The following is a 62,115-nucleotide window of genomic DNA, read 5'->3' as shown; positions in this document are numbered from 1 at the left end:
TGCAGTTCAGCTCAACTTTGGCGAGCCAAATCCTCTGAGCAACGCAGCGGCAGTGACTGAGGAGCCTGAAGTGGGCCTGGTACGTTAGAGATAGCAACGGAGTTTAAAAGATGCCTTGAAACAGATCTGCCAGATGTGAAATGCTTATTGACACACAACAGCCTTAAATTACTTCTTTAGCCTTTAAATTGTTCCCCAACCAAAAGTACATTTTAATTTTAAAATGTGGTCTCTAATCATCATTATTTTCCATATCATAAAGTGGAGTGAATAGAAAAGTGAAACCATGTGAAGCCGCCTTTTTATGGGTGATGCTGGGCAGGGTTCAAGAGGCAGTTGTGGTTCTGAAAGCGACATTGCTCTGTGCCCGTCTGGAGAATTTGGCCACACTTCTTTACTCACCATCAACACAAACTCAGCTTCACTCTAAAACACTACGTATCTGAACTGCAGAGCTAACGTCAGACTCTACCTGGTGTCCATGTCCCAATAGAGCAAAACCTTGAATCTTGCTTGTTTAGAGTATCCTGTGTTTGTTGTACGTCCAGAAGAAAATGGGCTACATTACAAATGTTTAAAGGATATTATATATTTTTCAAATTGTCAACACTTCCAAAAAGACCAAAACTAACAATGTGCTAGTCTACATCTTAATACTTTCCAACCTCCTCAGCATGTCTATGGCACTCAGCCCTAAGACAATTTGTTCTGACTGACAATGTAAATCTTTTAAAACTGGCCAAGAATATACACTTTAATTTCTAAAAAAAAAAGGCTAAATAATTTTCTGAAACAGCTGGGCGCTGTCATTTTTAGCAAACACAACTCAAATAAAAGTAAATGGTGCATTTGTTGGGGACTACTTTCAGCCTTTCATTTGGTGCAGTAATGAGCATTTAAGGCTGCAGGACTGTGTATGTGGGTTTGACTCAAAATAAACCACAGTGCCCATGTTAATCACAATGAAGGAACATGTCAGCGGGTGCAATGGTGTGTCTCATCTATGTGATTTCAATAGTTTTTTGACAACAACGGAGCTCTATGGCACAGATGAATCAGCTATGCGAGGCTCTGGATGATATTCATTGTTAGTTTTGGTCTTTTTATGGGATTTTTTACATAAGAAAATTATTAAATATCACCAAACTGTTCCTTAAGGATGCAGTTGTGCATTCTCTTAATATTGTTTTAATCTTAGACACCATACAGTATCTGCTATAAATTACACCCCAGTCTAAACACTGGGAGAAGTAGAAACATGATCTATGAAACTTCAATGTATTAATTATCAGTGTAGTTATATTATGAGTTCTTCTCACATATATATTAATATGAAGAGTGAGACTGTAATGATGGAAAACAGATAGTTAACACTCTACCTTTTGCTTCTATAGTCTCCGTGTGAATATTGATACATATGGCTTACAGTATATGCACTTTATGCACAGCAGGGAGGAGGGCTGTCAGAACCTGTCACTGTGCTCTAGGGCATCACTGACATGAGTGTCACCTTCATGAAGGAGCGTGAAAGCTGTTCCCTCTGCAGAGGCTTCCTCAGACCGTCGCTCTGATTCCAGCAGCAGAACAGAGGAGTTAACGTGAACGCTCGTAGAGGGTTGTCATCTGTTGTATGCTTCATTTAACACCTGTGAATACCAAAAGTCATTAGGAGTTTCAGTTAGGGGAGGAAAAAAAAAGATACCTGCACTGTTAGCAGAATCAATAAGTTCACAAACTTAGCAGGAGGAGAGTGTAATTAACAACAGAGACATTAATCCATTAATGAGTTTCTAATACTAATTACACCTGTGAAAATGTGTAAATGGATTCTGACAATTTAATTAGTAGCAAAGACAGGAATGAGAAGATAGTGATGTTTTGGTATCTAAGTGTAAATTCTGCTTCTAAATCTATTAGTAAAGTGGTGTTGTTTAATTTGTTAAAGGGAAAAAAAGCACTTTTTATTGTTCTTTGGAAATTCAGAATTATGTTTACTGAATATAAAAATACAGAGTTCATTCAACCTATGATGCAACAACAACTTCTAACTGGAAACTGATTAGGAGAGTGAATATAAAGACTCATACAGTTTGAAAAAACCTTTACATTATAATGAAAGGCATATTATAGAGGCAATTTCCCAGTGAGTTATGCTCCATAAACTATACACCCCTCCACACAAAAAAATAAACCAAACTCACTTTGCACAGGGCTGTAAGAAAAGTAACATATATCAAGGCTGAAACTTTCTTCTAGTTAAATTCTGTTATTTAAGACCTGACTCAGTAGAGGAGTCACTTCTGATGTGGGTGGGCGTCTGGGGTAAAGGCTCCCGAGTCTCAGAGCTCTGCCTGTTCATGCTGCACGCTGCTCATGAAGAACTTTGTGATGGAAAGATGCTTCTGCTGGAAAACGCACATCACAGGCCTGTTTGTGTGTGATGAGGCTGCCTCCGTGTTCCCTGTTGTCCCCGACTGCTACTCACAGAGGAGCTAAATGAGAATCACTGTGAACATAACTCTGAGTTTATCTGTTTTAAGTTAGTAATTAGATTTATTTTGGGCGTAAGCAAGATAGGAGCAAACCCACATTTAAAAAAGTCACTTCCAGGATAAAAAAGTAATTACATTTCTTAAAACAAAAAGTATTGAATCATTAACACACAATTTATATGTAAAATCATTTCTTCTGGTTTAAAATAATATACAGCTGCTGTTAATGTCATTAGTCCATTATTAAGTTTCTTCTGTCCATCAGCAGTGTTTTTTTCCTTTCAGGTCCGTCAACTTGTGGCAGCTGGGAGGGAAGTTACACAGCAATGCTTCGCTCTGTGCTGAAGTTGTATTGAAACTACATGAGAAGAAGAAAAAGAAGGAGAAGACAGAAGAGGAAGCAAGCATTAATGAATAAAAGCATATTATCAAAAAAAACCCATCACAAATATGTATTAGCTTAATAATGAATACAAAGCAACCAAAGTTGTACATTTATACCAAATACTGCAATGAAATGAAGACTCACTTACACAGCTGATGTAACAGACCTACATTAACAGAATTATAGATTAAAAACGTATTAATGTAATGTTCTCCCTCTTCGAAACTTCAGCTATTCAATTAACCCTTTAGCAGAGATTAGGTGATCATGTATGAGCGAGGGGGATGACAGAATCTAAACAGACATCGCCCCCTCCTGGCATGGCATGGACATGACTTTTCATCAAGCAAGGAGGACTTCAAACATTCTTGCCATTCTCATGTGCCATTAAAAGGCAGAAAAGCGTGTAATTTCTGTTCATTATCACTCATTTAAAATCATTATCTTAAGCCCCCTCTACTTGAAGTACGCTAATTACTAGGCATTTCAGGTTTTGGTGCTTGACACTTAGCCAAATACAAGACACAGAAGTAACACGACTTCTGTGAGGGTGTCTGTGGTACTGAGATAAGACCTTTCATGTAGGAAAAATCCTATGTAGGGAAAACCCATTTTCATGCATTCTATTTAATAAATCCAAATGATTAAGAACAGATTGAAAGAAAGAAAAACAAGATCTTGAAGAATCAATCACAAGAATACAGTGCTGCTAAGTAATAAGACAACAAAATATTGAAACATTAACATTTGTCAAACTGAGGTTCAAACTTTTTAAGATATTCTTAATTTTGTTATGAGGTAGCTGAAATAACAGAAAAATCAAATGTCATGGCACAAAATACTGGAGAGCTCACTTCACCAAGTTAGTCAGTTGTATTACTGCAACAGAGCACTAGGTGATGCTGTATGATCACTGAAATAAGTTCCCAAATCTCCAACAGAAGCCGCTGTGCCACAATGGCTGAAACCGGGTTCCCTCGATCAAAATACCACCTACCCTGATTTTCATTTACTTGAGGGAAGCTGCAAGTTACCCAAAACCTGTCACGTATCACAAGCCTGTTAGTTGGGAAAAGAAATTCAGCCCCCCCATCACACAAAAATTCAGTCTCAACATCTGGCACAGTAAATAAATAATCCTGTGTACGGGTATGTGTATGTGTGTGTGTGTGTGTGTGTGTGTGTGTGTGTGTGTGTGTGGATGATGGATGGGGGAATGGGGTGTTATCTGGGAGAGCATGTATCACTGTCTGCCAGTTTTACACACAGGCTGACAGGACAGTGACACACTAGAACATGGGCGGCAGTCACCCAGACGAGCCGAGCTTCATTTCCTGTCCCTGCTCCACTGCCAAAAATATGTGACATGTTGTCTTCATTAATTCCACCTCTATTTGGAGCTCTCCCTCTCACACCTCTCACCTACCTCTGTACACTACTGTCCTTCCATACATTCACACGGAAACACACACACACACACACACACACACACCAACACAAGTATATGCAGGCACACACACACACACACACACAAATAACTCCCTACAAATACTGGAAACCCATCATACATAGGTGCTAATGAAAATCTTGTCATGTGTGCATACACACTTCTTTCCACCCTAGCATACTCCCTCTGAAAATCATTAGCCAGCCGCCAACAACATTTTTCAGCAGAGCAAACTACATAAAGATGTCACTTTAAATCGCTTACTAATTAACACTTAAAAAGACACAAATTAGATATGCGTGGCTAAAAGCAATTATAATATCCGCAAGTTTTGCGAGTCATTTGGGAAATGAAAAGAATGCCTAATTGCTGGAACCAACATCATCTGAGACATGGCTTAAGTGATGCCTGTTAGGAAATGGTCTTATCTACAACTGTGGCTGTGATTACAACAGTTTTCCTCAATTACATGTGCATACTGTATGTATAATTCTAGGAAGTACATCTCTTTCATGAATCTATATTTTTTAATGGGTTTAGAAACGAGGCAATTAGAGTCTGTGCTAAAAGCGCCTCTAGTTTCTGAAGAGGGGCAAGAGAGAGAGAGAGAGAGAGGGAGAGAGAGAGAAAAAGCCTGTCCACAAATTTTTAAGCACAGACAGTGACCTCTTCTGGATGAGAGAAGGAGAAGATGCTCAACAATGAAAAAAAAAAAAAAAACTGGGATCAAAGGTCCAAACTGGGTGTGTTTTCATACTACGAACTGTTTTTTTCTAAACCTCAATCTTCCAACTTTTTTTTAATATAACACCTAGATTGAGCCCCCACATTTACAGAAACTCTGAGGCAGAAAACATAGTGGAGATTCAATTTAAAGAATAATATCGATAGAGAAAAAAAACAACCAAACCTAGACAAAGAAAAGAACACAATACTGTAGACGTGCACCGTTTTCTGTAAAAAGCACTTCTTGTCCGGCTTTAGTTTGTGAGAATATCACTAACTACATTTCCCTCCCTTGTTCTGCAGATATCATTGTGAGATAATAATAAGAGGAGAGAAGTAAAAATAACACAATGGTGAGGGATGTTTCCACTTGGAAACTAATTATCAAGCTAAGCTGTGACTTCATCCTCATCAGCCTGGCCCCACCATTAATCTTGTGCTGTCGTCCACTTCACTAAATCCTGTGTGTTACACTATCTCACATTTACTTCATCAGCTCCAGCGCGGCTGTAATTAATGATTTCTCATGCCCTTCCCTTCCCTTCCCCAGCTCCGCTCACCATGTGTCCTCCTGCTAATCACACTCTCGGAGAAGAAAAGGAAGGAGGAGAGGAGAGGAAGAAGAAGGAGAAGAAGAAAAAAAAAACATGAGAACATATAGGATGAGCAGCCAGGCTGTCTCTACCCTGGACACACACACACACACACACACACACACACACACACACACCTACACACCTACACACACACACATACACCTACACGCCATTAATACCTGCGCTGACAATGAGCTTCATTCAGATGACCATATGACAAGATGGCGACTCTGTGTGATTTGGATAGTATGTGACAGAAGACAGAGGCAGAGTGCAGAACAGACACCCAGTTTGATGAGGGAGTGTTTGCTCTGTAACACATTTCAAACCCAACAGCACCTGTTCTTTTACAGTGGTCTGTCACTTCCTGGCAGTTCTGATACCAAGATACCGTGCTAATGAGAGAGAAGGGGGGTTGTCACTCTCTTTAAAGCGCACACACAAACACAACACACACCCACACACACACACACAGACTCTCCTTTTTCTCTTGCTCTCACAAACACACAGGCTCTTAAGAAGGAGCTGCACATGATGCTTCTCTTCCTGTGAATGCCTGCAGGCTACAGTGTTTCATCAGAAATGGGGAGGCATTTGTAGTGCCTTTACTTGCTCTGTGCGAACTCTAACTTTTTTTCACTGAAGCTGATTAGGAACTTAAAAAAGTTAAACATGCGGAGTCTGGTCATAATTTTGAGCAGATAGCCTCCAGAATCTACAGCACTCGGAGAGATGCTAGATTGAGCTGTTCAAGAGAAGAATTGGGGGAATAAAAGTCAAGTGTTTTGGAGCAGGAGACGAAGCTTTTAAGGGAGAATGGCTGCCTAGCTTGGCCATGCTTTTATTCAATTGGGGCTTAGTGGAGCCAACAGGGCCTCGCTGTCTCAGACACTTAATTACAACCCCAACACCGTTTGCTTTGCATTCTGGCCCAGCGGCGTCAGCGGCAGCCGAGCGTTGCAGCCTCTACTCACTTCCTCCTCGATCTCTGCCAGGGATTTGATCGTAATGCCCATTAAATTGACTTGCTGCATCTGAAATCAAAAGCAGGGAGAGGAGGGAGAAGAGAAGAGGAGGAAAAAAAAAAAGCACACAAGAAACATGGTGGTTAGGCTCATGGCTAAGTAAGCATGCTTAAAATCTTTAATCCTCTCCCTCTCTGTGTCAATACAAACGGGGCTATAGTGACAACCGCCGCCAGCCAGCCAAATGCACTGCATTGAGCCAGCTCTGCCTGACTGCACGCATTCATCACTCAGTCTGGAGGAGAGGAGAGGAGAGGAGAGGAGAGGAGAGGAGAGGAGAGGAGAGGAAAGGAGAGGAAAGGAAAGGAAAGGAAAGGAAAGGAAAGGAAAGGAAAGGAAAGGAAAGGAAAGGAAAGGAAAGGAAAGGAAAGGAAAGGAGAGGAAATGAAAGGAAAGGAAAGGAAAGGAAAGGAAAGGAAGTGATGAAGAAAGGACTAAAGGGTACATATGATTAGAAAGGACCAAATTACTGTAATGTGGCTTATATTACTACTACTACTATGATTGTTGACTTGATCAATCTAATTTGCATGCACATTTCACAATCACATCAATATATTTTACCTCTGGGGGTTTTTCATGGAACTTCTCAGAGATCATAAAGGGCACATCATGAAGGGCTGCAAAAAAGTAAGCAAAAACAATCTTGAAGTTTGACTTTTATGCAAAAAATAAAATTATATATATCTATATATATATCTATATATATATATATATATATATATATATATATCTATATATATATATATATATATATATATATATATATATATATATATATATATATTTATATTTCCCCCTTTTCTTCATCCTGAGTTTTTCAACGAGACTAAATGTGGGATTATAAAACAGCAAAGCTATCAACATCCCCAGTCACCCCGGCGCCTCTCCTCCTTCCGTCTATGGAGAGAAGATGAAAGGCTTTTTTTTTTTTTTATTCTCCGCTGTATTTGAGCACCTCCACTCTCTCTCCTCCAACACCGGCCCTTCCCAACCCTCTTCCAGTTTAATTACTCTTGATTATTCCCGATTCCGTCTTGTCTGAGAGATGTTCACCTCCGAAACAAAGACGTGCTCACACTAGGCACAGAAAAGCAGAAAGAAGAGAGACAAAACATTCACCAGATATCAAATTTGCATGAAAATAAGCCGCACTGTTCAGCCGGCAAAAAAGTGGATTGAAATGAGGACTTGCCAAGAGCATGGTGGTATAATTAGCATTTGACCAAACAAACGAGCTTCAACAGAGCTATAATTAAGCAGGCCTGTAATTAAGTGTATGCCCTTTATCATAATGATCGTGGTTAAAATGGTGTGATGGCTGCCAGTTGATTATTAATGGTGTAACCCCATACTGCATGCATCCTGCACTGGAATCAAGGTGTCACGACTGTCAGGCTAGAGAGCAGCCCTTTGTTTATAAAATACATTAGGGCCCAAATTAACACAGGGTGACAAGGGACACAAAGCCCCTCGTTTCCAGACTTGAAGGGAAAACTGCAGCTGCTCAGCTTCATTATAAAACTCCAAAATCTGGAGGCGCAAAAACTTGCTGCCGCTGGCTGCAGCAGGAGCCTCAAATATCAAGAGGCCAACCACTGTTCTTTTACCCACAGTCCATCAGGCCGCTGGCACAGGAACAGGAACTCATAAATGTAAGCCAAAGCTGTTCATGAGTCATCGTTTTGAAGCAGACACTCCTTTTTGGTCTTTCTTGTTCGCAGCAATATTTAAAAGTATGTAATTCTATAATATGCCTCACTTTGACACTTATGTGACATGCTTTCCTTTCTCGGTTATTACACAGAGCTACGGTTTGGCACTTTCCATGTTAAGTGTAGTACAATGTGATCTTTGTAATCAAAGCATGACCCTCACCCTCATGACCGCAGGGAAGCTTATTTAGTTTCCTGGCTTCTCATCATCTCCCACAGTAAAAAAAAAAAGTACAAGGAGAGAAAAGGTTTAGCCCTCGCTCCCCCACTTTTTCACTCACCCAAAAGGTTGTTCGCTGCCCTGGCTTTGACACCCACCTCGCTGTAGCGGATTTGGATGTGCGGCTAGTCGGAGCAGCAAACCGAGGCAATTGGATGGGCATGATGGCTTGTTTAAGCTCATAAAAACAAGTGAATACACACACGTGTGTCGCTGGGAGCACCAACAACCAGGCATAAGTAGGCACGGAGAATACATTTGAATCAATAGTCGGCGACGGGAAGCAGAAGATTGTAGCCGCTGATGGATCTGTGTGGCGCGGACAGATGAACGCACGGAGCTGAAGGCCAGAGACTTTCTTTATTGCTCAAGGATTACATTTAAAACCAGATCTCACTTTGTATTCCTCCACCATCTATACTAGAGAGGCTATCTTACACCAAGACAAATGGAGAGGTGCTGAAGATGACTTGGTGGTAAGAAATGGATACTGTGCCATGGAGAAATCCGGAGGTGCAGAGGGCAAAAATAATGTAAATCCAATCTTCTGACCAGGAATCCCGCTATGAAGCATGTTCCAGCAGCTCAAATGGCCAAGCTACAGTCCATTAACTCATGGCTGTATTGCAATATGGGGAATTGGGTAGTTACTTGGGCATTTGGAGTATGTGAGAGCAGTCAATATGAAAACATCTGGCAGGAATTCTGGTACAATGACTGAGATGATGGTGATGGTGATGATGGTGATGATGATGGTGATGATGATGATGATGATGGTGGTGGTGGCAGCGGTGAACACAGAGGTGGCGTTAAGTAAGGAGGACCCTGTGGCTTGAGTGATTGTAGTGTAAAGAACGGAGTCAGCACAGGCCCCGTGTGGATCATTGCCTTATTAATGGCTCCGTCAGGTGCGATGAGCAATGGCTGCATTGTCATCTCCAGCCCCTGGGCACAGATGAATGGCTGTTTCAGGGCGGGAAGGGCTCCCTCGTACGCTGGGCTGAGCACTAATCCCTCACTCTTCCATTGTTGGATGCACTGTCACCCAGGACTTCAGTGGCGCCATACATTGCATTTCCAGGGATTCTAACAGACATGGCCGTGCACGCGGTCGTGAGCGCAGACACACCTACACACACACATAAACCACACCGAGTTGCGCTCAGACACTGACTGATGGAAAAATATGCGTGGGTGATCGAGCATACCCCATATTACCTGAACCACAACTCAAGAGTAACACTTTAGGAATGTTGATGAACTTTTATTTTACACTCCACTAATTCAGCAGAATTGCATTGATCTCTGTCTAGTATGATTACTTGGCTGAAGCTGTTTCGCACCTGAATTAGGTGAGAAAGTCACAGACAGGGCAATGAGCGTCGAGTACAATTTTCTACTTGTGATTAAAGCGATCTATTGTTAAGTATCCTAAAATAAGAAGAAATAATAAGCTGCTCAAAAACAGGTTAGAGCTTCATCTGGAACCTGTTATATTTCATATTCCAAACAATTGTATGCTGCCTTTCCTCCATGTGTAGCCAGGCTAGACATTGCAATAACTTTCCTGTCGGTGTGACTCTCAATTTGAGGCGAATTCTTGATGCAGACCATGGAAATGCTATTCTGGTTGCAGACCCGGCTCTCTGTCACCTCTGCAGATAATGGTGAGTAGATGAACAGAGAGCTGGAGGAGGACCCCCTATGCCCACTCACAGCCCTTAGCCCCACTCTGACATGAGAAATAGTGCCCAGGCCTGACAGCATCTCGGAGACATATTGTAGTTTATTTTGTCGCCCGGGCATGCCATCTGTGCCATTCCAATAGAGGGTGTGTGTTCAGGCTGCTGCAAGAGAGAGGGCGCGAGGCTCCGGGTCCCTCAGTAGCTCTGCAGCCACGGCAGGTCATTAGTCAAATTGCCTAATGAGAGAGAATACAAATGGCCCCCTACCCTGACAGGAGGAATTTTGGAGGTGTCAGAGCTCCTGACCCGTGCTATGAGAACAGATGATAGCGAGTTGCTATTTTCAGATTCTTTTAATGACTATGGCTCTATGAAACCCATTCTTTTTCTTTTATCTTTTTCCCGCTTTTTCAAGCCCTCTAGACAGAAGAGTGGGGGGAAAAACACACAACTCTTCGATATATTAAAAATCTCACTTACAAAAGTGGAAATGTAACTTTTGAATTATTTAGGTGTTTACCGGGAAGTCAATTAACATTTTAAAAAGATACTAAAATAGATCACACACTGAAATGATGTTGAGGGTTTCTGATATCTATTTTTATTTGTTTCTGCTTGCTGTTTGCAGCGCGTTTCCCCGAGTCTCACTGTAGTATATGCAAGCTTCTGGTGCAACTCTCCTGACAGCAAGTCAGTTACTTTATACTAAAATATTAATCTCGTCTCATCCAAGTGCTAGAAAATGTAGACTTATTTAAATGTTTCTTAATGCTAAGAGTAGTATGCCGGGTGTCTGGTGCAAAAATGCAGTTTTATAGTTTATGGAGAGAAAGTGAAGAGGGAGAGGAGAAGCACCAAATCATTCTACACAAGCTTCCTGTTTGCACATTTTGACAAATATTTTTTAGAAAGAAACTATTCTACCATGTTGGCTTGACAAGTGGCAATATTTTTGTAATAATATTTGAGAATGCATTGAATACAAAAAAAAACCAATTTAGTTTACTAACATACGTACAGCTAAATGCAATGATTATATGTAATGGTTTTTATTCCAATTCAACTACAATTATGCAGTGCTGAACAGTTAAATATTCAGTGATAGATTTAACAAAAAAAATATCCCAATGCCATCTAACTGCTTTATTTGCAGATTCACAGATATTAAAATTCAACTTTTTTGTTACCAGAGGGATGCAAAATGGCAAGCTTATGTAGAATGACCCACTTACTTTTCCATCTGTGACAAGCAGTCCTTGAAATCTGGTTTTGGGTAGGGAGCCAGGAGGCAGTCCCAGTCGGGCGCTGGTCCATCAGTCTTCCAGAAAGTGGGCAGAGCCAGTAACACCTACAGTGAGTTGGCCACAAACACCACTGCATAACATAGAATGCTCTGAGGAGGTGTGTAAAGTGTGATCACTTCTCCAATACAGACACTGCTAGTTGAATCATTTTGAGCTTATATGTAAAAAAATGTCTTAAATGTCAAGTAAGGACCAAAATTCTTTGCTCATTTGGTATAATTACTAAACCAGTTTTAACTGATTTCTTAAGCAGTACTGGGGAAGACAGAGAGAGCCCTTCTCTCTGGCTAGCTATTGAGAAATCTCATGAAACTAAATGGACAATCAGACTTTAATCAGCGGCACAGTGTCTTTTAGGACACTGCCATGGCACTGGAGTTGATCCCCAGCTGTGGCTGCTGGTAAATGTGCAGCAGAATGTGTGTATAAATGGGGTACGCCTCTCTGGACAAGTGTAAAAGCTGGCAGAGGGCTGACAGTAAATTGCATGTGCCGGATGGGACACAGCAGAAGGCACAATTACACAAATCCCCTCTTAATTAGCAGTTCTGTGGGCAAACTAACCAGTAATGATGCGAGGGATGTGGCGAGCCCCAGAAATCCTAACAAGAAACACTCACCAGCACTGGAGACTGGGTCATATGGCCCCGGTTCCCCTGAAGTAGTGACTGACGCATGATTTGTTTTGATCAGTGCAGCTGCAGGAGATGATTCCCATGTTGCCCTGCTCCCCACAACCCCTAGCCCTTGCTGAGCTACTTGCCCTCTGGACTGTGGGTAAAGCAGCAGGCCCTGCATGGTTGTGGGTGGCATTATTAAGTTCTCCATGCTCACAGTACCAGGCAATGTAAAGTGGCATCTCACACGGTGAGTAATGAACTGTGCCAGAGCGGAAGCAGGAGGGATGACAGCCAAAGAGGCCTCCTTGGCAGCCACTAACCTGGGCATCCACCAATTTATCATCCCCTAGAACCAATCCACCAATGCTGCGCTGCCATTTGTCATTAATTATGCTAATAAGGACACCATTACTCTCCTGATGAAACAGGCGACTGTTATTAGTATAATGCATTTACAGTTTGATACACATGCATTTGCTTATTAGTTTCACTGTGTGGATTAGTAGACTTTAAAAAAAGATACTTTCCATTGCTTAAATTAAACTGTTAAACAATGCACTTTGAAAACTGCAAACACCCACTAACGGAGGAGCCCAGGACTTTTCTGTACACTCTAATTGACCATTATAAAATGACAAAGGGACTATTTCTTAACCACGCGCTATTCTTTGCACCCTCACACAGAAATGGCCTCATCTATGTAAAGAAGCTGATGTGTTTGAACTTTTTCACAGCAGACTTCGTGGCTCTAAGCAAACCAGTCTGAGCAGAACTATTTAATATAGCTTCTGGGAGCCCCAGATGCCCTTTTCCAAAACGACTTCATTCCCAGAATCTCATTGTGCTTTCTAAATCACACCACAGTATGTATTAGAAGATCATTAATTACAAACTTAACAAGTCAGCAGAGCCATTAAAAGATCTTTAAGGCATATTTGACCATAAATCTCCTTAAACTATATTTAATGACTGGATTTTTGTGAAATATTTTTTATCAAGTTCTAATTAGATGTGTGATAACAAACCCTGCTGTACATGGGGCAAATGAGGGAGCCGTGACAGGCCCATCCATTGAGGCTGTCCACGTCTGGACACTGAAACTAATGGAGCACTGCTTCTATCTCAGGGATGGATAGAAAGCAATGAGGGATGAGACTCCAGAGTCCAGTCTGGCCTGCAAATGCAAAGCAATTTAAAGTCTCTTATTTGACTGTAATATGGGTCCAAAAATGCCCGAGGGCCTCAAGGCTCCAGTCAAAAATTCCATTACGATTCATACAGGATTGATCCCAAAATACTTAATGGCACCGTCCCTCTGGGATCAATCATGTTATGCTATTGAACCAATAGGATTTTTTGACATATCACTAGTATAAACACTTGGAGAGAGAAAAGTCTGTTTTATCTGTTTGAATCTAAAAGAGCTTTATGACTGACCATACAAAATAAAAACGTGTGTTCCTATATTGTATTTCACTCTGATCACAATTGAATCATTTAAAGGTACTTTTGTTAAACACTGAGCTACAGTTCAGATAGATGTTTCAGATATGTATCAATGTTTTTCATTTAGACTAGATATTTTACATAAAAAACATGGGAGTGGGTGTGTTAGGATCCTTGTTTAAATTTAGTTTTCTGGAAAATATACTAATAATTTCCAGAATCACACACACACACACACACACACACACACACACACACACACACACACACACACACACACACACACACACACACACTTCTCCTGTTATCTCCATTTTTCTCAGTAATTTCATAACTGCTTAACTTTTTGTTTGTATCTTTCTTGTTATCTTGAACATAAATTTTGTGTAATGCATGCTGGTGTGATTTTTTGGCAAATAGTTTAATTCATTTCTGCAATATTAAATCCCAAAGCACTCAAACTACATGCTGCTTTTTCAATATGAGAAATGCAGGAACAGCTCAAACCAAAATCTGAATTAAGGCAAATTTAATTGTGTGATTTCCAAAGCTTCAAATTATAAAGAAGAAATTCAGCATTCGTATATCATTAGTAGTGGGGGAGTAGAAAACAGTTTGTGGACATGAGTACTATACTCCTTGCTGAACTTCTCTCTCTCTCTCTCTGTTTCGCCTTTTGCTGACCAGGGGAATTAAGAAGCAAAACGTGGGTTTTAAGAGCGTTCCTTTCATGTCTTGATGTAAGCTTTGGCATTACTTCAGACATCAAGATCGGTTTCATAGAAATCCCATTCCATCTAAAGTAAAAGCTCGGCAGTAAATCTGCCCATACCTCCCCCATAACACTTCCATAAATGATTCATTCAGTTCAGTTTAGCTGATGCAAAACAGAATGTTAGTGAGTTGTGGATGGAGCCAGAGCTGCAAGTGGAGGACCAACCCTGCTGCTTAGTAATTTCATCAATCTCTGGGAAAGAAAGAGAAGAGAAAAGAGGAAGAAGAGAACAGCATACACTAATAATAACTTTTGTGTCACTATCCAGAGGTCGTGTTTTTTAATCCCTCAGCCTAAAGAATTGTGTTATTCTAAAATATAACCCCAGCGGTGCAGAAGCAGTTCAGATCCATCATGGTTTGAGATAAGAGTCGGCTGATCTCCTCCCTCTGCACGGCCTCGCCCAGAACTACACAGGGAGATAAGATGGAACTTTTGTTTGAAACCTGATGAGAACCCTCTTAATGAAAGTGCTGCGCCAAAAATAATCTTTTTTCTCCATGTTAGTCAATCAAGAAATGGTGTAGTTGGGGGAAAAAGAGGAGAAAGAAAGTAATTTTGCATAATCAGTGAGCACCATCTGGAACAATTAACCAAATTCCACAGAACTCAGAGGATCAGTCATATTGGCTTATTAAAGATCCAGAATTATACAAGTAATAAATCCTTGGAAAAACGAAGCGTACCCCTGCCTGTCACGACTATTTTAACTTCAAATACAGTGGAATACTTGATAAGGCTGAAAAGAGGAGATTAATATATGCAAATTATGTCGAGCATTTAAAAGCCCCCCAACAACTGTCTCGTTTTTTTTTTTTTTTCTTTTTCCCCCTGTCTCTTATTACAGGGCTTTATGTTTTATTCATACACCAACTCACCTGTCATTTCATAAGCTATAATATTATGAGGGTATTATTAAACAGCATAAAGTGGAGCTTTAATTGGAAAGCTCCATTGCATTTTCCAATTATTTGCAGCAAATTAAAAGCAGATGCACATAGTTTAATAAGAATTCTAATATTGTTTCCTGAAAATCAAAAATCACTGTCATCCTGCCAAGATATTTTGCAAACCCAAGTTAATTTTGAGCCTCCTATTTTTTCACCTCCTCCTCCTCCTCCTCCTCCTCCTCCTCCTAAAGGATGAACTGTCTCGTGTCTGTTAATTGAAGTTCCTCTAATGGATAGGGAAATAATTGCTCTCCATATTACGTTAGATCAGGGCCAATGTCAGGATTTATTTTTGATTAATGCGATAGATATGTAAATGTATTACTTTTTATTACGTTTACCTTTTTATCAGGTGGAGGTCTGCTGAATACTATATGCAACAGCCTGAACCCCACACAAAAGGTTTATTTTCAGAGTTTTCACCCCCTTTACATTTATTTCTTCTATCAAACATATGCTTTTTAGACACATTTCAAGAATGCAAGTTTAATTACCTTTAAAATATCCCACTTTTCTGTCAGTGCATGAATAACAGACCTAATTGGCAAAGGGACTTGGCATGGATCAAAGCAACGCTGGTGTAGAAAAAGCAAAAGGTTGGAGCGGCTCTGAAAACTTGATAACTTTTCAAATGAGCTTGAACTGTCAAGTGAAAGAGGGCTGCAAAATAAATGTGAATTAGTTTTTAATATTCGGGTAATAAATGTCAAAGCGCCTGCATATCACATCAGTACATGATGTGACTGCAGATGACAGATTTCCCAGACATGTTACCTCTCCTCCCTTCAACTCGCTCTCTTTTTTTTTTTTTGTGTGTTGGGGTTTTTTTGTTTTGTTGGGAAGTGACGGAGGGTTTAATCAAGAAAGCAGGCAATTCATCAATCCTAAAGAAGGCGCCTGTACAACCCTGACAGAGCGCACATGGTTTTAGACCAACTCGAACCTGGCCAGCTGTCAGCCCACACACACACACGCACACACACACACGCGCGCACAGTCACCCACGCGCCCACACACACAGCCGAGGTACCACCACGCTAACAATTAACACAAATAGGCTGTCGGCTACGACCTCACACTTGGTCTGCAGGCTATCACATTGTTAATGAAGGGAAGTTGCGTTCTCTCACATTCACAGTGTGATGCTGTAAGGCTGACGAGTACACAGTCTCAGGCAATAAAGCAAGAATCGTCTCAGGCTAACTCAATTATCTTCTTTTCTTTTAAAATCTCACCAACTCATGAAGGGACACATAAAGGCAGCAGAAACGGGGGTTCTGTGTGTGTTTGCAGAGGACATTTTTCTGGAGGTAAATGATGAGTGCTGGCACGGCGCTGTACAGTATGTGCATGTTCTTCACTGTCACTCAAAGCCCGTCCCAGTGGAGGAATCGCACACCAAATGCCACAAACCATTCAGCTGTGTGTTAATGTCTGCTCCTTCAGGGCCACACTTTGTACACTTGTCTTGACTAACTTATAATGTGACTGTCATATCTACACAATGATGTATTAATCATTTTTAAAGTCGGTTGCTCACTGTTTTCTGTTTTGAAAAAAAAAAAACCCCCGAAAGTAAACAAAAAACATTTGGCATACAAAAAAAGAGCAAAACTACATTAAATTTACATACTTTAAAAATTCAATTTATGTATTTAAACATTTTCTTTTATGTTCTAAATCATCATTTGTTCGATAACTAGATGGCTGATTAAAAAAAAAAAAAAAAAAAAAAGCAGGGTGTAACATGTCCAAAGCTTGGGTGTGCCACTGCTGGAGCAGCAGGAGGAATCCTCACCACATGGTGTCTCTCTCCAGCTGGATAAAAAACCTGCCTGCCTCATTCACCATGTGTGGATCACACGCTCTTTAAGGATAGAGCGTCTCAGCCGACTCTGACTCTGTGGCTCTGAGGCTGTCATAGCTAAGCTCTGCTTCCAAACAAATTAGCCTCTCTTCTGTTTCAGTCATGGAGCATTGTACTGTAGTTGAATTTCTCCTTGACAAAGAGAAGGGAATTCGTCCAGTGCATGCTTGGTACATATGTAAGTATGGCATGTGATGGATCATCTATGACAGCTGTTAAATGTTCTCTTGAGTGTAATGCGGAGCTCCTCTGGGAAGTCACGTTTGCTCAGATAAGGAAAATCTGTGCAGTATCCATCAGTGAGGAGATCTATAAGTAGATTGTTATAGATCAAGTACCAGAGGAACTGGCTTCATGGGCGTGCAGGTGGAGAATAAACTGTTTGTAAAGACATGCAGTGCAACATAGTGTTGAACCTGTTCTCCAAAAACACTGCTTTTTAAACAGTAAACTTTGAACTTAACCCATCTTAAATTCCTCTCAGTGTTTATGGTGATTGTCATGAATGGTACTGACTTGCATACATTTAAAGTGTGACACCATCTACCTGTCATGGTATAGATCCCACTGCTCTGGTACACAGAATCCGGCCTGCTCGTGGTCTTCTGGCTGGCAGAAAGAAAGCAAAAATGCTCTGTCATTCATCAACATATAAAAAACATCAAAAATGCATGGAAACTTATATGAGACATTCCAAGAGCATTTATTTAGCATGGAAACTCCCTACTCATACAAAGGCTTTTTTTCATCTGTCTTCAGGCGAAACAGAGCTCTGAAATCACAGGCTGAATCTAAAGGGGAAGAATATGGTAAAAGTTAAACCATGCATCAGCTGCCCAGGGGCTTGGACAGACCTTTAACGGGGGTTTTGAGCAGGATCTTGTTAATTCTGGAGGAACTGGGAGATTCCATTATTCAAGGGAAGTCTGTTTTTTAACGTTTCATGGCCTTGTATTACAGAAAACAGCACAGAATGCACTTTGTGGGCAGTTGAAGTTAACAAACCATATAAGATTGAAATCCTCATCAATCAAGCTATCATGAATTACACCCTGTGACTCACCCCACGGATCGATAAATCCGCAGTAAGCAAGGGTGGAAAAAAAAAAAAAATCACAGCTTCAAGAGTGCTGCATAACATGACATGCTTTGAAGGTAGAATGAGCTCCAGAATGGCATTATAAAACAAATGATCCTATAATGATAATGCAAAGCAGTTGGCAATATCATTAAAAAGGGAATTGCTTTGATTAGAGGACACACAGGCGTGAGGCAATGTAGTAAGGATCCTGCAGAATAAGCCACTGCTGAACTATAAAAGGCGAGACAGGTTTTTAGAAGTGAGCAGGTGTGAAGTTGCAAATAATGAAGTGTGTTTTGTGTATCCATGTTCTGTATATAATCTGTTTATGGATAACATAATCAATCTTTTCTGGAAGGAGGAGGTGCAAAATCTAAATTCTTAAAATTTAAGACAAAAGGCAGATCTGCATATTCTGAGGGTGACGGCGCTGCTCATGAGTTGTGGCTTTCAAAGCCTTATCTCTTCGGATGAGATAAATAAATGCAATAATTTCCATCAAGAGCAATAAAACAAGACTTCTGACAGGCTGTGGTATTTATGAGCTGAAGCCTGCAACTCAGATTTATTTGCAATGAAAGGGTCGACTTTTCTCCTCCTCATTTACATTAGCATTTGGCCATGTTAAATCCAGGCCAATGGTGAATTTTTAAAAGGTTGGCATCAATCTTGTGGGAACGATTGCCATATTCAATGCAGACTTCTTTTACCTTGCAAAGGTTGATTTCCACTGCTGAGAGAGAAAGGTACACATCTTTCAAAGCACAGAGACATCCAGCGGACTGATGAAGTGGAAGGAAATGCTTCAAATGTGTTTGTATTAATGTTGTTCAAATAATACAAAAAGGAACCATAGACAAAGAAAAACAGTACTAAATCTGGTTATCTATCCATTGGAGAAAGTGAATTCAACTCCCAAAGAGTCGCTGTGGAAGCAGGGAAATGTGCTCATGAAGTGCTTTTCTAAAAGGCAACCTCCAGGGTTGCTTTTCCCATCTGTTGGAAACACAAAACTGTCTCAATCCAAATTGGTGATTTCTAAATACAATTTTATGTGCATTGGAGAAGGTAACATATGGCAAATCAATTAGACAACTAATTCTTAAAACAAAAACATGGCAAGTGCATTCACTAATCAACAGCAGTGTTGGGGCTCGTATTATGTCGGCCACTGGAGTTTTGACAACAATTAATCTTCATTCCACGCAAGGAGAGCCATATTGACACATATTCCTAATTTGAATATTCAATTATAGTGTAGTTCCTCATCAAATTATAGTAAAACTGGGAACACGGCCTGAAAGATTTACGCAATTACAACGCAGATCAAGAGTCTTATGTTCCCATGAAATCTGCCCGAGTTAAAATCATATTAGTGCAGCAAAGCAAAACCACAGCAGCACTAAGGATTACTTGACAACGTGAATTAGAGTTCAGAGCTTTTTGTATGGTGTTCTTTATGTTGTTCCACGTGGAATAAGGAAAAGAGCTGTCTGTGTAAAAAAAAAAAAAAAAAAGAGAGGGAAAGAGAGAGAGAAGGAGAAGGAGAAGAGAAACTGGGAGAGACAGTAGGGACAGACGAGGGGTAGTCAGTGGAGAGGTAAGATGAGGATGAGAGTAATATCACTGAAGAGCCAGAGCTGCGATACAGAGAGCTGGAAGCTCTTGTTTTGACACACATCCAGCCTTTCCCGTGACAACATCTCCACACCTTCCTCTATGTGCCGACAGTGCTGCTTTGTGGGAGCTGCTTTCTCACCCATCATTATCCTCCTTTAAGCTCGGTGTCAGGTGTTGAAAAGAGGATCTCTCTGAATTTGGTGGCAAATCACTGAACAGTCTGAGCCCATCAGATCTTGGCTGATCATTCGATCATTCCTGACACCATTCTCAATCCCGTCCCTTGATCTCAGCTACTTTTTTTGCAACTTTTTCTGAACACAACAAAGTAATGAGTGAGATTGAGCTGGAAACGATTGTTTTTCGACACTTCAGATGGGAGATCTGTCAGGCGACACACTGACAGTCACGTTGTCTTTTTTCCTCTCGAGAGTCGTGTGCAGTGGGGAAGTCTTGGTTAACCAGCAAGCAATGAAAGCTTATACAATACTCCTGCAGAGCTGCAGCAACGTGTGGAGTGTCACAGGCAGGAGACAGCGCGATCCAAAACGTATTGATATGCATGCCAATTCTGACACTGATGACTCTCTAGGTGTTAAAGAAAACGCCGGCTATGCAACGAGAGAGAAAAAAGAAGATATTTGGCCTTGACATTTTTATCACTGTACAGTTTGATTTAAAAAGTGTCCGTGTGTACAATAACCTATTATTCTAAGAGAAATGTCAAAAACCTTGATTCTGAGTGAAGCGAGAGAAATTGCAATATTAGTACAAGGCTAATTTATGCTAGCAGTCACTGTAGAGGTCAGATATCAGCCTCAGCAATGACAGTTTTATCAGGAGAACAAATGGCAGCGTTGGCCAGGAGAAGGAAGGAGGGGGATACTTTACTGGACACATTTAGAGGCTGACCGGACGGTGCAGGTTTTTCACATTACAAAGTCAGGGAGTGGCTGATACGGTCTGTCTTGACAGAGAACAAGCCAAAGTGGTTGACATCAGGCTGCGGCCATGAATCAAAAACAGAGAAACCAAGTACTGTCGCTGGTTGAAATGCTTCAGACAAACTTGTTAAAGAGACGTTAAACACATGAAGTTCCAGCGTATTTGCACAGCAGACTGCTCAACAGGCCTGTACCCTAACAGTTTTAGTGGCACAATATGGTGTGACAGCCTGAGCCAATAAGAAATAACTATTTCAATTTTGCCGTTTCTCCTTAATCGTTATTTGTACTCCCTTTACTAATTTCTCAGAACCTAAAACAACACTTTAAACCTGTTTGATTTTCTGATGATAAAACAATACAAAACCATTTAAACAGAACACCCTTGATGAAATGACTGTGTGCAGCGCATCATGATGCAACACCCTGCAGTTACTGTGTACTGCAGCTCGGCACTGCTGAAAAACCTGATTTGCGGTTTACGTTGGTACACAACTAACAAGCTCTCGCTGCCTGAGGCAACGTAACATTTGAGAGGGATCACTGCAGCTTTCAAAATTATAAGGGTCATTAAAAATGTACACATTATTGACTGTATTTAAAACATCTTTTCCACTGACTGTAAAGAGCACTTAAATTTAAGAGGTGCTATTCTCCAAAGGCCATAAAGTTGTTATAGATAGCCCGAAGGAGGAATGGAGGAGAGAAAATCCTCCTGCTGAATATGAATAAAGTATAGTGGGATGATACTATTCAGACAGTTACACTGTAGTACTGTACTTACTTGAGCAATCAGTGAGTGTTGAAGAGCTGTTTATAAATCACTGTGTCAAACCATCTAATCTGCACCTTTTAAATGACTATAGAAATATTCATAGCTGTATATGTGGTTGTCTAAAGTGCATGTAACAACACAGAAAGGATGCCAGATAAATAGCCAAAGACCTGCCACTGTCTAAATTGCCCACAGTACCGTCCTTATGTGTCAGTGCATTATGGATGGAAATACTCTCAAAAGAAGACTCTTTGACTGTGGAATGAATTTTAATGTTAATACAAAAACAGCAGCCTGTGATCTCAGCAGGCATCAGGAGGGGGTGTGAGTAGCTTGGAGGTACAATTTATTCCAACCTCTGGGCCTCACCAACTTGAAAGTGGGCTTCAAAAGAATTGAGGATTACCGGTAAGAGTTGCGAAGGCGCACACGGGTTTGAGCTCTCGCATCACTTCAACACATCAAAGATTATTGACCATCGACATCCAAAACGCGGGCAATACACAAAAACTCTATTGAGTTTGAACTTTGGTTTTTGAATTCACGACCGTCCATGTTATTGTTTTCGTCCCGCTGAGTTTGAATGTGCCTGCTGGCATCCATAACTCTGGCCGGTTGTGGCTTTTAAATGGCTTTTACTCAGCCCAGCACAGGATGGCAAAGCATGGCACTTTAAGCTGGCAAACCCATCAGTGCCCAGTGCCAAGCCTCCCCTCTCCACAGCCCTGCCACACCGAAGGAGTCTCAATTGTTTATTTACAATTTGCTGTGGAAATCCCCAGTTCTTCATTCTGATAAATAATTGAGCTGTTTGATCTGGACACAGTACAAAGGGTTGCTCCGTTCTCTGCGAGGCCTGAGGCGGAGGATGCCTGAGCAGCATGAGCAGAGGGGGGACACACACACGCTCGCTCCAGCATGGCGGAGATCTTGGAGCTCTCCTCCCTTCCTCTGCAGCTGTCGCTCCCTCTCCGGGCTACATCTCCTCCTCTTTGTCTGCACAGTACAACGCTCCTGTCACCGCAGTCAGAGAGCAACCTGCCTCTGCCTCCCGGGACACACCACAAATAGCTGGAATTTAGCCCTCATTGAACTCATGTTCTTGTTCAGGGGATCCTGTCTAGTTAGCCTGTCGCTCCGGTTCGCTCTCGCTACCTCGTTGTCCAGCTACAACCTTTACGGCGGATTGCTTGGGAGTGATCAACTGCATGTGTGTTCATTGTTGTACATGTGGTGCAGAGACACAACAGTACACTGAGCGTGGAATTACACAAAAAAAACACACACAAAAAAAACAAAACAAAACAAAACAAAACAAAGAGGATAGTTTAACTTAAAGAGTTGCGGCTAAGTATTTCAGCATGACATTACCTTGCTGTGTAGGATGGGGCGTCAGTGGTAGTTTGGCTGGACTCTTCCTGAGATGACTGACACTTATGAACATCTCCTGTGCGATACCACACCCCCATGTTGTTCATCTCACTGTGTAAAGAAGTTGCATACAGAGGATGTGTCACTCTAAGTTTTCAGCTCAATGCAAATCAGAACATGTTTCATACTTTAGAAAAAGTGCTGTGATTGATAGAAGATAGGAAACATGAATTCATTTATTTACAGCGCCACAAAGCTCACCCTATACAGGTGTAGTTAACAAGATGATACTTGGACTTCGCTATGATCTGGATGTCAAACACAGCCGTCTGTGCAGCAGCACGAGGGATGATTTTCACACAGAGTCTTCTCTTCCTCATTGCAGTTTCCTCTGATGAGTCAGGTACACATGAGGGTGTTAGGCAAGAATATTCAGCTCTGTCTTCTCTCAGCTCAAACTAAAAAGAAAAAAATTTACAGACATTTTAAACCTCTAGGAGAATTCTGTATTCACAAATTCCACTTATACTCTTGCTATTTAGTCATTACCAGTCACAGAATAAGTGATGAGCTAATATCAGTTACCCAGTGACTTGCTGTGCTCAAAGGGAAATGACTGGACAGTGGAAAGCCACAAAATCCACATGCGTTATTATCATTTTTATCATTTTAGTAGGTAAAATGACAGAAGCAAGTGAATCCTCCATCAGCTTTAGTGCACAACAGGGATTTAAACTGGATATTGTAGATGGAAGCTCATACATAATGTCACATGTATACATTAAACATGGATTCACATAAAGTAATAAAACATTAAATTACACCGTAGCCAAACAAAATATAATCTCTTTTCTTCATTCTGGCAAAAAAAAAAAAAAAGCACTACCATGCTTTCCTATATTGCATCTGTGCCTCGCTCATTTATTTCCCCAGCACCACTAGAAAGTACAGTGTAAATGCAATGATAATAAAAATAATAAACAAGCTGTCCTCACTCCCCACACCAAAATATTATTACATTTCCAAGGAATGGATAGTGAAGGGGAAATACATAGCACTCAAAAAGCACTAAAGCATCGGGGAATGCATTTCATTAATATTAGATAACCCCCATCCACTCGTCCTCTCCCCAAATAAATACATAAATAAATAAGCCCCTCATAAAGAAAAGCACAGCTCCAGCTGAGATAAACAATGACTCATGATTCTCTTCTCTTGTACCTCCAGGGCAAATGTTTATTTTATTCCCACAGTCTACCATAAATTAAGCTAACCTGCACCCATAAAACATTCACTATCTCCAGCAAAGCTGCCCCTGAGGACCTCCGCATAAGCTGGTCGGAGAGTGAAAACAAGAAGAGGGGGAGCGAGCCTGTGGTCGCTATTGACTGTTTACTTACTTGTGTCCATTGTTTCTTGCACAGGTGTGAAGCCCTCTGGCAACGTGTCCTTAATGTCAGTCAGCTTCACATCCACAACAACGTCGGGCCCCTAAAAGAGGCAGGCAGGATATTTAAAGTCATGTATGCAAATTCAACTTTTAAAAAGGACAGAGAGCAAGATAAAGAAAAGGTTAGTCATTTTTTGGTGGGCTCGGGAAAGAAAATGTAGAGATAATAGAGTCAATGATTTACTAAAAGCTCGGGAGGTCTCTAAAGGGAAGGGTTGACAAAATAGCTGAAGTAATTACTCTCTAATAGCTTTTTTTTTTTCAATGAGAGAATGCAACTGTGAACTTGTAATCATTCTCAACCTTTTGGCGAGAAGCTGCGGGATGATGGGAGACAGAGGAGGCAGTCTGATCAACAGAATGGGACTGGTTAAAAACAATCAGGGACTGTGTAGTTGACATTTTCAAGCATGACTCTTCCCTGCCTCCCATTACATTTTCATTTTTTGCCATAATAAATTGCAATAATACACGGCGGCAGTAGAGAGTGGGGCGAGCCAGGCGTGACTTGATGCGTCCGAAAGGCTGGATTCCACTGCTACAGTTGCCCGACAGTCATTACCATTAAAGACATTTTTTATTCATAGTTTTTATACTGACTTAAGGAAGAATATGGATGAATGTTATTACTATGCATGGAACCTTTTTTTGTGTTTTCCCCTTTTTTGCTGGGGAGATTTTTTCCATCAGGACCTGACAAAAGGGGCTTTCTACCTCCAACCTAGAGTATGATAAATCACAAACTATTTACTTCCCCCCACATAATTCAGGGGCTAATTTTACAGAATCTGTTTTTGTCATAGACAATTACAGTGGGAGCTCCATTGACTGGCAGACAAAATAGCCTTTGTTGATGGCTCTGTCATGTTTTATTTGTGTCAAAGTCGTTAAAACAATGTGGACACACATTTTAAGATAATATACAGGAACTAGTGGGAGGCTATTTGTATGCTACTGTATATACTAAACTAAGGACCAGATTGAGCTCAGGCTTGAGGCTGCCAAGTTGCCTGGCTTTTAGAGGACATACAGTAAAGAGGAGGCTTGATTAAGTCTTAAAATTGAGCTGATGCAAAATAAGAACAAAAATGCGGGTTTTGTTTACAATGCTGTCCACATTATATTCCTGCAGCGGAGAATAACTCATTCATAGACAGCCAATAGTAACCTGTATGAGCTAAGGTTATACAGCAGGTGTATTTATGGCCATAGAGCAGCTGACAGCAATGCAGCCACACATCAACTGTATGGGCTACAGGCAGCAGGCACAGTCCAAAATGACCCAACAGCAATATGTGAAACAATCAAAGATCATTTCACTCACATGAGAGCCACTGCTGTTCAAATTGAGAATTCTATATATAGCTAAGTAGTACTCAAAGTGTCTGCTGTAGTGGCATTTCTTACATGCATTAAAATTAGCACTTTCATATTCACAATTATCCGCGTATCACCTTTCAAGAATCATTATATAGTAACGGGGACACTGTTGATTGAGGAATAGTTAAAATACAGCTCATTGTTATTTCATGAATAACCATAAATAATATCCTCAGGAGGACCTACAACATGAAAAAAATAAATCACTGAGGTATTATTCATCTGGAATATGCATGCCATTATATGTAAAAGTTCAAAACTGCACTGCCAACGCTGGCCTTTTTAAATGTGACTTTCACTGATCAAAGTGCAAAGTGCATAAATAAATTCCGGCAGCAGGAAACCGAGCTAATAACCGCTTACCAACAAAAAGGGGAGCTGTGGATGAGGATTTTAGTTGAGAATGCATGGGGGGGGGGGGGAGAGAAGTTTACATTTGCACTTACAGGTTTTCTGGTGAAACAGAGGTAGCGGGTGACCTTGGATTTGAATAAGCCGTCCTTCCACAGGTCGGCGTCAAAGCCATCTGTTGTTTGTGCAACCTACGTGAAAAAAAAAACAAAAAAAAAAACAAGGAGAGAAAAAAAAATGCAGGAGGTGGGATAAAGTTAATGTATGTATGCCATGAGCGTGTTGCTTTTGCCTCTTCCTTTGCATACTAGCCTTAATTAACGCTTGCCTACACTAGTGCTCCATCTCATTAGTGCTCTGTGTGGGTAAAGGAGTCTTAGCCTCCAAAAAAGGTGGCTAAAAATATCATCCCTCGGGACCAGGCTGATTAAAGATGCCCTGACAACGATCTGCTCTAATAAGGAAACCAAACTTCACTGTGCTTCTATGGGAAAGCAGGGATTATATTTCGGGTAAATGTGAAATGTATCTTTTTTTTTTAAAACCATCTGCGGTATCCCCTGAGTGAGGCACAGGTACACTGAGAACAATGCACATGTACCTTGAATAGTTTCCCTGCTCCACATCATTCTATTATTTAACGAGACAGGTCTTCTTAGAATAAATTACTGTAGATTTAAAGCAATTTCAATGTGCGTGTGCCTAAATAAGTCTAAACCCAAATACCTAAGCAGCTTGTCCTTGTACAATAGGCCTGTTCATAGTTGTAAATGATCAGTGGAGTCAGTAAAAAAAAAAAAAAAGAAAAAAGAAAAGACTGCATCAAATTGACAGCATTTGGGCACCACAAGTCAAGCTCAAGGTCCTACACTGTATTGCTATGTAAATGTAGGTGTGCAGGGCAGAATGATAAAGCAAAATATAACCTGCAGACTGCATCACAGAGACTCCTCCATCGTTCGAGCAAATATGCTTGGCTGAAACGTCATGTTCCATTGGCTATCATGTGAGAATCACCTAAATAACTGCCAGAGTTATTTTCTAAAGGGATCCTTTACAAAGAAGAGTCAATCTAATGAGGTTCATTCAAATGAAGAAGTCATAGATCTCTGCACCCACCCACACACATTACCCCCTTGACAATAATGATGAATGACCCCCGTGGCTGGGTGGGGGGAAACATGGCATGGGGAGATTCATGCAAAACCACCACTGACTAGATGGGATGAGAGCAGAGACTAGAGTGGGGAGCAGAGATAGATAGTGGGATGAGAGAGAGAGAAAGAGAGGGAGAGAGAGAAAGAGCACAAGATGAGCAGAGAGAGGGATTGCGGGGCGTCTCCAACAGCAGTTCCATGAAAAGGTCCCAGAAGGAGCCAATACATCACCAGCCTCCCCTCTTCCTTACAAGACAACCCGTCTTGGCCACTTTTTCCAGGTCAGTAGCCAGCGCATCCTGTCAGCGTAAACAAAGGGCTCGCTTTGTGAAACCCAAAGTCAAGTTGAGGAGTAACGAGGGCACGGTCCTCCTAGGAGGCACCTCAGGCATCATCCTGCCACAGCCGCCGGCAGCAAGGATGCGACGCAGCTTGAATGTGAAACGCCAACTGCTGAGCCCCAGCAAAAAAGGCATGTGTTAAGTAGCAGCAGCTCCTCTCTAATGCTTTCGAATCTGCCACTGTATGGCTTCATTATTACATAGATCTCAATCAATGAAGAACTACGTGTCTGATAAGAGATGTCACAGCTCTGATATTGAAATCATTTCATTTAAAGCGTAGTGACAGATTTAACTGCCACTTCCTAAAATCTTACCCTTACAGTGATCTGAAAGCCCACCTAGGAGACACTTTGGGGGGGTGCAGGGGGGTACTGAATATTCCTATGAAGGATCTCCGGAGACAGACAGCGACAGCAAGTTAGTATGAAGCACTGAGAAGCACAGCTGTAAATAAAAGGATATAAAGGCATACAATCCAGAATCTCTGGAGAGTGAAAGCACCTGGGGAATACATAAGAGAGGAAACCAGTCTGTTCAAAGAAAAAGAAAAACTGAAAGGAAGAAAACTGTTTTGGATCTTATCGCTCAAGTGAAAATAGATAAACTGACTACTATTAAAAACTGCAGCTGTAGTACTTAGAGAACCTTTCTTTGACTTTAAGTCATGGTTCTACCTTTTGAGAAATAAGCTTGTTGGGGTTTTTTTTTTTTTTGTGGATATAAAACTCTCATCTCAGATTAGCATTAAAACCTGAAAGTGGGGTGAAACAGATTTTTTCGATGAGAGCCAAACAAGATACCAAATACTCTAAAGCTCAATCATCACACTGTATTTCTAGTTTTATTTGCTATTTACAATAAATTTACATTAAGCTACTCCTCATAATACCAAACATTGTATTTTTAACATTTCTTTTGTGTATGAATTCATAATACATACAAGTTAATAAGGGCACTTTAGAGGTGCTCCCTCTAGGATAGCTAGCTCTGTCTAGCTAGCCTAGCTTTGTCTAGCTAGCATCCCCTTGCCCCCAGTATTATGCTAAGCTAGGTATTGTATTTTTCACATTTCTGTTTGTGTACAAATTAGGAAAACACCACAAAAATTAACTAGGGAGCTTTAGAGATGCTGGTATCTGTATTTTTTTAATTTTAAACAGAGCTAAGCTAGCTAGCGTTCCACTGCCTCCAGTATTCACACTAAGCTAAGCTAATCACCATTTGGCCCTAGCCTCATACTTACATTATTGCACACACACACACACACACACACACACACACACACACACACACACACACACACACACACACACACACACACACACTACTGTCTATCTTCTCTTCAAACTCTTTTAACCATTCACAAAAGAGAGTGAATAGTTGAAAGCACAAATGCCTCCTCATAACTGAAAAAAGGGCAGCTGGATTTCTAATACCAAGCCAATCTGAAGCTTGTTCTACATTTCTTTAATAAACTTAGATTTCTGTAATGAGTTCGTGAGGGTAACGTGTCAAATGCTCAGGTGCATTTGAAATACGCACACACATCCCCTTTGCAACCCTTGCACAGAGTGTGAGTGTACGTGAGCGTGCTCATGGTGTTTGATATTGGGTGGCTGCTGGTGCTTCGGCAAAGCTCCTGATCCCAGTGGAACAGTGTTTGATCTGGGCCTGTGCTCTCTTGTGTTGGAACAACCTGCTCAAGTTCAGAGATGTGAGCGCGCCGTATCACAGAGCAAAAGAGTTAATCAGCCCTTTGATCTGCTGTATGAAAAGTATGGTAAGTATGGTAAGCAGTCAGTATTAAGGAGGAATTTGAAAAGAAGTCTAGTATGAAGGGGGGGGGGGGGGGGATCAATACAGTGTAATATCCTGAGACTTCCCTCTTCTCAGTACTGCATTAGTACACTGATGTGAAGTGTTGATATTTTTGTTTGTTTTTCAAGTGTACAGATAAAAGACCACATACTGATGTTCAAAAGATGTTCTTGAAGATGGGACAAACGCATTTGATATAGAGCTTCACAGTCTGAAAGGCCTTGAATTTTATCTTGGAGGCTGACTTGTACTTGACTTTTTTTATTCATGGGTATGATTTTGATATTTTATTGCCTTGAAGAATATGCTTTTTTATTCTATCTATTTGTTTTTTTACAAAAGAAAACTAACACAGACTGAAATATATCACTAAAAGTGACACTATGTAAGATTCAAGCTATCTGGAGTGTAACCCTGGTTTCCTATGAATATATTCCAGCATATCTTAACAAGTAAAAACATGACAGACGGGAAGCAATGTTACATTCACATCATACAAGAGCAAAACTAACAGTCTACAGCCATGCTAGCGGCTTTGTGAGGCTGTATTTAGGCACTGGTAGCATGAGGCAGAGTGCTCTAAGCTAAACACTAACGTTAACATGCCGTTGGATTTAAATAATGTTGATTGCATCTAAAATTGTCCAATACTGTGTACCAAGAAAATACCATCAGAACATTGTTAAGTGTTTTCAAATCAAGTTCTGTGTTCTTCAAACATCATTAGTTAATTATCTTTTACAGAAACTGAAGTTAGCTCTGTGAACAAAATGTATGCTTGCTAATACACGAGACGCACAAACTGGGGCTGGTTTACACTCTGTTCTGGTCAGCTTGTTTTCGTGGCGACCGAAGCTCATAAACCAAACAATGATCCAAAAACATACATAAGGCAGCATATGTAGTGGCATCAGGTGATATAAAATTAATGTTTTCATTCTTGCACAAATTTCCAGCAGAGGGATGATATTCAAGAAAGCGGTTTTAACAAACTCTGAATTGATGAACTCTGGGATGGGAGACTCTGAGTTTTGTACCAGAACAGCTGATCAGAAGCAACTGAAGCTTTAAAATATAAAGATTGTTTTTAAATATACAGGTCATAGACATAGAGAAATGATTGCAAGATCACAATCTGATCCAATAATACTAGAGGCGTTGAGGTTAAAATACAGTTGATGTTAAAATGTTTGACCTCTATTTATATCTCAGCTGAACCACATTCAGTGGTGCAGCTCGATCCTGCTCACTAGGAAATATTAACATAAAATATTATTCATTGAATAACCTACCTATGTGTCTAAAGCTTCAAATTGATTTCTTTACATTTAGATTACACATTATGTGCAATAAACATTTCAGTGCACAACAAACTGACAGCAGTCATGTGCACAAAATCAGTGTTATAAAAAAACAAACGTCCACGCACAACAAGGAGGACATGCAGAGGTTTGATTCTGAGCTCAGGATGAATTCACACTGTGTAATATTTGAATGTTCAAACAAATGACTGATGTACATAAAAGCAAACTAAAAAACATATCCAACCAGGATTTTGATTCTTTCTTTACAGCAAACCTTCGCTAATTAATGCATTAATTAATACCATAGTTACTATAACTAACCCTGAGTTTCAGTTACCTTTCCATCTGGATCTTAAAACTCAGACTTTCCCTCATCTCAAGATTAACTAGCTCAAGAGTTTTCAATAAACCCACTTTATGAAATACCACCCAGATGTACAACCTAGTGCTTCACAAAATATATTAGCATATAGTGAGCGTCTATTACAGAGGCGAACCAGTCAGAGACGAGTTTTCATGCCTCCAGTTCATGCACAGTATTTGCACATCAACAGTAATGTGCTGGCGCAGTGGAGCAGCAGAGGAGGAAGTCTGATGGGGTTTTTCTCTGTTTGTCACTACCGTGTGGCGTGTACGCAGCTTCCCTGCCAGTGGCTTCGTTCTGATGCCAACCCACCATCATCTGCCAGAGATTCGAACAAGCTGGGTGTGTAGGGTGGAGCAGGAAGAGATAAAAAATCTGGGGGGGGGGGTAGGGTGAAAGCAACAACAAGAGGACTGGATAGGAAGAGGGAGAGAGGAAGAGAGATCTGCCCTTAAGCTTGTTTTGTGCTTTGTTAAACTCGCATGCTCTTCTCTTTTTAAACTCTTCCCTTCACAAAGAAAAAAAAAGTTTGCTGTTAATAAACCAGTAGATTCTGTGCTCCTTTACATCTTTACATCTTTACACATTGTTTATTTTCCATGCTGTTCTGGTACACTTGGATATAAAGAAAACATGGGGGGGAAATTTCAAATGACTCTGGGTGGCATGAATGAAACATCATTAAACCCCTGCCTCTGGTGTGTCAGTAATACTGGTGGCAAGATAACAATGTCAGGAAGAGAATCCTCCTAATCATCAAAGTAAACTTTATGAATAAGTCATCTAACAGCTCTAACAAAAGAAAAAATAAATCACCATCACCTTGGAAGGCTGCCAACATCATAGCATTGTGTTATAGTGTGTGTCAGTTGCAGCAATTACATGTAAAACCAACAGCGGAGAGCAAAAACAAAAAATGGACTAGAAGTTACTGATTGACATTTTAGATTGTGACCCTATAATAATGCTGGAAAAAACATGTTAAATTTAATGGAAGAGCCTCACAAGAGTACATAAATGATTGTTTCTATCTTTAATAAAATCACTGTCTTCTACAGTAATGGAGATATCAACTAATGCATAAGTTTGACCCATGTTTCAAGACAAATAGTACAGTTCAGTTCAAAATGAATACTCACAACATAGTAGTCATCGGGAGCCTTGCCGAGTGAAGCGATTACTCCGACTGCAGAGATTGGCTCTGTAGGCAGCTGGTCGCTTACTTCAGACATGACGAACCTCTGTTAGAAAAGCAGAAGAGCCTCAGCACAGCTTCGGGCACTTCACCAGAGTTAACTTACTACACTGATCCACAGCTCTCTACTTTTGAAATGGAACTTCAAATCCATCATGAGATCCAATGCAAGATTTGCTAATACTGCATTTAAATGTTGAAAACAATAAGATACAAAAACATGCTTGTACTTTGGGACATTCAGGACAATTAAAATAAAACAATGTTTTAAATCTGACTGAATAAACAAACAAGAATCCAGCTAGTGAAACTAATTGAGGATTTTATCCTTAAGGGGTCATTACATGGAGGATGTGGAGGATGGACAGGGTTTTTCTTGGCTGAAATGACCAGAAGACCACAGTATTGACTTCTTGATGAGGCTTATTAGGATCTCGAAGAAAAAGTGGCTTTCTAATCCAGGATCAAATGACAAGTGAGACCAATGACAAAACAGCATTTGGAGACCACCCAATGACTTCACCAAATCACAAATTAGAAGGAGTGATCACATATTTTCAAGGAAGTCCCAATCAATTGCTATCTATTCCTGTCTTGGGGAATTTTTGCCTAATGGGTATGCAAGCCTTTTACAGGGTAAGTGGCTTTGCAAAGGTTCCCTAAGCAATTTTATTAGATTAGCTTTAAAGCATTCTTGTACTAACTGACAAAGTTGCTGCATTCAATCTTGATGTTTACAAAATCTATTGCAATTAAGCTGATCAAATTAGGGGGTTTACTCCAGAAACAGCTGTCTCTTTAACAAATGTTAGATAGCCGTACTTATTCAAATGAAACAGGATAGCAAATTAGCTAATAGAATGAAGGATCTCTTTGTAACATTAATTTGTTCAAAATGAGCTTTGTTTTCTAGCACGACATCAAGGCTCAGAGACTCATCCAGGCAGACCAAAGAAAAATCCATCCAAACTTATTTCTGTCTCTCAAAGAAAACTTCACAGTGTGTTGCTACTGGGTCTACATACTTGAAAAGAGAAACTGTGATACTGGATAATAGGTTTACAGTGATAAGAGCTGCAAGTGCAACTATTGATTTTTTTTCATATTTATATAATTATTTCATATTGATTATTTTCTTGATTCATCATTTCATCTATAACAGTGAAAAATTACACTGTAGAAGTCCATGGCAACATTTTCTAATGTCTTGTTTTATCCTGTATGACGAAGAAAAGCATTAAATCATCACATGTGAGAAGCTGCAAACAGCAGTTTGTACAAATCACTAATTATGAATTAAGAATTACAACTTTTGTATATGGGAAACATAATATTGAGTCTCTCTTCTTTCAAGTGTGAGCAGCAGCCTTCACCTCTGCTGAAAAGCTGGAATAAATGCAGGCTGGTGAGAGTAAGGGAGTTAAAATGTTACCTGTGAGTAATCACTGTATATATCTTGTCACAATGTGTTTGTATCAGTCAGCTAGGTAGCTAGCAAGCATCTTGTGTGGCTATGTAAAATCACATACAGTATTATTGTATGCTTTAGCAGCTCATACAGTGCTAATGCCCTAATTTAGCTAATGTAGCTTCTGTACTTAAGAGCTTAACTCTCATTTATGCTTTGTATGGTAGTTCAAACACTAACTCCCATTATTTATATACTTAAATGTTAGCAAACCTTCGTGAAGTTGGTTTCAGGTTAGTTGACTCTGCCTGTGGTCACTTTACAGGTCTCCTGGTAAGCTACTGTAGCTACAGCTGTGCACCTGGACCCGACTTGCAGTTGTAGCATTAGGTGCAATAGTGGAAAAATTAATTGTAGGCTCACCAGAAACCGTCTGAGCTAAGTTAGTAAGTGAACATTAGTGTTTACCTGGTAGAAACGTGTTGTTCCCTGAGTGCTGTGTGACCCATTCACCTTTGGACTTCCACACCCCGCCAACCTGCAGGGAGTTAACTTCCGGGTACTGATAGTAAATAATTAACCAAAACAACCACATCCTCATATTAGACAATAGCTCTACAGTATGTTATATTAATAATACTAATAATAATACCAATGATAATTATTAATAATAATACTAGCAATACATAATAATAATAATAATAATAATAATAATAATAATAATAATAATAACTTTATTCATATATTCTAAAAGAACATTTCAAAGTGGTTTACAATAAATAAATAAAAAACAGATAATGCAAGTAAGTAGGATCCAAAACAAAGATATAGACAAGATACAATTAATTAAATAGTGCAACAATCACCATCAGTTAAGAAAAAGCCATATGATAAAAGTGAGTCTTAAAAGATGACATTGACACAAAGATACATTTGCCTGCCTGTCTCTCCATGGAGGAAGTTCCATATTTGAGTGTCAAAGACATAAAAAGGCACAATCAACTCAAATGACAAATTGAGATTTTGGAACCATTAGACGGGCCCTGCTGGAGGATCTGAAGCAGCAACCAGGCTCATAGGGAGTTAGCAGATTACATATATGCAGGAGCCTGGCCATTCAATAGGCTACTTTACAAACAAGCAGTAACATCTTAAAATCAATTCTAAAACTCACAGGTAGAAAGGATTGGTGTATTGTGGTTCCTTTCAAGTATGTATTAAATACCAGGCAGCTGTGTTTTTTGCCAGCAGCTGACTGTGGATGTTAGGCCTGCTGATACCAGAATAATGTGAATTGCAGTAATCAAAATGTATGTATGTTGGAAGCTGCCTTGCACAGTTTCTTTTGGTAAGTAATTTTTAATTTAAACCAACTGTGTGCATAGCCAGAAAGTTATTAACTGTAGTTTATTTTTAAAAACAATTGTATTATTTATACATGAGTCACTGATAAAAAAATTAAAAAAACATACTGAGTCAATGAGTGCAGCACAGGAGCAATGGTTTTAATTCTACAAATGAGAACAGCATATGAAAGCACCATCAGAAAGCTATTTAAATGGTAAACAATTTACTTTGTCAGTGTGAGTAGTGTATATGTAGAGAATAAAGGCCAGGGCCAACAATGCCACATTGACTCGTGGGTGTATTTCTTTTTGCAATAACTATTGAGATCCAATTTAGCCATGGTAACTAAATTAAGGTTGTGCATCACTAAATGTATCATTACATGGATCTATCTGCCGGTCACGCCTTCTGACAGTCGGTTGTCTCTCTAATCATCACATGTCATTACGATAATCAAATAAAAGTAAGATAAAGAGCAATGTATTAACTTAGCTGTAACATTAGGTTGTACATCTCCCAGAGTACAAAACTTAAAAGCCTCTTTGTACACTGCCCTAAAAACAGAGGGGTGACAGATGCTTTCCCATCACTAAGTTAATAATTTCTACCCCCATCATACCAATCAAATAAATGATTTCATTCCGCAACTATTATCCTAATTTATTCAAATCACAGACTTGTTGCTCTGTTTTTGTGACATGGTGCCATATGCTGGAGGGGTATCTTCACTGGGGCTACACACAGGGAAATCTATTTATATATTTATAGGCTTACATGGCTGCACATGACGTGATCAGCTTCCCCGTTTTTTTTAATTGCAAGTCCTAATGATTCTATAATTGGAGGGAAGACATTCAGTGGACAATCTCGTGTGATTAGATCTGTCACCACTTCCATGCTAGCTGTTGATATCGGGCGAAATTATCGGTGTGCTTTTGAGATGTTGGAAGGTAAATTTTCTTACACACAGAGGAAGTGTTTCTATTGTTTCCAATCTTCTCATCTAACTCACAGCCAGAATGTGAATAAGCATATTTCCCAAAATGTCGGCCTATTCCTTTAAGTAGTAGTGACTGAAAGGTAAAAGTGAAAGCCTCACAGTGTACATACTAAATGTTTCAGTATTTGAGTTGACAGTGCTAGTGAGAATTGACATTTTGGATTTAAGTAAACAATAGACTCTCTTACTTTTATTATTATTGGTTGTGATAAAGTGAATTTAAATCAACTACAAAAGCTCAAAGGGGCTTTAGCCTTCATGTGTAGGCTCCTGGATATTAATGAGAAAGTTATAGTTGAAAATGAAAATGAATGGATGACAGAATAATGGCTATAAGGAACCTTAACCTGCAGCCAGATAGTGTTCTTCAGTGTACCATAGCAGCTTCTGCCAATATCAAAGACAATCATTCTAGCAGAGAGATTTATATGAACAGAAATTTTATGCAGGTGTCTTATTGTGGATTTTTTTTATTTACTTTGTCAGCTACTGTAGGCCTAACACCCACCCTCCTCACCATCACACCACCCACCTCAGACACACACACAACCCTACAAACACATGCTTTCACATCAAGGTGTTGACAACCTTCTGAAATGGGCATGCTAATTTTATGTAGAATTTATGGCAGTGCTAAAGTTAATAGGATAAAATCTAAGGTGTCAGCAGGAAAAAAAAAAGAGCAAAAAAAGAAGATGAAAAAAAAAAAACCCCAACAACACATGCTCTGGCTGAGAAGAGATACACCTGCTAAAGTAATGGTCTAATTATGGAATAGGTGATGAAACACTCGTTGAGAGTCTAGAGATATCAGCAACACATGCTAACTGTGAAAGCCATCAGCTATTACAGTGTTTTAATGTGCGGCACATCACATGCTGAGGATTGCGGGGTAAGATGAATGATGGCCGTGGCAGGTTTCTGTGGGGGAGCAGCCAGTGTAGGATGCATAGCATTACAGCTGGCATTTTGAAAAGGTTCATTAAAACTGTGATTTCTTTGTTCATGTTTTGTTTCATGTTCACTTTATGACATATCTTAGTTAAAGTTGACCCCCCAACACTGGATCATCCTAAAATGCACAAAATATCATACGCGTATTCTAGTTAGTCTTAACAATGTTGTATATATGAGAGGTAATCAGTGGATAATAGAAGAGCCCTGGACCAAAATTATACCTCAGTGAATGACTTTGCACCCAAATGATAAAAAAAAACAGCAAAGGTTTTCTTTTCATGTGTAAAGGTCATTCACTGTGTTTTGTAATTTGCTGACACCAGTCTGGGGACTGAAGATGGAGATTTCTGTGGTGCCACCCCGAGAGTAATAATATCCCTTTCCCAACTTGGGAAATCTACTGCGCCCCAATGTCCCCGTCACCCATATGAACCCATTATGGGCTGTGTAGAAATCTGCAGGTCTCATTTCATATATGACCCTCACCCCCTCCTCCTCTCTTTTCTGTCTACACATAAAAAAACCCTGTGTCTCCTGAATAGCTTATAATAACATGCTTTAAGAAGCCTACCCTTAGTGCCCCCATAGGATACAGCCTTGCAAGCCTTTATACTATCCTACTTTTTTTTCCCTAATTAAAGGTCAGTTTGGTCTAGTCTCATTGTTGCCTCGGCTGAAAAATCTCCTGAAACATGATGGCTTTGCCAAATGTGATTTAATTTTCCATTTATGCCATCTGTTTTCTTGGCTAAAGCACTGAATTGCACAAGTTGAAAATGAAGGAACTGTCTGAATCTTTCTGTTATTCATCACGTTTTTTGTTAAAAAATCCCATTCCAAAAAGGATGTGTTTCTTAATAATGAACCTTTCAACATCAGAAGACCTTTGTTTGACCTATATGATACATTTATGAGTGGGCATGTATATTTCACTCATCTAGAGATGGTCAATACAGCTTCCTAAATACTATTTTATCTAATCTCATACTAGCTTACACTTTATAGCTCAACTTATCATCAAACACACACCCATACACTCTAATGCATCCATGCACGCACATTACACACACACACACACACACACACACACATACACACGCACACACACATGCATACACACATATACTTTCCTCCGTCTGGTGGGGAGTCTGGACTGCTCCGACTGACTGCGCCTCACTGCCCTTGTGCAGTGGTGTGCCAGTTGTGCCTTCCCCCATCGCTGTGAATGCCACCATCTGGTGTGCCACGTGGACATCATAATCTCCCCTTAATTACATTAGCAGTGCAATCAGTTACTGCATTACAAGGCCGGGCGAAGAGCTTTTAAATCTTGGAGGAAATCATAAATAATTGCACTAAGTACCCAGCGCCAGATGTGCGTGCCAACTTGGCTGGCATGAGATAAATAGTAACCTCAACAACGGTGTTCAATATCGACTCTGCAAACATTTTTTGGGCAGTATGATCCCCTTGTCCTTTTCTCTTGTCCCCTTCCTCGTCCTTTCCCTTTTGGACTCTCTCACTTTGTGTGTTAAAGCACACAGAGAGGAGAGAGGTTGAGGTCTATTGACTGTACAGCCGGCTACCTGTTGCTGCAGTTTTTCTCCACTGCAGTGTGACTGATGGCATCCAGTAAACTGTAGTATGTAACAAGGTGTTTCTCAGCGTCACCATTCAGTGAATTACTGCATCCTTCAATCATCCTTCATTCATGTAATTAGATGTTTCTCAGGTATCTTGTGTCAGAAATTGAAACTCTTTATGAATGCTGAGGTTGTGCAGTGTAACAAGACAATATACATTATGAGCCACTTTCTCCTCGGAGGGGATGTTGTGTTGTGTTGCATGGTACTTTTCACTCATCTTCCTGTCGTGTTCTCAGTTCCCAGGGCTGCTCATACTGACACATATCTCACTCATGTCACTGTCAGCTTAGAGCACTTCCTCTTTCTGGCTAGATGAGGCCACCAGTCAGTGTCATAACACCAGTGGTCAACAATTCATTTACATTTTGTGTGGGAAACATCACCGTAATATTTTTTCCCCCATAGACATTTTGAAATACACAGGTGTAACTAATAACATTAACAATGCCAGCAGTGAGGCAGCATGTACAAAGCCAGGGCCCCAGAACTGGTAAAACTAAATTGTTAATAGCATTAATCGCATGTGCTATCAAAATATCTGTGGTAAAAAGGCGTACTTTAACTTATGTTGCAGTTTGTCTGTTTGTTTTTTCAAGATTATATGAGGTTTTCATAGTAGGGCACAATATTATTTTAAAACAAAATGTTCAAATTTGCAAGTATAGTGAAAGTTTTTGGGAAAGTAGAGAAAAACAAAACAAAAAACAGACAGGAAAGGGACATGGAAATGCTGGACTACTGTAAAAATGCTGAACTCTAAACATATAAAGTTAAAGTTCTAAAGTTTCTAGAGACTTTCCAAACAGAAGTCTCCAGTATGTTCAGAATAGTGCTGATGCAACAGTAAACCCACCAACATATTACCATCCTCCTGTTCAAACTTCACTACAGTAGTTATCACTTTTCATAAGGACAGAGTTTAAAACCTTTCTACTAACTCTAGCTAACTAACTAACCAGTGTTCAGGATTTTACTTTATTTAAAACACATCATCTTCTTCTTCTTCTTTTTTCCTTGTCTTTTTTTTAACCATGAAATAATTCTGCAAAATGTTTCAATCTTACCCATGTGGCTGTTTTAAGTTGTCTTTACATTAACATAAATACTAATGTATTTAACATACAATTCCTAATGCTTGCATATTTGTCATTAAAATGTTCCAGAAAGATGCTCAATAAAAAAGTAAATTAAAAAAAAAAAATGTTCCAGAAAAAACACCACAAGCTTTCAATAGGTTATAAAAACCTTAGAGTCAATAGATTTAAACTACTGAGTGGATTAAGAGGATTGAACTGTACATTTTCTCTTCAGTCTGCCATTGGTGGCACAAGAAAAATGAATTCTAAGCTTAGTAATGTCTCTTACTGCAACACTCTCTGAGTTTCATAGTTTTTGTTGTGATAATTTAATATCATGACCATCCAAGTCTCAGAAGTGCTCCTACATCAGATGCCTAATATTGTACAGAAACTCCTTTTTTTTTTTACTTCTGGAACTTTGGGTGAACTAACTTCTCCCAATAATCTACTGAATGATGAAACTGCTGGTACTCATTAACCATTTCTTAAGTTTCCTCACAAACCAATCAATAGGTTTTAATGGCATGTGAAGAATTGGACAAAAAAAAATGCAGAGATAGAATCTGATCTCTGAACCCCTCCTCATGGTTATCAGATCATTTTATGACATTAACCCAAAGTCTACACTCATAATACATCTAGAGGGGGGAAACTGCCAAAAAAGGGTGACATTTTCTTCTCCATTTTAAATCAACACATCTTTTTGGTATGCTGATAGTGTATCTTTAGGTTAAATGTAAAAATAAAAATAAATCTGTTATGCTGATAGTCCAGATTTTTATATTTTCTGGGAAAGCCAGGTTAAAAGGAAACAACTCCAGTGCTTGGCATCCAGCTCTGGTTCTCCCTCACACTGTAAATAAGATATAAATTCAAAAAAGCCACCATGACAATCTGTCTCCTAGATGGAGATATTGATATTAACATGTACAATACCCATTTCAATTTGATCACAATCTGGCCTTCAAAGTGCTATTTAAATGACCGTGTGTCTTTTCAACTAAACAATGTGAGGATAAAAACACAGCAGAGTGAAGAAAGAGAATTACAGATATTGACTAAATACGTCTTATCATTTATCATAATTTCTCCATCCACTTTGTCACGGCTTCAGCATTTAAGGAAGATAGATGATACAAGATGTTGTCCTCTCTTTCATACTTTCCGTGCTCTGGGAAGTGTATCCAATATGGACTTACTTTACCTCTTTGCAATTGTGTTGGCATGCGTTTGTCACCATCTCGACATACTGTGCATTTCTTGCTTCTTTTCCTCCCCCGACATGCTGTGCTGTAAGACATCTGGCATTCAGACCTTTAACCTTTTATGATAAAGGATGCATTTCACTAGCAGCAATATATCTCACTAATAATAACAAATATTTAGAGGGCAGTGTGTCAAATTACTACTACACGGATGTTTGAGTTGACTAAGCGGTTGATATATGTTATTCAGGTAGTTTTTGAAGGCGCTACAATGTCAGCGTAGTGTCATTAAGGAGCCGGGCTTTGAAAGGTGTGGCATTTGCTATTCTGTGTCCCAGTGGGCATGCTGAGGTGGTCCGCTCGGCAAGGGCAGCCATTAATATCTGAGGGGTGGGGTGGGGTGGGGGGGTATTCCCATGGCGAGGTGACTGGTTGGAGAAGGCCTTGCTCCGCCACAGACACCTACAACATGAAAGTTCAAGAAAGTGCTGACTTCCTCATCAGCTCAACAGTACAGCAGCCATCTGCTCCCCTGCTAACTCATGCAAAATAACCACTGTGAACTGAATCTGCAGGAGGGATGCGATCCAGGCTAGTGTCCAAATTTTTTTCTTAAAAGGTGGTATGTTCTTCTTCTAAAATTAATCAAATCACACATATCAGAAACACATAAAGTGAGAATATGAAGAGTTATTAGTTTAATAAGCTCTGTTTTTCTCCCCTTCTTGAGACATCTATTACACGTACAGGACTGTCACTCAACTCTCTCATGTATTTGAATGTGTTGTTTGCCCCGGTGTGGTGATTTAGAGGGAACATTTTATCAGAGCTAGCCAAACAAGTCTGGTCCACTGGGGAGCCAGGCATTTTATAAGGGTATAAATAATCAATGGCACTGCATCTGTAATGGCCTGTAATGCAGTTTGTTAACTCCCCCACTTCACCCCACCCCCACCCAGGATGGCGCGTTTGTTGCTCAGACAATAGAAACGGATTGCCACGGCTAATTGACGCAGCAGGGGGAATCTCTCTTTCGCTGTCTCGCTTTCTTTCAGTGGTTCTTCTTACTGTTCATGATTATTCTTATATTTTGCAACAAGATACCTTTTGTGTAGTTTCCCCATCTTGAACCATTACATAGGCATTGAGTGGGTGATCACAGGATGCACCACCCTTATTTTCTTATTAAAAAGTGTACATGGGGTGCAAAAATGGAAAATAAAAGTAATTACGACAATATTAAATAATAACTTATTCATGCATTATGGTTACACTGTGAGTATCTTGTTTCAGTTTCAGCTGTTGCTTATTATGAGCATCAATCACAAATGAACTTTCATTGATTAATTAATTACATGCCACCCTCACAAGGGAAAACATGGGTCAAAAAAGTTCAGTTTTGTGACCCGCAATATAAAACTAGTATACATGTGAGCTTTTAAAAAATATCAGTTAGTGAATTGTTTTCTATTAATTATAAAAAAACGTTTATGTCTGGGAGATATTTGGCAATCCTGCTCATGTAGGATTTTCGAAAATGCACACACTCCGCCATCACTGTTGCATTTGTGTCTCATATTTCACATATTTTCAAGGAGAAAAAAAAAACAACAACCCCAAAACAAAATACCAAGTCGACTCACACCCCCCAACCCCCCACCCCCTTCCTGTACACGTACACATACAGCCACCACTGAACATGATACATATTTTGAGTTTTACCCCTCCCCCTCCGTTCTCACCCATGAGCCTCTGATTTCCATTATTATTAATATCTGCCTGTTTAATTTTCAGCTCTGTCATAATGTGTCGGCCTAAACTACAAGAGACAATCCCTTATTGATTACTTTCCCAGCAGCCCCGGCGCATGCCCCAGCTGATCACGCCTCTCATGCACAGACATCTCATGCATTTCAGATAATAAGCTGCTGCTCTGGAGTTGAAACAAATTGGATGTGCAGTCAGTCACTGTCCAAGTGAATCATGTTGCAGTCTGTCAGTGGACTAGGCTTGGATTATCATCTTACCCAAGCGAGGCAAAAAAAAAAAGAGAGAGAGAAAATGCCATGAGCACCTGCCGTGATGGCACGGTGGTATAGACTCCTGCATACATCCTGTTTAGAATTCACTTACATGAATATTCACAAAGTGATTCACAAGCATAAAGGCACAGGTTAACACTTTCTTTTGAAATGTTTGAAAATATGATAAAGGAATACACAATATGACAGATAAAAGGACTAGAATCATATTTGGCATTTTTGACATCTGTATCATTTGTGAGCTAGTATTGGTAAAAAAAAAAATCTCTTTCATCAATTTTCACTGAGACAGACTGTCATATAAAAAGCAATTTTTTAAAATCAAATTTTATCACACTTTTATTTATTTTGACAAAAGTTTAAAAAAAAAAAGAAGGATTACTGGCTTTTAGCATCACAGCTGATGGCATTTGGAAAAGTTTCCAAGGAAAGAATTTGACAACATGAAAGAAACAAGTCCATGGTTCTTTGAATCAATGAGAAGTGAAGGTCTTATTGGAGCCAAACTTTTGTTTACATGACATTTTAATACAACCCTCAAAAATCCTGACATGACCAGAGGAATAGAATTTCTTATTTATGCACCATATTTTCAGACCTGACAACAAGCAATCTTTATAGCATGAAAGCACCTGTGTACTTACAATAGTGGATGCAAGACACACCATCCACCTTGCACATGTTATATCATACATGGACAAGACATAGCCTGTGCCAAAGCTATTTCCAACAGCAAACAATGCAACCTTTGTGTTTACTTGCTTTGGATTCTGTAACGGTAAGAAAAATAAAGCATCCTGTCACCCTGGACCTGGCTCAGTTTCAAATTCAGTGCACTTTCACGTTAAAAATCAAAAAGGGAAGTTTTTTGGAGTTGCACAGGAAGACGTGATTAATAATACATCAGGATTATAGAGCACAGACTGTGCTGCACTGACTTTAATAAGTCCATGGAGGGAAAACAAACCCAGACTATGAAAACAACCACACTCACTGCCTGAAAAACATCTGCATTTAAGCACCAATAAATCTGCATTTGTATCCCCCCAGCATTAAATATTAGTTAATTATTTCTGATTAAAACACCCACCTCATCTACATGTGAATGATAGCCATCATATTTGTTTACTCATCTCAGATTTCTCCCCAAACTATATGTAATGATGGTTTTATTTGGGAAGCACACCTGAGTAACTGTGGTTTGCTGCAAAAACCCTGAGAAGAACAATAATTGGCACCCTAGTGTAAGGCTCCCTCTGTTTGGTGCCAGCTGTTTAAAATATGGATGATATTGTTTTCATTGCTGGGCTTTTATTGAGTTCTACTTGGGCCGTGCAGTATAATCCTCTGACTCTGACCTTTTCTGGCATGTGGAAAAAGTAAATAAACAAGGCACTGATGTATTCCCTCCGTTACCAGAGGAGCTGAGCAGCAGCTTTTGAGTTGATCATTTTCAGGTGTCTGGATTCAGAAAGCTGTCTGTGAGTGCATATAAGCAAGAGTGGTGAGATGCCTTTTTGTGTGGAACAGGCTGAGAATAATGGATGACGGGGAGGAAGAGAAAACTGTATTGACAACTGTGATCAGTGTATAGCATCTGTTCACTATTGGCATGTTTCCCCTGCAAGCATAACTAGAGGCTGTTGACCATGAGATGAGTTTTAGTCTGAACATGGGGGGATCACAATAAAACACAGGAAAAAAAAAGAGCGATAAGACAAGTTAAAGTGTAATATAAAACCCATCAGTGATGCACTGAAGTGAATTATACACATACTGTACATTAGCGAGGCATGAAAAATTCAGAGATGAGTCCAGTTCTGGCACAAGATGTCTGAAGCAGTAAATTTTCCTCCAGACTCAGATATGACATGGCCTGCACAGTGGCTTTACAGTACGTGGATATCACACTAATCCCAGTCTCATTGCATTATTCCACTCATGGCCATCCATTGTTAACTCTTGCATAAATACATAGATAAGAAAATGATTAAATTTAAGTCAAGTCTTTCTCGTTATACACCGTCGTCTTAAATCATGCATAAATGTGATAATTACCCACACTAGGCCAAGAGGGCCCATCACTGCCACTTTAAATCCAATAAACGCCATGACCTGATCACTATAATTGACCATCTATCAGGGTCATTGAGGAGTCCAATGTTGTTAACCACCGCTTATAATTCCTCTTGATCATTGCTAATTACAGAAAGTGGGAGAAACCAATATTCCAGATAGCTAGAGAGCAGCTGCCAACCATTTAAGAGGTAAGACAGAATAGTTTAATATTAGTTAGCTTTAAAAAAAAATTATGTGCATTATATTGAAGGGACAACTTTAAGGAGCATTTTTCATATTATCATTATTGCCAGTGCTCACCTGTACCCCTGTGTCAGTACCAGTCTGCTTGAAAAAATATACTTGATTCAATTTGCTTTAGTTTAATTTTTTTGTGGAAAATTAGCCCATTTAAGCACCAAATGTATTATATTGTAACTTAGTTAACTTGGTGTTATACTTAAAGGGGTATTAAATAAAAAAAAGGCTTGTTCGATTACTCAAGGGAGAAAAGCCGGCTGGTTATGAATTTCATTTAGCCATGTAAGATTGTGTGAATGTGAGCTGCACTTAGCAGTCAATGGTTATACAGATATCACTTACAGTATGAAAGCGACCCCTGATGACATTGTAGTTGTTTTAAAATGAGCTGAAATATGCAAACGCTATAAAAGAACTCTGCTACCTTTCTAACAGTTCCAGGATTGTATTACATTTGCCAGCATTTGCACCCCATTTTTTTCCCCAGTCTGGTCTCCTACGTTCACTGGGGCAACAAGTCATTGAGAAAATGCAGAATTTATTGAAATTTTATGGAAAGACCCTTAGCCCCTTTCACCACTGCACAATTACGTAAAAGCCATCTAGCCCTTGAGTAACCCTTTTTATAGTAATTCATTTATGACTCTGGTCACAGAGGGGATGCCTCTCCTGCCACAAACACCCTAAAACATGTGTGGATGGCATGAGGATGAAATCCACAATGCACCGAAGGGCACAGCTTTCATCAAGCCCTCCTTTTTTTCTTCATAAGCACATCATAAAATATTTCATTCCGCTTTTACAATCGACTTGTTTCATTACAAAGTTGTACATTTTATTTCCACGAATGGAAGTGACATAACCGAGGCTCATTTGGCTATTTTAAAAATGCTTCGCCCTTGATAGAAAACATGCCGCTCAAGATGGCTCGTTTTAGAGTGAGAGAGCATTAGGAGACAGACAGACAAAAAAGAAGCATGAAAATGATGCCACAGACAGAGAAATAAAAGGAAAATGAGACAAAGAGATTGAGCGAGTGGTCGAGAGCCTGCTATAGTCTCTCCTGAGATGAGTATGATGATTGCACCCACATTCCACTGCAGAGCTAAAACCCCTCGGAGGCTTTTGGAATGTGAAAACCTACTTCTTCTCTCTTTATAGTACAACACTTAGGCAGCGTACCACGATTTTTTTTTTCCCCACCCTGAACATTGCTCACATTGCTGTTCCCTGAAGCTTGAAAGCACAACATTTCTCAGCCAGCAACTCCCACTGGGACTAAAGCCCAGAGATGGAAATGCAAAGGATATGTTTTATTGGACAGTTGCAGACAAATAAATCTAAATATGTATTTTGGTCATGTTTGTGTGCCGACTGCATCCGGAGGGAGTTGAAATGATTATATGACATAAATAACAGCGCCGCAGCATGGTATTAGGTCACATGTTTACATATATGGACCTAAGGTCAGAGGAAAAAATAATTCAAACACTATTTCTCTTCTTTTGAAGTGAACATTGTTTTGGTAGCATACTTACACGGTGCTAGGAGTCATGCTTTCCAGTGAGCTGACTTTTTTTTTCCATGCACAGACTATTAATGAGAGATGAAACCATACAGTCAGGTAAAATATACATACTTAAGTGGATAAAAGTCAGAGCTGTGTTGAAGGCTGCCAGAGAGCCACAAATCAACCTGTCCAGCATGTGTGTGTGTGTGTGTGTATGTGTGTGTGGTTGGGGGTGGTGGGGGGATATGCGATGGGTCACCCTGAATGAAATGGTTTAGGCTCACTGATCTGCGTGAAGGAAAGTCAATGGGAGGTGTCAATGAGAGGGCAGGCGGGGACTCCTGCAATCACATGTCCTGTGATTGACATGCCCTAACCTGAGGGGCTGTGTGAGATGTCAGCACAGTGCAGCCCCCTAATATGGCCCCGGCTGACGTCGCCTCATAGGAGCAGAGTGAATTATGAGCAACAACTGCAGATTATGTGGCCTAACCCACAGCTACTTCACTATGTTCAGTTTTACAGGGCAATCTTTGGTTTTCATTTAAACGGTGTAGGTTTCTTTCCATGCGCTTGTTCTCTTAATATTATCAAATTGGAAAAATATGCAAAGTATGGTAAAAGAAGTGTGATGCTTTTCCTGGCATGGTTTTTGACAACTTAGGGTTCAGGAGGCAACATGCTTATTAGTATTGGCATATCCATCCTGATTGATGATCCACTCTCTCGCACTTTTTGTTGAAGTTGATGGGAAATGTCACCTCATCATCTCAGAAATCCTCAACTAGGATCATATTGTCTAATGGACAATTACCATAATCATGGTTAACATGATTATTATACTTTTTTAAAAACTGCTGGTGCAGAATCTTTTGGTGTTTTTACGACCTTAAAATATTCTGTTCAGAGAGTAAACTTGGGAAATAAAAGTGGCAGCCTATGGCAAACTGCACTTCAGAGAATTCAGCCCTATTTTTCTTTCTGCCACATGTGACAAGTGAGCCATGCAGCTTTGCAGAATTATACATCTGTGTGTCTAATTATTTCTTTTCAAGTCCATACAATAAAAGACTGCATGCTTTTCTCTTGCCAGGGCTAGGACAGCAGGAGGAGTGCCCTCCAAAATATTCCCTCTCATGCCTCTGACATGCACATCTGTCTGCACGTCAGCATAGCAACTTTGTAGACATCTTTGGTTTTTTTAATGAAAGAGATCTGGGAACGACAAATGCAGTAGGTGCTGTGATGACACATTTCAATTCCACTGTGCAAATAGAGATTCTCAGACTTTCTTTTCATCTTTATCATTCGCTACTTCATAGTTCAAACTACAGTGAAGACGTCAGACGATTGCCCTTCAGAACAAGGAATACTACACAGACTACAGCTCTATTGTAATGTGCGTTACATAGAAATGCCTGCGGAGAATAATGGACATTATTGTTGAAACTGTGTGCAGGATATAAGTCCTTTTTGATATTTCACACAAGCTAAAACATTATATGCAGATTGTCTTTTATGTTATTGGAGTGGACCATTTCTCCAGTGTTTCTTGCAGTGAAAGACGGCTGTTTAGAAATGCTTCTGCTGCAGTGCGGTCACAAGGGGGTAGCATTGACACAGTTGTTTAAGCCCTTTAGCAGGGAGCCCAGCAGTAGGACAAACTGCCTTTGATGTAATTGAGGTCTTAGACCTCTTAGAAAAGCATATATTGGTTTGTATGTGGAAAATGTTCAAGGAACAATGGATTTCCATAAGTGGATGTAAAATCGTATTTGGAGCATCTCCGGCATGCTAACCACACTCTAAACAATAAGAAAAAGGACTGCTTCAGGATGGGACGGGTAATTCCAAGGCACTTACAGGCTGGAAATGTAATGGAATGTAGCATTAGGATTAAATGTGTGACTAAAAGATACAGACTTGAGTAGTTTTGGGGATGGGTGATTCATTCAAATAAATGTGTGGATTCTCTCAGCTCTGCACAGTGGTAATATACATAATAGAAGTCAACAAGTCTCTCTTTTAGTAGAATTATTAAAAGTAAAAAAATGTTGTCATTGTTTAGAATTACAAATATCATCTTTTATTTTTTCTGGCTTGAAAAAAAATACCTGTCAGGAAAAAAAGCAGGAGAATTATGATCTCCAACCTGTATAGATTAAGCTGTTAATTATCAATCATTCCATGGCCACACAAGTATTCCCCTAACTAACATTTTTGTCTATCCATCTTATCATCCAAAGTAATACTTAAGAGTACGAGTCTGGCAGGGACTCATAAATAAAGGTTACCTATTTACATATTCAGTTTATCATGAATATTGCATACTCTGTACATAAAAATTCAAATGCAGTGTTTATGAAATATGATCATGCAGCAAATGTGAGAAGACACAGAGCACAGCCCATTCATACACGGAGGGGATTTAGAGCATCCCTCTGCGATTAATAAAGAATGAAATAGACATTAGACCTGCAGAAATTAACTCCTGCACCAAGACTTTTTTTTCTTTTTTGTTTGTTTTTCCTTTCATCTTATTCAGAAAATGAATTGTAGTGTTAGCGTCCTTAAAAAAAAAGAACATTAAAAATTAAAAGCCAAGCCCAAATTTGAGACTTGACATCGGGGTTATAGATGGATTAATGTCCCATTAAGTCAGTGACATATTCAAACACTATACCTATCTGTAACCCACCCGCCCAATAATTCAGTAGAAAATAATGACACCCATAAAACAACTATGCTTTACTGACTTGTCCCCCAGTGGTCATCTTCACTCCTGTGTGTGATTTAACATGGGCAGCATGATAAGTAAAACAGATGTATCTCCACAGCTAAAGTTTTTTTTTTGGAAAAAGAGATGTTTTAGTATCTAAACAGACAGACAATTTGCAGCATTTTTTTCTCTTATGATCTTATGATTCCATTAAGAGATATTTAAAAAAGTGGGAGTAGTTTTTTATGCACTATTATGCATTTGGATATGATAAACATGAATGTAAAGAAGTGATAAGACTGAACTACTACAATGTTCCTTTGCAAGTGGACACAGTAAATAGGCAAGAAAAGCTGTTTGCTTTGTACTTAAAGTGGCTGCAAGGAATAATGGCAGAAAGAAGCAAACACTATGCAGCAAGTGTCTCATCTCCACTCATGAACTAGTTAACCTGAAAGAATACGATCTACAAATGTGTTTCAGCAAAAGCAAATTACCTGGGTTTTGTGGAGGGGAACTAATCTCTCCAAGCATGACACTGGACAGGAAAGGCCTCTTACTGTTATTATGATGTGTCGGCTTGTGTTAGATGGAGGGCCTTGATGGCCGCATCAGGAAGGAGCATCGAAGCTCCTCTACCATGACAGCGCTCTGATGGATGTACGGGTGGTGGAGGGGCAGGGAAGATGGAGGTTAGAAGACTGGAGATGAGGAGAAGAAGGAGGGTGATATGAGGTGCAGCGGGGGTTATATACAATAGTAAATACCTACAAATGCAACACATTAGCAGTAGGTGCAGAGCCCGAGATAACATTAGCATGCACGATAAAGCTTTGTATTGGACAGGCCATATCTGAAACAAAATAAAGGTCCTGTGTGTTGAATTTCCAAAGCCTATTTCTTGTGACCTGAGATGATTTGTTCTCTACATGAAACAGACTGATGATAACAGCCCATTTGAAAGTAATTTAGAAAATCTGAATATCTGTATGTCAAAGTCTGACACATTATACCATACAATGGATATGTAGTTTCTTAGCATTATAGGAAGCAAAAAAAAGAGAAGCAAATTCAACTTCTAGCTGACATTATTTTCCTAAAGGAAGTGGTTTGGAAAATGAATACAATATGATGTCATGAAGTTATGTGTTTACTGTAATCACAAATTGCTTTTCTTTCTCAAATGTGTAATTAATCATAAGTAGTATTCACTGTATTCACTGCTTTTCAGCCCACAGCAGCTACATGTGATGTAAACTGGCTACTACTGACTCTAAGTGTACATCATTAGACTGTTTATTTTTTGCTACTAGACACAGTAGTAACTTTGATACATTATGCCGGCATGGTAGCAGCACTGTAGACAGGCACTTGTTGGTGTATCACAATGTTTTTTTTTCTCCTTCATCTGAGAAATCTCACAGCTGGGGGAGTCTTGCACACAGTATCCATGCTAAAATATTAATAGCCAGCTTTCCTCCATGTCAGCAGGTTGTAATTTGATTTCTGGTTAAGAAATGCAGTTTTGGGCGGCTCCCAGATCTCCCAGTGAACACCGGTCCCTAGGTTCCCCCCCTCATCTTGCTCCTTTAAGTCCCAGGAGACAGTGGGTTGGGGAAAGTGTTATGGGGAGAGATGGTGCGCCCTCCTTGGCCTGGTAAAGATTGGGGGTGCCGACGCACAGCGGGACAGGTGTTCTGAGCTGCACACAGGGGAGTCTCACCAGGCTGCAGTGCCTGGCCTACATCCATCTCTGTACCTGGGGAGATAAATGGAAAAATGTGACCCAAACAGTCTAACATCACAGCCATGGCAGGAACGTGTTCTAACAATGGGGCGTTGGGAGGGTTCCCCATATCATTACTAAAAATGAGGCACAGTCTGCAATTAATTCTAACCCTAAATGAATGTCTACTGCTTGCAGCATACCTCTCTGTGGCAGCAGAAATAGATTAATAGTGCAGAATAGAGAAAATAATCTTATTCTGTACCATGCTGCACTGATATAAAATGAGCTTCAGTACCTGGCTCATTTCTTGATCAACATTTTTTGTCATCTTGCAAACCCTACTTTATTGTATAAAATGGTGTGATCTTTCGACTGCCCTTTGTCTTGGAAGAAAAATTAATTCTCATTTGCATTACCACGTCTAAATGTCAGCCACCGATATTTTGTTAGACATTAGTAAAGCTGGCAGCGAGAGGCGCTGGATAATTGCACTCAGCCTAGCAGAGGGATTTACATAATTTCAGATAGCAATTAAAGAATCCTTGGGAATTTTCGTCCTGGCCTCTCTCTCCAGCTCACTTCTACAGCAGTACAAAAGAAGCATTCGTTTACATTAAGCTCCATGCTCCTTGCTGTTCATTTGCATGAAATTAAAGGTTTTCATGATCTTGAACAGCGGGGTAACATTTAAAATGCTGTTTTAAAGCCCTCACCTTGGAATAATGAAACTCTTTTTTTTTTTTTTTAGAAGACAGTGGGAGTTCATTGACTGCCTGTCCACAGCCAAACTTTCTCATTTTCCATTCACTCAAACAATATAGCGCTATAATGCTTTCAATTAATTAAGAGAACAACTTTTTTTTTTCTTTCCAAGGCTCCCCTTTCTCTTTGATCTGCCTACCATCATCCCACCTCATTGCTCACGAGCCATTTAAATATGATGGGTGGCAAAATGTGTGAGTCAAAATGTGCTTTCTTAACTTAAAATAACTACTGAACATACACTGAAATCTACTTCCAGCTTCTTTACCAGAATAAACGGATGTGGGGACTTTCTCCAGTGCTGTGAAGATAAACCTCTCATGTATAGTATCTTTAATTAGGTCCCTGTGGGTCCCGGTGTTATCTGCCATGCAGATTAGAATGAACACTAACTTGCTTTAGCCCTGACTCTGATAATATGTATCGGTGTGTGGTGACAAGAGCACAAAATCCAACTGGCATCTTTTCGCAGACACACATATTCCACTGTTTTTAAGACTGTGATATTTCTTTGAGCTATTAGAAATATTAGTTTCATGGTAAAGCAGAAGGCAAAGCCACGTTGCTTAAAATCCTTCATGCCTTATTGGTGTGGCCTAGCTGACACATTTGATACGGGTATGGATCATCAGGATTAGTTAAACCAACCCTTCTCTTGGGAGGTCTGCAGCTCAGCAGTCCAATGTGCATAATATTATCTACTGTACTTAACAACACTGTGAGTTTACGTCTGGCTCTCTCTCTTATATCATGCCAGCTCTCACTTTTGTGTTTAATCAGTCGACTGTGTACTATCCAATAAAACAAATGCAGTCACAATAATGTTTAAAAAAAAAAAAAAAAAAATCTTGATGAATAGTGGGGCTTTGTTAAGACAATAAAGCTTTGTCGCAGAGCTCAGAAATAAATACAAAGCCTCCTCAGAACAATACCCTTCACACTTCTTCCTTGATTCCCCTTCCATCCTTAAAGGCATCACAGAACATTTTCACACTAGTCGTCCCACCGCTGTGAAATAAATTGTGACAGTAACTCAATATGAAGTGAAATAGCTGAGAAAGCCTTGAGTTCACTTGCGCTGACAGTGCTGTTTAATTCCATCTTGTGCCAGCCTGACATTTCTGCTGCCACTAAATATTAAACATGTGTACCCGTTTCATTTGCATCTGGTAATGAGGTGGGAGACAGCGCCCAAAGCCTCTCTCTCGTGGTAGTGCGTCTGTGCTGCCTCCAACACAGTCACATGGACAAGGGTAAACCAACAGGAATATTTAGAGTGGAAAGGGGCTGAGACAGAATGGAATGGGATAAAAAAAAAAGGGGGGGGGGTGGTTGTGAAGGATAGACCACCCTTGTGTGTGCGTGTTGCGTGTGTGTATGTGTGTGCTCTCCAGAATTCAGAAACCCAGTCTGAAATGACCCCAGCTCTCAAGCAGTGCCTGCTTTGGCTGACATTTCTCCCTGAATCTTTTAAGATGCATCCCTTGCTGCAAAATGCATTAGTGGAGAGAGGAGAAACAGAGGCACAAGAGGAGAGAGGGTTAAATGTGATTGCTCTAAATGTCATCACATCTTCATAATGCAATATATATTCATGATGTTGCAGTCCAGGAGGGCAGATATCACAGTTGTGTTCTGTAATTCAAATGTTTTATCCCAATTTTGATTCACCATACAATTCTGGGCGAACATTTTCAAACCAGCGACATACACATCAGCTTTTTTTTTTTTTTTTTTTTTTTGCCATCTCAGATTTTAGATGGACCAGTGAGGTGGATGCTGTGAGATGTTTGTATTATTCAGAAAACTCTGAAATGAGGAAAACTAGTCAACCGTTCATTGGCCAGAACTTTGATTTGTTGATAATATCCATGTTGTTTTCTCAACTTGTTTCTGCTGCACCAAAGTTGCACAAATTTCATAAAAAGTACATAAGTACTGTAGGGTTCTCATTATGCAACAGAATGGCCTCTGCTAATGTCATATTATATTGGTTATATTATACTATTGGACTATTATCACTGATGCTATAACATGTTAGCACGTAGACGTTCTACAGGTTGAGGTGGTACTAATATACTGATGGGTAAATAATTAATAAAAATGCATATTTTATGAGCTGATTGTCCATTTATGAGCAAAGTAATTATTAAACAACTGTCAAACAAATGATATGGAATCAAAAGCACAATATAATAATATGATATTTAACTTTTAGTGATATATTATATTATGAAAAGTACAAATACTCTTCTTCCACCACAGGAAACTTGGCATATTAAAGAAAATATGCAGTATTTACTTGTATCCTTTTATGGATATGGTAATATAATAAGTATATAAATAAAATAAATACGTTTCATTATACAGGTGACTCTTTTTTATAGCTTATGATACTGATTTTACATTGTAGTCTTCAAAATAGAAAGACCAGATTCGCTGATTCTTTTAAAATGAAAGCGTAATATTCCCTTTCCTCTGTCAAACTCTCATGACAGTGTACAGCCATAACCACTTTAAAAAGAAATCAACACCAGTGTGAAGAAACTTTACATATCCGTTTTACTTGTATAAACTCTCATGCGCAGACTTACCTTTTCTTGCAGCCGCTGTGAAAAGCAGATGTACTTCTGTCATTGCCCTGTTCAGGTGTGCCGCTCTGCAACAGTTAAAGTTTAGAGACACCCTGCTTCTCGATGAGGGCTTGTATTGCTTTCATGATATGTATCAGATATGTCACAGAAAATCAAACCTTGATCAAAACCAAAGCTGACTGCTGAGGAGAAACAGGGAAACATCAAAGAGCTTACAGTGGAAAGGCTGAGATGGTTGAAGTTGAATGTGTGTGTGTGGTGGGTGATGGTGGTGAGGGGAGGGTGGGAGGGGGAGTGTGTGTGTGTGGGGGGGGGGGGGTTGCACTTCTTGTTAATTCTCTTCATAAGAGCTGTTAAGTACATTCAGCAGTCGACGAGAATTGTGTCCACTCCTGGGCCTCCGGTGGGACTGCGTGTCCTGAGGTTTACTGTTGCTAGCTTGTCATGTCCACGTCAACAGCACTTATCGCCTTCTGTCTGAGAGCTGAGGCATTTCCCAGGCATTTAGCTGCCTGTTTGTCTTCTCTTGATTTCCCCTCCAAATCTGTCACATATAGTCTTCACCTGACACCTCACAGAGTGTTCCTCTCTCAAACACTGTCAAAACAGGAAGATCCAACAGGAAGAGATAGCAGCGGGGAGCCACAGATTGCCAAATGTTACACACTGATCATGCACTGCAAATAATGACCCGTGTAGGCAAAATGGTCTGTGATTGTTGCTTCATCAACACAATGACTGCTATCCAAATAAGAAAAAAAATGGACCTTCGTTTGCGTTCACAACTTTGGTTTTCAGTTCATTTGGATTGTTGAATTATCAAGTGTTGCTTTATGCTGCCCGTACATTATACAGTACTTTCACTGTCTTGTTTTTTTTTTTTCTTTTCTTCTTGGAGTAAAAGCTATGGCATGAAAACAATGCACTTCATAGTGAGTGCCTGGCGTAGAATCAAATACTTCTCTTTGGTGCATTTTTCTTTCTTTGCCTTTCTTCCCCGATGAAAAGCCTTTTATTATTTCAATAAGCTCTTGGTTTTAATACATTATTGATCTCAAGGTTGAACTACGGGCCATTGCATTACCAGGATTCTAAAGCCCATCATGGCATGACACTCATGTACTTGTGAAAAATTATACCAATTATGAAATCAACCAACAACTATCTCAAAAAGCAATCAATTGTCACATTGGAAAGCATTTTGTCCCACAATGCTATTGGCTTTGTGGTTACACAGAAGGAGTGGGCGTTGGATGTTTAATGACTTCCAAATACTGATTTCTCTCTTTTTTCCCCCCTCTAACACTTATTACCATTCACTCTGAGATGGTTTTGCTCTAAAGCAAGCATTTGATTATGTTTGATGCTGTATGTTGAGTGACTGTGTGCCAATACTACAATAGCATTAGCCATTGATTAGCCTTTATGAGCACCCAAGGCTCAACACCACCATGTGCACTTAAAAGCCTACATTAAGGCTATGAATTATGATTAGTATACTACATACCAGTGCATTAGGAAGGGATATATTCGTTTTAATTCTGCAAATGCCACAAAGCTAGCTGAGGAGAGAAACCCATTTCTAGAGCCTTTAAAGTGAGTGGGGGCCAAGGGCTGAGTGCTTGCGGGGTCAAGTGCAAGCCGTGTCTTTGACAGTGGCTGCCTGCCTGTGTTTCCATATCACAACATTCAATCATGCAGTGCCCTCATGCAGAAACCTTTAACTTAATGCTCATAAATGCAGGGAAGCAAAGCCTACTGTTTGATCCTCCACCAGAAACCTCTGTGCTAGCATTTGTTGTGGTTAATCAGCATTTTCTTTTTCTTGTGTTGGGCACAATGTATATACAGCACTAAAACATTGACCGAATGTTTTATCTGCTGTTAAAAAGCACACATTAAGAAGAATCAAGCATATAATGGTCTCTACAGACAACTGAGTGGAATGAAAAAGTACAATTAAGGTCACCTTTATTGTTTCCAATCTAAACCGTTTGTGTGACATCTAAATGACATTTTAATGAAAATTTTAGACAGGTTATTTTGAATAGTTTCCTAAAAGATGCAGGGGGTTGAGCAGTGGTGAATTGCAAGTGTCTTTGGGGGGACGGGTGGCTTGACGGGCGTACGAAATCTGAGTCAAATAAATGAAGTGGAGATGGTAATACAGTGCGTTATAGCGGAGAGTGACAAGCCCGTTCCTCCCATGAAGCAGCTGAGCTGGCATTAAACAGACAAGACATCCCGTTCAGTCAGTTATCAGCCCAGGAATAATGAAGGAACAGGCCGGCAGACCAGGACGAGTCACCCTAGTCAGCCAAGTGGAGAATTTAATTTCGTGCAGGTTTCTCTGCAGCCAAGCATTTCCCCATCGGAGGTCCAATGGTGGTTGGGTGAGCATGGACAACTCAGTGCTCCCGACTCGGAGTCTCTCCGGCACTGACAGAGATGGGTGGTGATGGATTTCAGAGTGGCTGAGGGAGAGGGTGGACTTAAGTTTGGGTACGGCTGTTAAAGAGAAGAGAAAGCAATGACAAGCTAACTTCAGAGAAAAGTAAGAAAGCGATCACTCGTGTTCCTCATTTTCCAGAGTATGGGTGAATTATTAAATCAAAGACAGTGAAATGAGAAACGGGTAGTGTCTGACCCAGAGATATGTAGGATGGAAATAATATTGTCTGTGTTTAATGTTACCCCTGCTTCACCAATTCCACCACTCTTCCTGGCATGGCTGCTTGGCTACTGCATTTATTTTAACTGATTTCTCATTGTTGTACACCTGAATTTATAAACATGAAAAATAATTCAAGGTGTTAATATATACATTTTACAATATGTATTTCAGAATCTCTTTGGAATCACATTTTACCATTGACACAAACAAAAAAATTAAATTCAGATAAACGCATTGAATGGATTGCATGTTGACTTGCTTTGTTTTTCTCACTGAGCATTGTTATGCCCCCAAGGTCTTTATCTTGCCATGGCTTTTGTGGTCACATGGTTCTGTGTAGTTTCCAAAGCACATCAGCTGAATGTTGAAAAAGCTGACAACTGATGCCCCTTGCCTCTGCCCACCACCTTCAGATTTCCATGCCCTGCAGCCATAGCACTGTGTGTCCTATCTACTGTATGTGTATTCCTGCAGATGTGTAAAGTCTTGCACATCACAATGGCCTTGCAGATGCCTTGAATACACTGGCGATCGCTCAGCACAGATGGCAGGTTTACTTTCCTGTGCAGTGAAAAACAGATTTTTTTGATTCCTTTACATGAATGGCATTGTTTCACAAAATACTGATACTGTTTACCAAAAATATTATGTTAAATTGAGAATGATGGTAAATCAGCAAACCGAAAAATGCTGTTTAGCAAATACGAAGTCATTTGTGAAAGTATGCATTGCACTAGATGGAGAGTGCTGCTTTTTGCCAGGCAGATCTCTGGAATGTGAAGCCCACTTACCCTCCTTTATAGACTGGTGCGTCTAATCAACCTTTGTTAGAGCTTTGTTTGAGCTGGCAACACTTGGCAGTTGCCTCGTGTGACCACTTTGATACCGACATTTGAAAACAAAGAGAAATATGATTTTTTTGGCTGTCTAAAAATAACTGTTTGGCAATTAAGATTATACGGCTGTCTCTTGGCAATACCTAAATGCATTGTACTGTGATAATCCACACAGGGCAGCCACTGTGTGTATATAAAAAAAGCCTATTCAGCAAATGTCTTTTAACAGAGATGTGGGCCAAATAAACAGCTAAGCTGTGGCCTACACTTGGGAGTGGTCCAAGTCTGTATAAAAAATACACACAATAATATAATGTCCCTCAAAGTGAATATATTTGTGGTCCAAAACTGGGCCCTATGAAAAATATTTAAAATGTTTTGTTTTTTATTGAAAACTCATCTATCTATTGCATGGATAAATGTGAAATCTGGTACACACATTCATGACCCCTGAAGGTTTAATTGTAATATCTTTAACCCCCTCACCTTTCCTCTACCTCCAAAATAGAATAGAACAGAATAGAATATCCTTTATTGTCATTGTACAACAGGTGTCACAATGAGATTGGTTCGGGATCTCTTCCTGTGGTGCAATAAAAAGTCAAAATAAATATTATACATAAAAACAATAAAATATTTTAAGAGCTATTTGAATCACATTCCCCATCAGCCTCAGCTACTTTAGTGTTTAGTGCTACAGTAATTAGCAAATATTAGCATGCTAACAAGCTAAACTAAGATGCTGAGCATGGTAAACATCATATCTTCTAAACATCAGCATGCAATTATTGTATGCAAGCATGTTAGTATATTGAAGCATGTTTTTTTAAACTCAAAGCATGACTGTACTCGAATTTGAAGTTCTCATTTTGTGCCATATAAACATATATAGCTCTCAGCTGTGTGTTCTTATCTGAGCCATTTCCTTCATTGCCAGTTTCAATCCAAGAGAAAACTTCCCTTCAACTGTAAATGTATAGTAAAACAGAGTGAAGCTTTTGTCCAGACAGCAGTTGTCTCATGTCTGTACTTTGACATGCTACCTTTTGATCAGGAACATGTGGAAACACTGTTTTGGATGTTGATTCATTTGTGTGTCTCAGTATGTTAGGTCCTTGGATATGTACTGTATGTCAGAGAGCTACATTTGAATTGAAATAACAGATACACATATTAATGTGTCGTTCTAAATATAACAATGTTTGTTTGTATGTACTGTATAGGTTATACTGTAGTCAACATGAATAGAACCTCAGCTTTGAAGGCTTTTCTTTCAGTGACTGTGCCTCTGCAATAGTGCAAGAATCCATTTCTGGTGTTTCATCATGTGGGCTTTCCATCTTTCTGATGCCAGAGAAAATATCATCTCAGACAACACGAGAATCTTTCATAAATGATCCCATAATCTGGGATCGTGCTTGGCTTTAGAAAAGACTGTGGCTAACATTATCACCTCTCTGATACATTCAATATTTCATCACACTGTTTAGATAAGGGAACTGATATGGTAAATATTGATCCTATCAGACAAAAATATCACAGGATTAAGGAAGTTACTCAGATTTGTCCTATTAGTAATATTAATAGTTATTAGACTTCTTTTTCATACTTGCACAAAGGATGAGAGCTGTACAGCCCTGTGAATATGTTCAGTGATGTTACTGCCAGACCCAAGTCACAGTCTGCATTTGTGGACATACTGTCTGTATAAATTGTTGTATACAGTATGTGCATATTTAAATCTGTACAGAAATGTATTTGCATATTACTTCAGCCTCACTGTATATTTCTGTTGCAGGTGAAAGGACTTCACACCAACAGTGACCATTCATTTGGAAGCGAACCAAATGCCTGTGGCTGTAAAGACCTGCCCAGGGTTCAGGTTCTTAAAGCGGAAATAATTGCAGAGGTGCACGCTCCATTAAAGCAACTATTTAATACAATAATCATTCAATTAAAAATCCCTTGTAGCAGCTGCCATAGTTGATTTGGATCAAAGGAACATGTTATTTGTGGTAAGAGGCAAACGGCCACAAACCAGACTTTCTGCAGAGCGTAATACAGTATCTAATTCCACCTGCAGACAGCATCATTAAAATAAATTCTCATAATGAATCTTTGCTTCTTAGTTAAAATGAACTTTTTGCCATGGCACACCAATCCTCTCATTGCTGATATAAAGGGAGTTTCATCTCTGTACTGCTACTTCTGCTATTATCTGTGAGTGGGAGAGAGAAGTTGCAGAATGGAGTTCCAGTTGTTTAACATCTGGGAGGCAAAGCTGCTGCTGATAACATAATTTCTTAAGTTTATTTTTTTATTAACACCTGTCCACTGTATGTATTCATTTTTTATTTGTCACCCAATCTAACATGAGAGAAATAGACAAGCTGCTTCTAGGCTGTTTGTCTAACAAATAATCTTTAAATGAAAAATCCAATTTTAAAATGTGAGCCTACAGAGGAGGCATAAAGAGGACACCTGAGCCTAACACAGTACAGCTGATTTGTTTCAGTAACAACATGACTTTTGTCCTGGTATCACCCTCAGACTGAAAATTGTGTACCCAGCTAGTGGTAAATACTTTCTCTAATGAAAACAATAAAAATGTTTAACCCATTCTTTCTTTTGACTACAATCTGTCCATGCAGCTTTGAATATGAACAGACAATAAGATATTTACAAACTAGCAATATTACTCATTACAAGTTGATTTTGTTAACCCTAACTGTTCAGAGTCAAATTTGACCCTGTTTTCCATTTAAGAGCTGTGAAAACACCATATCTTTTTAGGTGGACTTTTCCTAATGTGACTCACAGTATTCAAAATGGGAACTAAAATGAATTTTTTACATTTTTGTGCAGCCGATATACATTTTTATATATGTAAATGTACAAATGACCAGTGTTTATAAAAATACATAAATAGAAAATTAGTATTCAAACATGTAGTATTCATCATATTCTATAAAAATTCTCCTGTACTAAAAAATAGTGATTGTGAATGTTTTAATCAAACATTTATGACTGATGAGGAATTTATGAATGTGAATTGGTGTAGAGACTAATTATGACTCAGAAAATGAACAGTATGTAGGGGTTAAAGGACCAATGTGTAAGATTTAGCAGCATCTAACACTGAGGATTGCAATCAACTGAATATTCGTCCCCCTCCCGTGCCCCTTCCAAGTATGTAGGAGAACCTACTGGGGCCATGAAACTCGCAAAAAATACAAAAGGTTCTTCTTAGAGCCAATGCGAAGTTTGTCCATTTTGGGCTACTGTAGAAACATGGCAGTGCAACATAGTGGGCTTCTTGGAAGAGGATCCACTCCCAGTTAGATATAAAGGACTCATTCTAAACTAACGAAAACACAACAATTCTTATCTTCAAGGGATTATACACTAATTAAAACATACTTAGAAATATTATATTCCATTTCTGTCAAGTCTGTTCTGCTTGAATACACTATTAATGTTGTAATTAATACTGTATTAATAGCACACTTAGAAATTGTTTCTAGACATAAAACCCCATTCTGCACATGTAGAGTATGCATTAAAAAGTCAAGTGTTGCATATGCAATGGTTTTAAATACTGTGGACACCTATCTGGATAACCACTAAATTCTTATTGTGTATTTAATCTCTAATGCAGTATCAGTATACCATTATAGCATCTATTACAATATCTTTGTAAATTACAGAACAATGGGCAAATAGATAGCAAAACAATAAAATTGTACAATAACTGAAGCATATTTGTTTTAAAATTCCTACTTGATGTATGTTGGGGTATTATCTGTATGACACAGTATTTCTTTTGAGTTTACAGGGTATATTATTGCAAAGGATATGAATGATTTTGTACAAGGAAGTAA

The 62,115-nt window shown here is 39.5% G+C and overlaps 1 protein-coding gene across 3 annotated transcripts; it reads right to left on the bottom strand.

Annotated features, from left to right (window-relative positions):
* Nucleotides 1–1,446: 1,446 nt before the first annotated feature.
* On the bottom strand, nucleotides 1,447–34,292 carry LOC128365316 (multivesicular body subunit 12B-like). Of its 3 annotated transcripts, XR_008321801.1 has the most exons (11): nucleotides 34,089–34,272; nucleotides 32,352–32,453; nucleotides 26,321–26,416; nucleotides 24,445–24,535; nucleotides 23,306–23,435; nucleotides 23,045–23,155; nucleotides 17,801–17,862; nucleotides 7,236–7,291; nucleotides 6,621–6,680; nucleotides 2,278–2,850; nucleotides 1,447–1,646 (listed from the first exon to the last, which is right to left on the bottom strand). XR_008321801.1 is itself a non-coding variant. In XM_053326010.1 (10 exons), the coding sequence occupies exons 2-10, from the start codon at nucleotides 32,442–32,444 to the stop codon at nucleotides 2,809–2,811; spliced, it is 741 nt and encodes a 246-aa protein (XP_053181985.1). In that variant the 5' UTR covers nucleotides 32,445–32,453; nucleotides 34,284–34,292; the 3' UTR covers nucleotides 1,940–2,808. The 3 variants fall into 3 exon arrangements, 2 of the variants coding, with proteins under 2 accessions (XP_053181985.1, XP_053181984.1); XM_053326010.1 differs by lacking the exons at nucleotides 1,447–1,646; nucleotides 34,089–34,272 and adding an exon at nucleotides 34,284–34,292 and having other exon boundaries at nucleotides 1,940–2,850; XM_053326009.1 differs by lacking the exon at nucleotides 1,447–1,646 and having other exon boundaries at nucleotides 1,940–2,850.
* Between the last annotated feature and the right edge of the window lie 27,823 nt (nucleotides 34,293–62,115).

Source organism: Scomber japonicus, chromosome 9 (genome assembly GCF_027409825.1).
Source record: "Scomber japonicus isolate fScoJap1 chromosome 9, fScoJap1.pri, whole genome shotgun sequence".
NCBI lineage: Eukaryota > Metazoa > Chordata > Actinopteri > Scombriformes > Scombridae > Scomber > Scomber japonicus.
Note: the sequence above shows the minus strand (reverse complement) of the source record. Positions and strands in the feature narration are given on the sequence as shown.

Bases quoted from the DNA above. Each gene is read 5' to 3' on its own strand.
- LOC128365316 (XM_053326010.1), bottom strand. From the start codon at position 32,444: ATGTCTGAAGTAAGCGACCAGCTGCCTACAGAGCCAATCTCTGCAGTC. The intron at 23,156-23,305 runs GTGAGCTTTGTG...TTCTTTACACAG, and splicing joins GTTAACTACACCTGTATAGG to TGAGATGAACAACATGGGGG. The intron at 17,863-23,044 runs GTAATGTCATGC...TCTTTCTGCCAG, and splicing joins GCCCCATCCTACACAGCAAG to CCAGAAGACCACGAGCAGGC.